Source organism: Parambassis ranga, chromosome 19 (genome assembly GCF_900634625.1).
Source record: "Parambassis ranga chromosome 19, fParRan2.1, whole genome shotgun sequence".
Lineage (NCBI taxonomy): Eukaryota > Metazoa > Chordata > Actinopteri > Ambassidae > Parambassis > Parambassis ranga.
Genome location: NC_041039.1, coordinates 19,942,999 through 20,012,162, shown reverse-complemented (window position 1 = coordinate 20,012,162; position 69,164 = coordinate 19,942,999). Strand labels below are relative to the sequence as shown.

The window sequence follows — 69,164 nt, the reverse complement described above, 5'->3', positions numbered from 1 at the left end:
TTTGTGGTATTCTCTAGTCTTCTTGTCACTGAATATATATATTTTTTTGACTGGTCATTATACTAAATGTAATCTAAACCTCAAAGTGTCTGGATGTTTTAGGATGCCTTGGGTGAGCTTCTCATCTAACACACCAGCATTGTGTTATAAACTGTCCTTGAAAATAAGTTGCTCAAAAAAAATGACACAACACATATATAAAAGTGCACTAAATCCCATGGAACTAGTCTCACCTGTTGTCTTTCCCAGGATACATCTGTGTGTACTCCACTCTGTACTTCTTGGCAAAAAGCATGAAGGCATTCATTGGCCGCTTGCATTTTGTAGGAGTGGCACCACTGGGTGTCCCTGAGTTGTGGTTTCGGCTTGATTTGCTACCGGAGGATTGTGGGGAGCTGGATCGCTCCAGTTTATCACAGTCTGGACTGACGGCACCCCCACTGGACAGGGAGGCTCTCCGTTGACGAGCCATGCTGCTGAGGACATACACTGCAGAGGAGTCTAGTGGGGTGAAGTCATAGCTGAAGGAGGAAGGAAAGTGAGAAGACATTTTGTTAATAGTTTGCAACTTTTTGTTTCTCTTTCTAGTTTGCGTATGTGCCGTTTATTGGTAAATGTATTATCTCTGAAAAATCTGCTGCTGTTTAATTAATCTAAAGTTCTACATAATAATTAATATCCTAATTAAGTGAGTATTTAGTGGCAAATATCATCAACATGGTTCAAAACACAAATGTTGTAGCTCCTCTGTCTGATGATTCATGCTCTCATCTTTTCATTAAGACAAAGCCACATGGCATTAGTTTAAAAAGTGCACGGTACCTTCTGAAAGTGTCAAAAACAACCGAGTCATCACAGTTAATGGCATCTGGATGGTTTGGTGGCAGGCACACATCTGCCAGCTGCATCTCATAACAAGGGATCCCATGGTGCACCACAGTGAGGCTTGGATAAAAGGAGGACCACCCTGGAAAAGATCAATGGGATATTAAATATCAGTATGAGCCTAAAGTGGTTTAATTAAGCATTAAACTAATCTGTTTGCATTTGGCAAACACTATCTGTTAGTGTAACCCTGCAATAGCAAAAACCTTTTTTACAATCTGGTGATTTTTCTTTTCTGTCTTTCCAACAAATCTGTTTGTTTGTGAAAGAACGGGAAAACATAAGGCATTATCATACCTTTATGTTTAACAAAAAATGGGTGATCCAGTCTGCATTCAGCTGTTAAAAGGCCTTCTTCTGATGAGCCTGGGTCAAAGGTCAGTTTAAGGATGGCCTGGCCAAAGGACACGGTCTCCTCATGACTCACCAACTTAAGTCCATCTGAACCATATCTCTGTAAAAGTACAGAAAAATACTGTATTAAGACAAGTCTGTTCACCTGCAAGAAGGGCAAAATTGGGCACCACCATAATAGCAATTGCACCATCTTGTGGCCAGTCTAAGCTATTGTAATATACAAAACTCCCAGAAGAAGGGCTACTTTTAACAATGACAAGTCAAAATGATCTACACACACACACACACACACATATCTTAAAATTAAAACTGACAATGTGTAATTAAATTAAATTTTCAGTGCAAACATCTTTGAAATGTAGCCTACCCATAAATCCACTTATGAGTTACTAGTCAAGGCTGGTATAAGGATGATACTCGATGGCAAAAAAAAACAAGCATTCCCCGTTTTTACAGTGTATTTTAACTCATACAACGTCCTGACAGCAGGTAAAGTATTCCTACTTTAATTTAATGTTAATCAGCCCGTCCTTAATGGATAGCCTTGTGTTAGCAGACAGTAGCTAACTAATGATCCAGTGCACCAGCGTCAGCAGCACGCAACGCGACACCTTTCCTCTTTGACCCACGTAGAGTACCATCTGCCCAGCACTACAGTCCTCTTTCTCTCGGCCCGCAGCTGTTTGTTGTCATGACCCTTAGAAAATAGATACACACACGTAGATGCCGCATCCATGGTTGTCAGACGTGTCAACGCGGCGCCCATCTTGGAACGGCCTCCTGAGCAGGATTCCCGGCCGAAGCGAACTTTTGTTTTTGTTCTCGCCACGAACAAATTTATCAGAGAAACTTGTTTCTCACAAACACAGGAGCATTGTTTGGCAGCAAAACATCTTCAAAACCAGTATGTGTGTGTGTGTGTGTGTGTGTGTGTTAGCACGCAGTGGGAGGAGTTCTGCACACACGTTTCTGGTGAAGTATAAACAGTACCGGCTGAATCGAACTTCTGCTAGCTTGTCACATGTTCCACAAGAACTAGTGCAGATTCTGCCCGACAGGCATCATGGGTAAAATTGGGTGAAAAAAAAAGTGTGTCCCCAGCTTAAAGGAAGGAGCTACGTCACACTGAGCACACCAATAAACTATACTATAATATACTATACTATTATATACACATGTATGTATTTATTTGTACTCATATTTATTATTAGAATGTAAAAAAAAAAAATGTAAAGTAGCATAGCTGTATGTTCCAAAAATAATATGAAAATGAAAATCTACTATATTTAATTTAACAGAGCATCTTCTATAATATACACACACTCGCCATTTGTAACAAATTAACAGTTTGAAAATCTGCTGAAAATAAGTCAAATTTGATAATATTGATCTTGACTCCTGGATCCATTGATTAAAAGTGCAAGTTGGCTTGACTTGCTCGTCCCAAGATGGCGTTGACACATCACTCCAATAGACAGTAGCAGTGAAAACGGCATCTACGTGCATATATATCTAGGCCCAAAACCTTGCATGTTGATTAAAGATCATACGTACATACACAAACGCAATGATACAAGCAAACAGGATACAACAGGACATCTGGGTTATAAAAGATCTTTGGAGCGACACATGAATAATACCCCGTTCACAATGGGGGAAAAAATCTGGCTACAGTGGGATTCGGGCCTATCCAGATGAGTGTGAACACCTCGAATCCGGCAGTATCCAGTTTGATTTCAATCTGGCTAGATCCACCCACGAGAGGTGGATCTAGCCGGATTGACTCAAATGTGGCTCAGGTGTGAACGCAAATGTGGCTAGCGAATCCGGCTAGCGACATGCTACTTCCGGTTCACGGGGCGCGACACGGGACAAAAAACCACACAACACATGCGCACACACGGTCCTACCACGGCCTGAACAGACTCTGTATATTACGAGGCGCCACCTAGTGGTTTGGAGGACAGAAAACATGCTGGATGAAGCCGGATTGAGTGCGGACACAAGTGTGTGCTAGCCAGATTTGAAAATAGGTCTGAACGCATCCAGCTTAAAGGCTGTCTGGGCTCAATCCTACTCTAGCTTGAATGACTTTCTCCAGTGTGAACGGGGCCTGATAAGACTTTAACACTTTCTGAATGGCTCGCGACCTGCACCCTCAATTGACGCATGATCAATCGACGTATTGGGCACCCCTGATGTAGGCAGTGTATTGAGAATAATTTTAAAACATATTAAAGTCACTACTATTTGCTTTACCTTGCGAGAAGATGAGGATGGCATCATGGTTTCATCATCAGAGTCATCCTCCGAATCACCGAGTTCATCTGCTTCTTGCCACTCTACATTTGGACCTCGATGGAAGCGCAGGCGAGTTCCTGAACATCAATATAACAACGTAGCATGATGAATAAGCAGATGTGCGTTCATTAAAAACACTGCTGTTTAAACACAACAGGTGAGAATTTTATAAACGTTTAAAATCCCAGGTGGTGAAAAGCATAAAACAAATCATTATCTCCTGCTCCTTCCCTTCTCTTGATTATTGGTTGTCTTTGGCATATTTAAAAAATTAGAGGGTTGGTCACAAAAATCAATGGAGAATGCGTATGTTGACAACAACAAAGTGAAAATAACACTAAAAGAAATATGGAGTACATGTTTACACTTCACTAGGCACTTGTGTTCCATAATGCTCTGAGGCATTCTCAACACCAGTTTTTGAGCATTTGCAGAATTTAACCTAAATACCTAAATAAATGAGGTTTAAGTGAGTGAGTGTGCACCTTTTAGGAAGCAATGCCAGGCTGTGGTGGGCCAGGAGTGAGACCAGGCCATGTCTTCATCATCAGAGAATGATGAGGACATTGAGAAAACTCCAGACTCCGATTCACTGCTGGCCTGTTTAGATAAAATATATGGTAAAACATGTTATAGTGACACAAGAATAATAGATTCTTAGATGTTTAGAGTGTTGACAGAAGAAGTAAAAGGTTACCCTGACACGCCTGCGCTCCCTGAGGTGGCCTCTGGACGGGTTGGGAGCACTACTGGCTAAAGGGGGCCGGGCGTAGGAATGTAAACTATTGCTGTTGCCAAAGATGTGAACTGGGGATGACCTGAAAATAATGACAATATTATAAATGAGTACTTATATGAGATGAACGTGAATCTAACATGAAGGCACAGAGTGATACAAAATATGATGTATCAAGTGAAAAGCAGCTCAGTGTAACCCTGTAGAAATAAGCTAAACACAGTGAAACTGTGCAAATTCCAGGACATAATCATGTAAACATAATGAGCTGCTGTTCAAGCCAATAACTGCTAAAATACAAAACAGTTTTCTCTGACCAGTTAAAGTTGTGTTGCTAACTTGCCAATCCTGCTTTGAGAAACACCCCGAGGTGTTCAGGTGTACACGTATGTTATTACGCTTGTCACGTTTGTTTTTCACTAGACAGACCTCTTGTGTGGGGCGTCCTTCAGCAGAGGACTCTGAGGACTGGTTGCAATGTTGGCCAACTCAGCAAGCCAGTTGGTGCTGGGGGAGCAGCTGAGCTCCTGGTGAGACACTGCCCCAACCTGAAATAACCCTGGAGACCTCTGGTCCTCTTCCACCTCCTGTAACTCTGGCATGTCATCTGAAGGACAGATTGCAGAAATAGTTTTACAAGATATAGGGCTCAGTAATCTTAACCACTCACTGCAAACTTTAGCTGGTTTACCATAATCCATGTGGCACCCAGGTGAGGAAGGCAGGTCCTCATTACACTTAAGGGGATCGAAGGTCTCGTCCATTCTCACAATGTATTACTGTTTCCTCCTGTTATTGTTAAGAGCTTACTCAGCTTCCATTCTTGTACTCTGACACATCTGCTGGTTATAAGCAAAAACAAAAGACAAATTAGAGCTTTCATAAACAAAGTGAAACTGCTGCAGATCTTAAAAATCCTAAAAGGCACCCTAGGGCATAGAAGAGTTTGGAACCATACACTTTCTTTTGATGTAATGTCTTCTACTGACATTACACTACCGTGACAATAAGTGTTACAAAAACATCTCAAATACATACACAGATCTGTACAAGTGGACTAGTAAAACGATTTTTAATGACATGGTTTCATTATGCATTGTGGATGGATCTATGAATCTGTATTCGTTTTAAAAACAACATTTAAAAACAACGATTATATAAAATATCACTAAATGCGAAATCAATGCATGTCACATATGGCATCCATATTAAAAGGATGTGTGTGCATCCTTTAGGGAATCCTTTGTCTCTGAATCGACACAGTAAACCTCTGTGACTTAGTCATGTGACCAGCTGCGTGGAGGCCTTGTTTATAAACTTAAAAGGGTTCAGCGCATGCGTATCAGAGCTCATTCATTCATAACTGCGCAGCACAAGTGATAAATTGCAAGAATTCGTCTCATAAAGTGGTATATGAAAGCTAATAAATGCAAAGTGTTAAAAAAAACTCGTACAGATATCAGTGAGTCGATTTGTGTATGTTTTTTTTGAAAAATGAGTTTGTCTTTGACGACGTGCAATGTGGGAAAAAATCGTTATAAACACGAATAAAGCTGTGAACGCAAAAAAAATAAAATCATCAGTTACATGGAGGAACTACGCGTCAATTTTGACTATAACTTATTGATCGCAGCACGTCCTCACAATCCGCAGCTTCGACTTCGTACAGGCGAATAGGACAACAACAAATCGATCATAAAAACGCAATAAAAGTCAATCTCGTGCAAAAAAGACGGTTAAAAATGTCAAGCCTCATGTTCCCTCAGCCTTTAAACGCAGCAGCAGTGAGCTCCGTTCAAACCCACAGGCTGTACTGTCCCATAATGTAAACAAAAGAATGTCAACAAGTTGAGGCATGACGCAACCTCTCTGTCCCGTTCAAAATGAATGACACCAAAGCCTCTGAGGGCCTTTTAACTGCATTTTCACACTATTCGAGGCCGCTCTTTGCCAATTTAAAGACGTGTTTCTAACACACCAAACTGCCGCCGGGTGGGTCTTTTAACCTCAAAACAACAAGCGTCACAGCGAGAGAAGAGAGAAAAAAACAACAAGATACAGTCGATCTCAACGTCTCAGTCGACGACAAATGAACGCGTGACAACCTCGATAAAACACGCTGTAAGAACCGCAGAAGCACGCAGCACGCGAAACTGAAGTTAAAAACAAGTGTGAACCGTTTATTTCTTCGAAAAAAGTGGTCAACTTCCCACTTACCAGACCTGTCGCCATCAAGAAGAAACTCTGTGGCATTCAGTCGAGAGGTGGGGAATGAATGTTTCCAGAGAACGCCTCCTATTGGTGCAAATGAACGTCAGTAACAAGATCCCGGATGTTTTATTGGTTGTTACGGGTGAGAAAAATACAGAAGGCGGGGCTTAGATTGTTGATCATCTTATCATTGGATGAAAGTATGTGCCTGTTACTACCCAGTAACAGCTGATTGGCAACAACAGGAACAATACACGGTTATGTTTTTTATCTGCAATGTTGCAACTACAGCAAAAGCACACGGTGTTTTATCGATTTCATTTCTCCTTAACTCTTTGTTTTAACTTGATTTTTGTGAATGAACAAATAAATGACTATTGAATGAATGAATGAATGAATCAATCAATGAAATAACACGTGAATATAAAATGTTCTTTATTGACATGAAAAGTGAAACATACAGTACTTTTAGCCAGTGTTGTGGGGTTGTTGCCTTAAAAAATAACCAGTACTACCAGGGAGGGTGGGATAAAACCAAGCTGCAGACAAAATACAGATGACCTCAGTTGTTCATTTCAAAAAAGAGTAAAGAAGAAGAAGAAGAAGAAGAGAGAGAGAGACAGCGAGATGAGAGGACCTCAGTATAAGTCGTTGGCAGAGGTAGACGGCAATAATGGGTGTCTTTATAGTGTATGTTTCACCTACACGAAAACAGTATGACTTAAATTTTACATTAAAACACAGAAAAATCAACCATCTTAAGACATCGCCTATAATGACTACAGTATAGTGGGGCAACTTAATGAGTTAAAAGTGGGCCTATATAATAACAGTAAATATTTAAAATTGTACAGCAATGGGTTGTATGTTTTTCTTTCTTTTCTTTTTTTTTTTTTTTTTACAAAACTATCAGCTATCTCTCTTAAGTCTGCTTCTTTTTTGTAAAAGCATAGTATAAGGCTAACAGCCACGAACACTTACCAACAATGATATACACAGGTTATGAGCATGTATTCATGGGATTCAAATAACGTACGAAATAAATGTATTGTTAAGGTACTGCCAAGTCTACATTCTGTTGTGATCAAAATGTGAATTAACGTCTTTTAAAAGTTTTTTTTTTGGGGTGGAGTGGAGAGCACCCCCTACAGAGAATGCCATATATATATATATATATATATATATAATTAATTAATCACACAATTCAATCCAGTAAGAAAATTGGCTTTGGCATTTGATTTTAACAAATACTGCAGAAATTTACAAACAATATTAATACTGTGGATGTAGCTATAACACTGTGGAGAAAAGAGTTAACAAAACTGTGCAGTATACAAACAAATAATGCACCTGACACTGACAAGTAAAATGTACACTTACGTTTTTTTAAAGGTGAGAAGTTGTGAGAAATGTAATTTAAACAAGCTTTAAGCAACTCTGCTTTGGCTTACTTCACTCTGAACGTTCTGTGGCAAACCCTACTTAAAAATAAACCTCGTCTCGTACTTTATGGGAGTTATTTATCTGATGTTGTAGTGTGGTGGATATTCACATTTCTGGTAAGAAAAAGCTATTTTTTTTTCATGTGGTTATGGGGAAAACATCCATACAAGCCTTGTTCTTTTCCCCCAGTCCACCCACTCATGGTCCATTGTAGACATCTTATGAAGTCTGCTGCTCAATCTCAGGGCTACCTCCAAACAGGGTCACCAGCTGCTCCTCGTAGTTAGCAATGTTTCTCTTCATGATGTCCATGCACGGGCCTAGCAGTCTCTCAAAGGCTTTAACATCCATGACTGACAGAGAAAAGAAAGACAACAGATTAATGAAGAGAAATCAATAACAAAAGTTGTGTGTGTGTGTGTGTGTGTGTGATGCTCATAATGGTACCCAGGCATTTGACACTCCCCACAGCATAGGCAGATGCAGCTCTGGGCTTGTTCGTGACGAGAGCCAGCTCTCCAAAATACTGGCCCCTAGAGCATGTAGCAATATCCACCTCCTCTTCCTCCTGGTCTTTTTTTGTCTGCTGAAAAGAAAGACACATTATAATATGTTTTCTTTTTTTAAAAAAAAGAGGGTTGTTTCCACTTCAAGATGAAAAAAGGAGAAAGTGCAAAAATATACCCGGGTTCTTTTCATGGTGATTCTAACTTGTCCAGACTCAACAATGTAGAAGCAATCTGCTAAATCACCCTGTGCAACAGATCAAAACGGTCATGATGAACACATACACACGGCGGTCAAAGTGATACGGTCACATAAAGAGATGTGTTACCTGAGCAATAATCTGCTGTGAATCACTGTACACTCTGGTGGATAACACGTCTACTACCTTCATTCTCTCTGACAGCTGTGGATGGAAGGACACTGGGGTTGGTTGTGGTGCATAAGCACAGAGCACAGTTTAAAGTGAATGCTGACCTCTAAAGATGTAAGCAGCGGTAATGTTTCAATGAATGCCTCGTATAGCTTCCTCTTCTTGGCATTGTTCTTCACTATGATCCTCCTGAATGTCAGACGATCCTGAAACACAGCATATGGATTATCTTTTGGATAAAAAGCCCTTTTTTTAATGCCACAAGGCCAACATAATCTAATATGTCCAACAAACGCTGGCACCATCATCAGATTTTTTATCTTTTCCCTACATTTCCAGACTGTTCTGGTGCCTACTCACCAACACAATAACTCATATGTAACACCGCACCACTTACAGCAGGGGTCACTGTGAGCCTGAATTCAAGCAAGCAGAATACCTCTCCTTAAAAAAACGCCACAAAGACACCCAGCAGCATGTGTTACCCTGATGCTGTCAATGACAAAGCTGCAGAATTTTTTTATACACTAGGATCATGTCTAAACACCTTGAATGACAACATGCAGCGGTGCAGTACATGCTGTACTGTAGGAAAAGGTAAGCAGCTGCAGAGGGCGCCCTCTAGCTGGCAAATGTTTTTCTTCTCACCCAAACAAGAGTCTTGCAGGATAAATATCCAATTAAACATTTACTAAGAATCCTGAATGAGACAGAAGCTCCAACTGCAGTGGAGTTAATAAACTGATTAACATTAAGGGCTTGTGTGTTTGTAGAAAAATGTTAGCGTGTGCAAAAGAGGAGACATTTGTAGGATGATGGGGTTTGTCACTTAAACATGAGGAAAACCTGAAGGAAACAATAAGTCTTTATGATCCTTCTTCTTGTACAGAAGATCAATAACGCTGTGTACCAATAATCTCTTAGCTAAGACCGTTGTTATTAAAATAAATTGCAATTTCCATCAGTTTGGTAACTGCCCCTGCTGCATTCTGTGTTATCCAAAGCGAGCTGAGTGTCTCTACAGTCTGCAGTTTGTTCAGAAGCCCTTTGGAAGCGCTGTCCTTCCTCGACCTAAAGGCTGAGGGCTCCCTGTTTGTTTACACATGCACACACACACACTACAAGTGCTCAGGTCAATGGGGGATACAGCAGCAACCTGCCCAGTCTGCACAGAGATGACATAACAGAGCTGTTAAAACAGTTTCAGGACGCGACCCTCGGTGAGTCATTATAATATACAAGCTGCTTCGCAGGAAGAAATCAAGTAACAACTGAACGCTCACAGCAGCTGCTCCGGCCATGGTTTGGAAAACAAATTGTTCAAGCAACTGCTTACTTTAAAAAGACCCGAGAAAAAGCAGGTGTCTTCAACTGAGTTCAGGTCTTTATTTTCATATCTCGCTTGTATATTCGCTTTAATATAAACATTACAAGCTTGTTAAATCACATCCAGGGCTGTGATTTGTGCTCTGTCACCTTTTTACAGCTCACATTTTATGTCGACTCACTTGCGCTGTGTGTGTGTAATGCTGGCAGCAACTCTGCCTCAGACCAGTTGGGTGTTTATTTAAATCATGACAACCGACAGCGCAGCGTGTTACAAAGACCCTCGGTAAGGGGAGCCCGCTGTGCTCTTGCAGGAGGATGTAATGATTTTACTCACTAGGCACCAAAGGGCTCCAGGCGAGGTGGCGATTATTGTGGCTGCCCTGGGGGTGTTGTACATCAACGCCAGTTCTCCAAAGCTGCCTCTGTTGTCATAGCAGCCTACCAGCTTTTCCCCCCCATCAGCCACCACGAAAATGTTAAACGTTCCACTGGATGAAAATATAATTAGAGAGATAATCGATCAGAATGGCAACAAAGTTGTAATCATTGGCAAAACCTGAATGAGAATATTAGATCACCTTTCAATGACATAAAAGTTGTCCCCGTCATCATCTTGATCAATAATGTGTTCTCCTTCTGTGCAGAACTTCTCAAACATGGCATCCAGCACCTGAGACATCTCTTCCTGTGAGGGGGACAAAGCAATAACATGGATCTGCAATGCTAATGTAGCTCTCAGCGTAAGTTCAATCAGGAAGACTCTGTTTCCCATCATTCACCATTTATCCCTATCCGCTTCCTATTCTTTCTCCCTCTATCCCTCACTCCTCTGCTCCCCCTCTCTTCCGCTCTCTTAGTCAGGTGCTTAATAGAAAGCACCTCGCTCACCAATCAGCTGTCGCTTTCCGTCCCTCTCCTGACCAATCACAGCTTAGCACGAAATATCAAAGTCTTCGTCTCTCCTCCAGCTGTCTTCTGATCGAACCCGGCAACCCTCCTCCACCCCAAGCACCACCAGATCCACACCAGTAAGGCCTCCTATCTCCTGCCCTCCAGCTCTCCACCACCACCAGGTCTAGACCCCGGGGGGGGGATCTTTTGATCCAGCGGCCTCTCCTCTTGCGTTTTCCCCCCTTTCCGGATGTGGTCTTCACGATGGGGTCTAGAACTCCAATGCACATTCAAACTTTGTACTTAATAAATCTTTCTCATTCAGTTCGCTGAGTCTCTCATGATTGAAAAGAGGGCAGCGTGTCAACATGTAGTTCTCAAACAGTTATGGGACAGAAATAATCATCTAAAAAAATTAGCATGCTTTTTGTGGATTTGCAGGTTTACAACAGTGCCACAAACTGCTGTGCTAGTAATTCAGCTTAAGTAGAATGTAGCACACAAGGCCGTAGTTTGCAGTGATCAAATAATCCTAGAATGTCAAGGTGAAAAAGGATAATCCCATCTATTATCTGCTGCTTATTGAGGATGCGGATGTATCTGGATTACCACCTATTTTTTTACAATTTGTCATTATTTGTATTCTACAGGTTAATCTCATATCTATTCTGCTTTTCCTCAACGGGAATAATTTGTACAGAATCATGCAGAATGCGCTGAGCATGTGGCAGAAAGCTGCTGTGGCCGCAGGACATGTTTTTTTGTTCTTTGTGTAATTCAATGAGATGGAAGGGAACAAACCAGAGGACTGCTTATATAGAATAATAATTCACTCACTGGATCCAAGTTCTTGAACAGAAGAATGTCCCTGCATGCTTCCTGTAGTCTCTGTCTCTGCTCGTCAGTTTTTGGGTAGGTGACCTGCAAAATTAAAACACATTTTAAGAGCCGCTTATTCTGAAAAATTGAAAGGATGATAATGATAATGACAAGAGATACAGGTTACCCATGGTTCTTTATCCTCCTCATCTTCATCAGGATTGAAGGCTTCGGCACACACTGCATGGCAGGAACCAACAAATAAATAACACTCGAACATACAGTACGTTCACAGATTATTTTTTATGGCGTCAGGGATTCTACGCAGCAGTGAAAGAGTTAACTTCCAAATGCACCCGTGCCCTGTGTGTCTTAAATAATATACACACAGGGTGATTTTTGGGAGGGAGGGTGGGAGGTCACCTTACGTAACCTCTGCACAAACACATGTTCATATTCAGGTGGCCCACAGCAAAGACTTTCAAAGATTCCAGGGTTGATTTAGCTGCATCTCACTGAACAAATCTTTTAATAAAAACCTTTGTTATAAGTGTTTTTTGGGGACGGATGATGCTCGAAAAAATATATAAACGATGTGGTAATACAGGAGCAATGCCCAGTAACCCAGCCATAAGCATAATCTAAGCATAATCTTAATCTTAAATTAAGACCACTCTCTTTAGTTTAAGTCTTACTGCCCTAACAGTGTCCTCTAAAGAAGACGAGAACTTCCCATCTGAAGTCATAAAAGGTGCAAACAGAGTTTTTCCCTTCAGACAGGAAACCGTCAATTTAATACAGCAGAGTTATTCTTGCAGAGCTACAGCCGCTCCCGATCCCCCCCCTCCCGCGTCACTCTGACATTATTAACCAGGTTCAAGGAAAAAAACGTATTTCACAAGCTCCAATAAATCAACACTATTTTAATAAGTGGGAGAAAGTAATAAAAGACAGATGGAAAAAAAAAACTTCCCTATCACTTGTACTGGAGCAAATGTGACGCAGCCTCAGTGTTCATGTGTTTTTTTTCAGCACTGACAATGTCCAGAGTTTTCCCTTTGACCCAGCAGCCTTTTAAAGGCCACTGTTACTAAGAAGCACACTCACCTGAGGCTCTTCTGATGAATCTGTTTATCACCGGGGCTGCAAAGGACAAAGAAAAATAAAGTCACATGATCATTCAGTTTTCAATTTTCTACATCTACAAGTGTTGGGAGGAGGGATCCATATTCAGCTGTGTGGAAACCTGAATGAGGAGAGGCTGCTTTGATGTGGATCTGGTCTTTGAGTCAGATTTACATGAGAAGAAATTCACATGAAAAAAAAACACAGCAAAAGTGCCAAGCTCCTACACAATGGGTCAGTATGAAATATACATTAGACAGGAGGGCTCGTCCATTCATAGCCTGCCAGCCAGGGCTCACAGGGGGAAACATCATTAAGAAGCTGGAGGTGTGATGGGGGCACGAACATGACCCAAAAAAACCACGATCAGTGTTGGAACAGGGGCTCAGCCACGTCCTTATGCAACCATTGCAGACCCCCTCTCTCTCTCTCTCTCTCTCTCTCTCTCTCTCCCTCTCTCTTCCTCTTCCTCTCTCTCCCTCTCTCTCTCTTCCTCCCTCCCCCTCTCTCTCTCTCTCTCTCTCTCTCCCTCTCTCTTCCTCTTCCTCTCTCTCCCTCTCTTCCTCCCCCTCCCCCCCTCTCTCCCCCTCTCCCTCTCTCTCTCATTGGGATGCTGTGTCAGAGCTCCCTGGGTTTGCTGCACCGGCCATCGTGGTAAACATGACCACCACACCTCAGGAAACACATCCTCAGCTGTCAGCACTGCTGCCATCATCACAGCGCAGCTCTCTGCCTGTGTCTGCTTTGTCATATCTGTGCTACATGAGCTGATCAGCGTTAGGCCCACCAGGCCTGCACCTGCAACAAGACCGTATTCAAAATGGCCAAAGGTGGTGCAGGCTCTTTATAAAACACACACACACACACACACACAGTGCAGCCTCTCTATTCTGCAGCTGCCCCTTTTTTTGTTTCACAAAAACACACACACACGCAGATGAAGAGCAGCATACGTCCATGGACCATCATCCAGTCTCCGTGACCATATATGGCAAATGACAGAGCCGTGGTGGATGCAAGGTGGCGCGCACCGCTGCGCTCAGAGTGCTCCTCATCCTCTCCCACAGATCACCATTATGACACAATATGAATTCATCTCATCACACACCACCCTCCTCGTATGTAGTAAATACATTAACCCACCTGTGAACTCCTCGTCATCGTCGTCCTCCTCCTCCTCTCCGTTCTCTGAATCGATCTGCATGGCTTCGTCAATGAAATTGACCGCTTTTCCAGGTCTTGGGGCCGAATTTTGGTCATTGCCAAAGGAGGCCTCTTTGGTCTCGCTGTCCTTCAGCTGGGTGAAGTACTGTAACGCAAACTCGAGCAAATCCCTGGGCTGGTTCCTCAACACTTCCACGGTAAAGCTCTGTAACAGCTCCGTCAGTCCTTCAGGGATTTCTATACTCATTCCTGTTATCAGTCTATGAATGTGGACAAAACCGGTTTGCTGCAAAAACAAAAATGGAAAATAGAAATCGCAAGTGAGGCTGAGGACGGAGGAGGAGGGGAGGGGAGGAGAGAGAGAAGTCCAAAATCAGCAACGACGGGTGTGTAGTCAGGCCACCCAGGCGGCAGCAAGGCAGCCAGAGCGGATCCTCGCGTTTTCTTGAATGAAAATGGCTCTCTGGATTTTTGGTCCAAGCATCTTCTGCTGCTGCTGCTTCTGGCTATAGGAAACCCACGCATGTGACCCAGGAATCCATGGCAACCACCTATCCAGGGATTGCGTATGAGCAGCAGCGCAGAAGCTGCAGTCAGTCGCAAAATACAAATGATGGGAAAGCGAAGCCCCTCGGGTGGGTTCTATCAGTCACAGATCGATTTTCAGTGAGAGCAACAAGATCAAATATCCAAAGCCCAGATGATGTCCTTATAAAAAACAAGGAAATAAAGATGACAATAAAAATCATCCATACAGTGCTGCTAGTCTAAATTCCATAATAAATAAACATATCCTTACATTAGAAGCTCATCATAAGGGGGGACTGTCACTTTAACAGCACACAAAGAGCCCGGAGGGAGAAAAATAATAAATGTGCTGCATATTTTAATATCATGGGACCTTTAAGAACACTGTGCCTATGAAGCATGACAGGCTGTATGCCTTCAAGTTTCATTATGGAATTAAACATTCAGCATAAAAGACAAAAACTAGTCTGAAACCAAAGCGCAGCATCTGCTCACATAAAAAAAAACAGTGATAAATCATCATTTGAGATTTTAGGCTACTGGAATCACTTTAAACACTTTAAATAAAAGTTTTACAACAGAAGTGGAACAAAATGTCCAACAATGCAAATGACATATGGCATCAGGAAACAAATAAATCCATGGGCTTTAGTCTTGAATTTAAGGACAGAGCTCGATGACCTGAGGTTCAGCTACTTCAAACCTGAGCTCTGCCATTATCACATTGTGTTGGAATTTCATGGCAGACAGCAGAGGGCAGGGTAACAGGAGGATTCAGTAGGAATTCAGAAAGGAATCTGGCTAATATCTGATTATGAGTCTTCTGTGGCTCCACCAGGGGACCCCTCCCCCCCTTGCTGTGGCCCATATCTGTCGCCTTTTATTAAGAAGGCACAGCATCCTCTCACTCCTGGGAACATATGTGGAGCACATACAGGGACTGACCTGTTATACTGCTGTTTAGCTGCTCTCAAACTGCTAACCACTCAGGGCCACTGTGAGCCGTGTGTACACTGGATGATTTTGTTTGAATGTATACAGTGTACTGTAGGAGGCAGCTGCAGAAACCAAGCTCTGTGCATCGGCTCTGCTCTCTGAACCGTGGATCCTGAAGATTGTTTCTGCTTAATGTCTCCTCACAGACCAGCGGAGCTTGCATCTGTGGAGATACTACACTTTAAAATGCAAAAAAAAAAACATTAAATTCAAATGTGCACATGTGGTTTAAGCAGAAGCTATCCTCTGATGAGATACTTAAAAGGTGGGAAGCCACTTTTTTAAACTCCTAAAGTTAAAGTTAAATAAGACTGCAGCTTGGTTGTGGTTAAACTGATTCATAACTTCTACATGTGGGTAATAGTGCCATCTTCTGGACATGATATAACATTGCAATGTTCTGTTATGTGTGCTGCAGCCTCATCACAGCGAGCATTAAGAATCATAAAATAAGGCTAGTTTATTTCATCACAGTAGGAGGTAAGGGGGATTACCCTCTTTAGAATATGGCATGGGGCAAACATTTAACTTTTTATTTAAAACAAAAATGAAAACGTGTAAAATAAGATTTTCATGTAGTTTCACCTGTTCTAAAGCTCATTTCGCCACTGTTTTCAAGGGGGTCCAAACATTCTGTTACTAGACATACTTAGAAAACACCTGCTGTGTTATGTGTTACCAGGAAACCCACTCCTTATTCGTCAGTCACAGTACAGTTGAAAATCTAGATCTGAATTTACATCCACTAAAACTGTTAGAATCAGTTTGTTTTTACTTATCAAATGAACAGATATTCTGAAAACGTATTGCAGGGACTCTTAAACGTTGTACATGTACATGTAAATAAAAAGAATCTGGATGTAACAAGAATTGACCCTAATATACCGTAGTACCCTTTCAGAAGCTCGTCTTGTTCACTTTTAGGATTATCCCTCTTGCCTTTTAGGATATTGGTTGGTTGCAACATTTCATTGATGTTAAAATAACTCTCATATAGTGTGCTAAACATCAAACTTACTCCTGTATATGTTGTTTTTACAGGAAACATTTATTTGATCAATAGACAGGATCGCATCTTTCCATAAACAGGTCAGTTAAATATTAACAAATTTACAGCCATGAGGAATGTAATAAAAAAAAAAAAAAAATAACAAAAACAAACAATGCTCGCCTTAAAAAACCCCAACCCATGATAACAATGGTGCAGGAGTTCAGTTTCCAGCCTTGTTATTCGGTGCTCCTCTCAGTGCTTCACAGTTCATCCCTGTCTGTTTTTGTCTGTGATGGAAAAGAAGAAAACTTTATGAGAGAACAGCCTGAACAATAAATACTCCAACATTTAAAATTCTTATTGTGCAGCCTCAACATGTGCCAGAATACCAAGTATTCTCACCGTTTCTTCATCGTCTTCCTCCTCATCTACAATATCCTCTTTATCGTCAGAGTCATCCTCTGCTGGTTCCTCAGGCTCCTCCTCTGGCTCTTCTTCAATCTGTAGAGCAGTCACAGTTTTTAAAGAATACTTCAACACCATCTTTGATCGTAAAGACAGAAACCTTTTAGTCATGAAAGGAAGTAAGAGCTATCAACACCTTGCACACTGAAACTGAATTCATTTGTTATGCATAAAAGCAAAGTGTGCAACAGCTGGCAGAAACTTGCCTGTTCTTCCAGAGGAACATTCATGCTGAGTCGGAGCATGCGCTCTATCCTGTCTCCGTATGCCTTCGTGTCAACCAGCTGGTAGCCGGAACGCAGTGTGGCCGTCTCAAACAAAACTACAGCCAGATCTGATGCAGTCTGGTCCTCAGCATCAGCCTGATGACATTAAGGGAAAAACATGAGGCTCTCAGCTCTGATTGGTCCATTTTATGGTTACAAATGCTAACTCTGGCCTCATGTTAAAATCAATGTATAAATGACACAATACTGAATGATTAAATAGTACATGTATATACCACTGAAGAGAAGAGTAAGACTTACATTGACCCTGTTGAGCATCTGCTTGATAAGAGGATGTTTGGGGTTGATTTCTAGTGTTTTCTTCTGGCTGGCATAATAACTGAAAAGCGAGAGAGAGAGATTAATTAGAAACTGCGATGAGCATAAACATTACTGGAAATCAAATAGGTATTGTAATTACTCACTTTGTGGAAATGTCTTTTCCTGTCTGGTAAGCTTGTGCCTTCATGATCCTCTCCATGTTTCCTGACCAGCCATATTGACTGGCAACCAAAGCACAGGGTGAATTGGTCAGCCTCTGAGAGAGCACGGCCTTCTCAATCTGTTGGGGGAAAAAAAAAAACAGCATCATGATAAATAATGTGACCGATTACAGACATTCACCACTTCTGCGGCTGGTGTTTATTTTTTTATTTTTTTTAAATCAATATTACAACATGCGTCTCTCTTACCTTCTCCTTAAGAGCCTTGTCCTTCAGCCAAGTGGTCAGAGGTTCAAACTCCTTCTCCAAGGCCTCCCTCTTCTCCTTTGCCTTTTCACCCTCGTCAAATTTGACGCCCTCCTTAGCCACGTTTTGGAATCGCTTTCCGTCAAACTCGGGTAGAGCCTGGATGCAGTATTCATCCACAGGCTCTGTCAGATAGATCACCTCATAGCCCTTCTTCAGCAGCCTCTCTACGAAGGGAGAGGACTCAGCCTGTAAACCAAACAGACAAGAGTTTCAGCACATCTTGTATGCATGTTTGAAAATGTACATAACAGCAAAAGTTGGGCATTTACTCACCTCCTTTCTGCTTGTACCAGCCATGAAGTAGATCTTGTCCTGCTTCTCCTTCATGCGTTCCACATACTGCTCCAGGCTTGCCAGGGTGCTCTCACTGTTGGAGGTCTGGAAGCGCAGCAGCTTAGCGAGACGGGTCCTGTTGGAGTGATCCTCGATGACGCCCAGCTTGATGTTGGTTCCAAACTCCTTCCAGAACTTATCATTGTACTGTTCCTCTGCAATCTTCTTGATCATGTCCAACGTCTTGCGCACCAGCTTCTTCCGGATAACCTGACCACGGATAAGACAAGCAATGACTTGTTTTGCCATGAAGCTAAAACATGGCATCATAAAGATGAATGTGGATGCTGAGCTCACCTTCAGCAGTTTGTGCTGCTGCAGAGTCTCTCTGGACACATTGAGAGGAAGGTCATCAGAGTCAACCTGGAAAAATAAATCTCACTTAATCGCTGTGTGGGTGATATTAAAACAGACCACATCAAACATGACTGTTTAAAAATAACTCACCACTCCCTTGACAAAGTTAAGGTACTTGGGCATCATATCATTGAAGTCATCAGTGATAAACACTCTCCTGACAAACAGCTGTGGAAGACACATTTTTATTTAGAAATTGTTCAAGTTCCTGAATTGTTTTTTCCTCTCAACGAAAGCACAGTAGTATATAGAACTACTGCTCAGGATACACACCTTGATAAAATCGTTTTTCTTGGAACCGTACTCATCAAACAGACCACGGGGAGCTGAATTGGGCACAAACAGGATAGACTTGAATGTAACCTCGCCCTCAGCCGTGAAGTGGATGTGTGCCAGAGGGTCGTCGCTGTCCTGTTGAAGAAATAAACGTTTGAGTTGGTATTTCTAAAATTAATGATCGTGTGACAAACGGCTCCACTGATCTTGTGCCTACCTTTGAGAAAGTCTTGTAGAAAGCCTTGTATTCATCCTCCTCAACCTCCTTAGCTGGTCTCTGCCAGATGGGCTTGATGTCATTCATCAGTTCCCAGTCCCACACAGTCTTCTCAACCTACGACACATAAGAACACTTTGGCAAAAGTGGAAAAGAAAACACTTGACAGAACACGTCTTTTCCTGATGTGCCAAAATATTAAACGTCTCATTGCACATGTGATTCTAATAATTTCATAAACGACCTACCTTCTTTGTTTTTGGCTTTTCTTTGTCCTCCTCCTCTTCCTCTACCTCAGCCTCATCTTCAGCAGTCTCCTTCTCTGGATCCTCTGCTGCCTCTGCATCTTCCTCAATGGGCTCTTCAACAGTCTCAGTCTAGCATGTTGAAAAATAAATCCATGATTAGTCATTTCCATAGTTGTCACATTATTTCATTTCATTTTGAAAATGTGGAAGGAAATATAAATATAATCACCTTGCTGGCCCAAACATAGATGGGGAAGTTGATGAACTGAGAGTATTTCCTGACAAGGTTCTTGATGGTCTCCAGCTCCAGATAGTCTGAGGCCTCCTCCTTTAGGACAAGTCTGGGGTGAAGCAGAGGGAATGGGGGATTATATTTAGTTGCTCCATGACTTTGATAGTAAAAAGAGAGCCGTGCATTGCTATACATTTAAGTTCTATAGAGTTTGATGTACAGGTGCATGCAAATAACTCACGTGATGGTGGTTCCTCTGCCCAATGTGCTGCCACGGGGATCCTCAATGACGGAGAACTGATTCGAGTCAGACTCCCAGATGTGCTGGGTGTCATTGTTGTGCTTGGATGTCACAATAACCTTGTCGGCGACCAGGAAAGCAGAGTAGAAGCCCACGCCAAACTGCCCAATCAGCTCAGATGTAGACTGTCCCTCAGACTGCATGTCTGTCATCTTGTTCAGGAACTCACTGGTGCCGGACTTAGCGATGGTGCCCAGGTTCTTAACCAACTCCTCTTTAGTCATTCCGACACCAGTGTCTGTGATGTGGAGCATGTTCTTCTCCTTATCAGACTGGGGATAGAAACAACATGTTTATATTAAAATAATACAAAACTGAGAAACTGTTGGCTACAATAAAAGGGAAATATCTGATGTACATACTTTTATTTTGATGGTCAGCTCTTCATTGGCAGCCATTGCATCCTCATTGGTAAGAGACAACAAGCGGATCTTATCCAGAGCATCTGAGGCATTGGAAATCAACTCCCTAAGGAAGATCTGAAACAGAGAATCAGATAATGATTGTAGGTCATACCCTACAGGCAAATCTACAATTGCAGTGCTACATAAAGACTGTGACTCCGCCTCACCTCCTTGTTCTTGTAGAGAGAGTTGATAATCAGCTTCATCATTCGGTTGACTTCAGCCTGGAAGGCATGTTTTTCAGACTTTTCTCTGAGTTCCTTAATCTGTGCAGCATTCAACCCATCCAGCTGGATAGCCTCCTCTTCTCTGAGGGTAGACAGATGCAAACAGGTGAGAACAGGGGAGCGCACAAGAGCAAATCCCAGGTGTTAAGCAACAAACAAATCTGTGCTCCCCTTTGGGGATCTCAACTAAAGTGTGAGGCCAAAAAGATGACACTTAATGACACGTGTGTAGGAAACTCTACAGTGCTCTGCCCGACAAAAACCCCAGTGTGCCTGTGAACATTTGTATGCACAAGCTTGGTCATGCTTGACCTTGTACTGTTAAGGTTTAGTTTACCTTTCCTGATACAACAATTACAATTCACTAAATCTAAGCAAGGCATTTAGGAGGCACCTACCTCTGCACCGCCTCATCATCTGTCCTGGAGCCATCTCTGCTTTTACCCAAATCCTCCTCTACTGTTCCATCAATGTCAACTTCATCGTCAGCCTTTACAGCGGCTGTAAAGTAAAGAGGTTATTAAAGAAGGCTTAATTCAGAATTACACATGAGAAAAAACAAACACCAAGGAGGACAGAAACTATGAAACAGCAACACCTTTTTGATGAAGACGTTGGCTAACACACAAAAAACTGCAAGATACTGGGTGGAAACTTCTAGAAAGGTACTTAGGAATAAGGAATACTGACATTGCAATAAAAACTGTATAAAAACTAGTGAACGACGGAGCAAATTGTGGTTAGCAATCTATAACTTTATGACGGCTGCAGTAATGAATGAGAAAGAAAGAAAGAAAGCACCAAAGCAAGTTAACCGCTAGCTTACTGGCTAACATTAGCTAAAATGCTGGACGAATAAAACGAGAGACGACAGTAAATCTTCCTGCTACTCACCAAAGGCTAAAAGTGCGAAAAGAAGACCTATCACCCAGGCTCGTTTCATTTTGAAAACCTGCTTGAATGCCGACGTGAGTCTTCAGCTCCTGAGACAAAAGCCGGGGGTGAGAGCAGTGCATGCAGCACTGGTTTAACAAGAGGGAGACTGACAGACTGCCTCTCCCACCAAAAGAGCCCACACTATTAAACCCGTGACAACCGGCCAATGGCTGCGCACCACGCACAACCTTCGACCAATCACAGCAGAGGCTATAGTACATGTTGTCCAATCAGATTCTTCAACATAAGTCAATACCCGAAAATCGTGGCTGGACACCATTGGCCAAGAATGAATAATCAGCACATCACTTCCTAAAATTTACCTTCATCGTTAATACGAAAAAAAAAGTCTCAGTCCACTTGTCGGTTAAAGTTTGATTTCGTGATGCAATAAGACACGTGACACAGTGAAGTCTGATGGCATTAAAGATGACGAAAGATTTGTTTTTATGTTTGTTAGGCCACTATATCGGTTGCTTTGAATGTTTTTGTGTGTATCTCTCTGTGTGTGTGTGTGTGTGTGTGTGTGTGTTATTGTGACTAACTGCAGTGATTTTGTCTTTAAAAGGACTCATTGTGGAAATGTGGAAACAGTCTGAAGCATATTGTAAGCATGTGTGACACTCATCTTCACCCGATAGGTGGCACTGTTCAGCAAGCATGTTTAAATATACACATGATGACTCATTTAGTTTTTTATTAGTCACACTATTTTATCAGTATGATAAATGAGTCTTGTCATACTGGAAAAACACACATTATTACATAGGATGGTCTCACGAATGCACCTCTTTAATGCATGTGTTCTTTGTGTGTGTGTGGAACAAATCAGGTTACAGGTGTCAAATAACATAAGGGTGTGAGATGTTCTGTGTGAGCAGCATACTAGAAAACAGCAATAATCATTCAAATTCGCAAGAAATTACCAAACTAAATCAACTATTGAGGGTGGTGTTAAAGGGTTAAATACTTCATTATTTTCAGAGAACAGAAAAAGATTAGATAGGGGTGATGAAGAGGGTTTTCCCGGGCCTGACCCCTCCTCTTGTTACATCCACAGTACAAGAAGAAATGCTGGTGGTAACAATCAAACACATTAACATTAGTAGATCTTAGCACTGCTATATTTTCTTCCCTGGGGGGATCAATGAAATCTTATCTCTTATCCTGTCCTTTGTTACTCTGAATAACCTCCTAATTTCGATTTCCTCATTGATTGAGATAAGATAAAAATTTTACAGTCTTGGGATTATTTATTTGAAGGAAGGAACGTTTGTGTTTCTATCACTGAAATCATAACATAAAGTTCCTCAAGAGTTTAAACAAGTTCATACTTTCACTTTCACTTATTGTTATCTTCCATTAGTCCCATTATATCATGAGAAATTAAACAATGTCATAAAACTGTAATATTTTTCCCAGGAGAAAGTCAGTGGAAACACGATCAAGGAGTGAGAATGAAAAACTAAGTACTGATGATAAATCATAATTACTCTGGCAGAGCTGGAACAAGAATTACCATACAGTATGTAGAGAATGTAATAAATGTGTATCTATTTATTATGTGTATATTATACATGGCATGATTATAAGGTCGTAATGTAGATTGTATGCCAAAAATTCCACAATTTTTACTCAGTGAGAAAAAGTTGCCAGATAATAATTAAATTATAACTATGACAATATTACTTAAAGCAGGTTATCTTGTGTACAAAAGCCCACACATGACTTATATTATGCATTTTTACTATACATTGTTCCATCCTCCAAGTTTTAAGTATGCTTTTGCACTCTTATTTTCAATTGTTTGTCCTTTTGGTCTTTTGGTGTTAGTCACAGATAGCGCCATGTCTGCCTGATCATATTGCAGTACATAGGCGTAGCTACCATTATATCATAGGGGGACGTGTCCCCCCCAAATTTACTGAGTAGGAAACTCCACCTAACGCTGTTTCGATTGCTCGTGAAAAAGTCCGTTCCACTTGATTCATTAGAGAATAACCTCACCACTGAAATCCACTCCTCGTTTACCTGGTTACCACAGCGCTACAATACCGTTACTATAGTAACGGACCTAACGAAGCCAGTGGCTTTCTTCGAGCGAGTGTAAAACAACGTAAAGAGAACCGTCAGTGCTGCTCCAAGCTGGAGGAGGTAATGTCAGTGCCGTCCCACAAAGTCCAGCTCATGCTAAAGCCTTACTGTTTTGTTACATGGCCCCAGGTGACATTAGGTTGATGTTAAATCAACTTAGAAAAGCTGGGAGGAAGCTACTTTAGTTACAGTAGACGGTATTATGTGTCTGGCGACATGTTGTTTGCCTTTTCTGCTGCCTCTCCACACACAGTGGACATGAGGAGATTCCCAACAAAGACACAGAGAGTTAGAGTTGTTTTCAGCATTAACCCATATTGTAATGAGGCCAGGTTAGCTTCTGTTAGCCTGCTAGCGTCAGCCTTGCCTCACCAGTGCACATAGCCGCCTGCTCGTATTCTTATCAGCAAGAATAAAATAAATGTGATGGACCATCAGGACACAGTGGGGCATTATATGAACAGGGAAACACTGATGTAGCAGATAAGGCAGTGTGTGCATCATTATACAACTTTTTGAAACTCAGATGATGAGAACTGTGTTCAAACAAACTATGCTGATGTTACTTCATTGATAATTGATTGATTAAAGATCACTTATATTGGTTGTTAATTGAAAAGTAAAGCACAATCTATCTCCATCTCTTGATATTTGAGGTTGGTACTGAGAGTGAGAGTCAGAGGCAGGGCCATCATGCAGGGCCAGTGTTCTATTACTGAGGTGAGTGATGACGGGAAAACTCTATCAGGTGGGCATGAGGGAGGGATTTGCCAGCCTTTTGTCTCTGTAAATGAGAGATAATAATCTGTTAGTGTAGTAGCACCAGTGTGGTTGACAAAACTTTTGTCTCACTTGGAATTAGTTTCTGTTTGTCACTGTTTTTAGAATAAATGTGTTTTTGTTGAATCTGTCTCTAAAATAGTCATTAAGTGTTTACTTCTGTAGGTAAAATAGGTGTTTAACAACCTGTTAAAATCCGAAGGAAATTGCAATTATTTCATATTATTATATTATATTTCATAATATACTAATGTACTTTTTTTCACCACCCACCCACAGAAGGTGTCCCCCACCCACATTTTTAATGCTTCCTACGCCCCTGCTGCAGTATAATGGCGGGTCGTTTTCTGGATTGTGCGTATTTAACACATAGATTTTGTAACTGGATGAGGGACAGCAGGGAGTGAACCAACGCCAGACGCACCGGCCTCTGATTGGCTGGTTGGCCGTGAGCTTTACCAAACACGGAAGTGACGTGTAACAGCCACAGAAGGGACAGTTTCGGCTTCTACAGAGGATCCTGTCACCGCATGCAGTCGTCTGGGAGTCCACCGCGACCTCCACACGGCCCACCACGCCACACAACAGAGCCATGGCGCCCTTGTCAGTGTCCCTTCGGTCTCTACTGAAGCACCTGGACTGTCTGCAGCGGGCGAATGTTGTCTGTAGTAATGTTTTTCAGGGTTTACACCACCGATCATTCAGGTCTCGATTATGGAAACGGAACGTCAGTTCGCTATCCCGGGGAGTCAATCGGCTACTGTCCCAGCAGCCAAGAGCCAAAAACTACGCAGCATCTGTATGTAGCATGTCCACGGGCGGACAGGACATGACAGAAAGACTGTGGTCTGTTTACAATGAGACCAAGAGGCAGACTGAAGGTAAATGCTTGACGCTTTATAACAAGATGACTAATAGCACAATGTGCTATTTATATAGCCTTTCAATCAGTGCACACAACCTGGAAACATGGAAACAGTTTCCATGCTGCAGTCATGTATGTGAAGTTATGTTGTAGCAGCCAATCAGAGCCCCCGTCTTAAAGGAGCTTCCCTGAATATTAAATGTGTTAACACACACACATACGGCCTGTATGCAGGTCTGGAGCCATAAGGTGCAACTTCAAGTGTGTTTCATATTGAAAACTTCAGAAAGAGAATGTTTGTGGTGAATTTATACAGCATTTAATTATATATTGTTCATATTATTCTGTCTAAATCCAAATAGTTTGAGGTACTAGTTCCATAAATTCCAATAACAATGGGACTATTGTGTATTTACTTTCCAGCATTGTATTTCACAAACTAGTTACGGACTTATTGAAGACAGCAGGTGACTCCACTGTTGTCTATTCAAGCTGTGACACCACTCAGCTTCATTAAAACTGTAAGATGACCCCATCTCTTTTCAGTTATATCCACCAACTCTGTGAACCCGGACACCATATTTGCCAACAATGAGATGAGCCTGCGAGACATAGAGATCTACGGCTTCGACTATGACTACACCCTGGCGTTTTATTCCAGCCATCTCCACACCCTCATCTTTAACATAGCACGGGACATCCTCATAGCTAAACACAGGGTGAGCACCGACTCCCTATAGATGTGGTTTAACATTAATAGGACAATATATTAGACATATAAAAGGTAGATCATATTTCACAGTAAAAAAAGCATGTAGAAATGTGTATTTTAAGGCTTAAATTGTTGACTGCTGTCAACATTTGTTTGTCTTATAGTAATTCAAATATTTGATTTTCTTCTTCGTTAGTATCCAGAGGGTCTGCGAAAGTACGAGTATATTCCAAATTTTGCTGTAAGGGGGCTTCACTACGATGTCCAGAAGGTGAGAAGAGGTTTTTTTACAGCCTAACTCAAAATATTTGAGTATTTTTTTTTTTTTTAAATGTAAGCTAACTTCATATTTAATTCACCTACAGGCACTGCTGATGAAAATAGATGCTTTTCACTATATCCAATTGGGAACTGTGTACAGGTATTACCTCTCACTTGAGTGATATAAAGTATAAAGTCGTCTCTGTGGTATAGTATGTTCTGACATTTCATCGTTTCTCAATTCAGGGGTCTCCATCCAGTCCCTGATGAGGAAGTAATTGCCATGTATGAAGGCTGTCACGTGCCTCTAGAGAACATGAGTGACTTCTACGGCAAGGTGATGATCACTTAGTGCAGGTACTGCGCACATAATAGAACAATAATAATAAATGTAATGATGGATGGACCGCTGTCCTGCAGAGTTCACATGGCCACACCATGAAGCAGTTCATGGACATATTCTCCCTGCCGGAGATGACGCTGCTGTCGTGCGTCAATGACTTCTTCATGAGGCACAACATTGACTATGAGCCGGTCCACCTCTACAAAGATGTGAAGGTGAGCTGTCCCGTTATCATTCGGTGTTTCGGTTGTGATGAAATGATTCAGCAGCGCTCTTCTTCCCCTTTTGATTGCATCTCCCAAAGGCCGGTGTATGTAAATACAGGATATCAGGCCACATGTGCATGAATATTATTATTATTATTATGTATTTACATGTTTGCAGTGTGCTGTGATACTCCAGCCATGCGGTGCCGTCTTAATTTTAGCTCCGAAAACCAGTGTCTAATTTTAGTCCTGCTCGCCTCCAGACATCTGCGTCTGTTCTCTGGTGGCTCTGCTACTTTGCAGGGAGAAGGGGCGAGAAACCGGCGCTGTGCTCTTCCTTTGAGGCGTGCAATCACGCTGGTGCTGTCTCTTCTATGTGACAGATCGTTGTCTTTAAAAGCTCTCACACATACTCTCTTTTCCACGAATGCTTCTCTTTTCAAGGACACACTCCTTAATCTTTCAGTTATTCTTCCAAGCTTTTAAATCAAAAATTGACCTCTTTATTTCCCCCCTTGACTTTTCTGTGCATCAAATAATCTTTGTGTATGATAAGTTTTGCCTTTTAAAATGCAAAGGTTCTCTGTGAGCACATCCTATTCTCACTGTGTCACCAAAACAACTCAACTCCAGGGCTTGCTTTCTTCATATTTAATTTGTATTCAGAGGTGCACTTTCTTTGTACTTCCAAGTTTATATACACAGTTGCTGTTGGAGCTGAATGTTAACACGGTGACGCTGAAGTCATGACTTTGTGGCTGAAGGCTGTTTGCTTTCCCCCCCTCTTCACAGGAAGCTATTAGAGATGTTCACGTCAAAGGCATCATGTACCGCGCCGTGGAGGCAGATATCGGTAATGTGCTTGGATTTATTATGCATTGTTTGTTCTAATGAAAGAAATGATGCAGTCACATTTGAGTTGCTGCAAAAATTAAGCCATGATGTACAAATAAAAATCAGTTATCAGCCTCATGTGGGCATCTTCTCCTGTCTTTTTACAGAGAAATACATTTGCTACGGTGAGCAGAGCCACGCTGTGCTGAAGAAGCTGTCAGAGCATGGAAAAAAGATGTTCCTCATTACCAACAGCCCCTTTGACTTTGTGTAAGTGTGAGCAAACACAGTGCCAAGTGTTTGTTTGAAGGATTCATTATAAATGTCATATATTGCTGTACTGGTGTTTAATTGCTGGCACCCCCCCCCCCCCCCCCAATGTTTATGGTTGGGCAAACACACATCACTGGTCTAGTATTAGCAATGTAAGTATGTAAGTCATTGACTATGAAGTGTTTTGAAGTCAGGGGTTGTTTGCAGGAAAAGGAGTGGCAGCATGCATTTCCAACATCAAAAGGCTTCCCAGAGCCCAAATCTCTGAAATGATGTCCTTGAATTTATTAGTCACACACACACACACACACACACACACTCTGAGTCATCGCAGCAACAAGAGGAGGGGCTGTACACACGCTGGAAATGTGCACGGTTTTATTAATGCAAATTCCAAACTGCAGGAACTGCACTTAAATATTTTAATGAATAAATATTGAAAAAAATGACTAATAAAAATAATGAGAGTCTGCAGACTTCAGTCTGGCTCATGCAAACATTCTGACATTTTCACCGCGGTTGATTTGAAATCACATTAATGACTGATAGGTTTATGGCCGAGGTACCGGTAGATGGAAATATATATACGCCTCTCATATTGAAGTGAAGTCAAAACATGTTGTTGTGGTGGTGTTTCTCTGTGGGTTAATGAAAATTAAAGACAACATCAGCCTCTGTGGTCGCCATTTTGACCGCTGCTGTGGACTTCTTTTTGGTTAGGAAGGGACTAAATGTGCCAGGTTTGCTAAAATTCACTCCCTTCTACAAACTGTAACCGTGCCCTCGGCTGAAGTGTTATTGTGCCCACATAATGAGCTTTAAGAAGTTGCTGACAACGTAAAGTTGTGAATTTCTGTCATCCGCAGGGACCGAGGAATGAACTACATAGTAGGGAAGGACTGGAGGGACCTGTTTGATGTAGTTATTGTTCAAGCAGATAAACCTAGTTTTTTCAATGACAGGAGAAAGTAAGTACGTTTGTGTATGCAGCTCATAGCATGTTCCCATTATGGCCGGCCCTATTGGATAACATTCGTCTGTATTTTGTCACAGGCCTTTCAGGCGAGTGACGGACAAAGGCGCTTTGCTGTGGGACCGAATTCACAGACTAGAAAAGGGGCAGATCTACAAACAGGTGCAGTTTAACATTTCTATTAAATTACCGTGAATACGCCTCATGAAACAACGTGTGGTTTTGAATGTATGTGTTTGATCTCCAGGGAAACCTTTACGAGTTCCTCAGACTCACTGGCTGGATAGGATCCAAAGTGCTCTACTTTGGAGATCACATCTACAGCGACTTGGCAGTAAGAAGCATTCAGGCATATTTACAACAAAGGAGTCATTATAACCACACCGATCAGTGTAGTATGAAAAATTATGATGTTGGATAAAGAGGGGCACCCTGCTCTGACCATGCTCCATTTACAATGGTAAATGTGTTTCCTCTGCACTTAAAGGGCTGATCCTGCCGATGTTAATATTTATAACAGGCTAAATCTTACCGCTCTGTGAGAAGATGCAGTGAGACACCGAGCAGCTGCTAGAAATAGAATATTGGTACTAAATGTGAAATGTGTTAAAGCTGTGTTACTGAAGCAGTACACTGGGTCTGACTGAGTGATTTTAATGACTCCTGACATGTCATACCTTACACATCTACAGTAATGAGCATTGCTGCAGCTCATTTACCTTTTTTTATACTTGTAACCCAGCAACAGACCAGCAGCTGTACCTGATCTGGTGTTAAAATAAATCAGTTTTCTTCTACTGCATCGCAAAGATATATATATATATATATATATATATATATATATATATATATATATATATCAGCTGTAAAGGGTGATAATAGATGTTTACATCTCTTGGCACAGTGCCATGTCCGTGGCTGGCAGCCAGGAGTCAATTATGTTGTCTTGACTGTTTAGAGAGATGAAACCTGGCGTTTGTGGTTTTCACCAAACTCAGCTTTCAGTCAAGCTCTCTGGCTGTAGAACGGGATCGTTAACCGCGAGTGGGCGCAGACAAGAAGCATCTCTGAGTTACTATGGAGTTATTTTAATTACACAAAGTTTGTGTGTTATACTCACTACCCTGTTTCAGTCACCTGTCTCTTCTGATAGAACAGAACTGTGTTTGGCAATTTTCCTTTGTCTCCTTTGTGTGGCTTTATTGATTTCGTATTGGTGCTGTTAGATGTACTGTGACAACAAAGATCTATTGTGACCTGCTGATTATGATATACCTTATACCCCACATATTGAGTGTGTGCTTTTTTTAATGTGTTGCACACTGTAGTGCATCCAGCTCAAAGTGAATCTTTGTTCACCAGGATCTAACACTGAAACACGGCTGGAGGACAGGCGCCATCATACCCGAACTGAGGAAGGAGATCAAGATCATGAACACGGAGCAGTATGTGCACATGATGACGTGGTTACAGGCACTGACGGGACTTATCGAACAGATGCAGGTCAGGAGAGTTACTGCAGTAGATTGTATGTCTAGTCCTTTTTTGCCTTATCTCTGTGTGTGTTCTTATATGCTTCTTATATGCTTATATGCTGCACTACTGCCAAACAGGTGCACAGGGATCCAGCATCTCAAGCTGTAGTGGATGAGTGGATCAGAGAAAGAGACGCCATGAGGTGATGAAGATAACGCCACCTTGAATAAATTGTTTACCTAGTGTTCCTTAAACGGATCTAACCGCATTATGTGTTTACTCAACAGGCCACAGACGAAAGACATCTTCAATGCTCAGTTTGGGAGTCTCTTCCGGACATACCACAACCCCACCTACTTCTCACGCCGACTCTCACGCTTTGCTGACATCTACATGGCCTCCATCAGCTGCCTGCTCAACTACGACTTCCAGCACACGTTCTTTCCTCGGCGCACTCCTCTGCAGCACGAGTCCCCTTTCTGGCCTGAATACAGTCCTGCCAGTTTGAGTATGTCCTCAGCAACTCCACAGGGCCAAAGCAGAGTCTGAAGAAAACAGACTGTGGCTCACACATCTATACTACTGTGCTGTTTATAATGCCAGAAAAATAGTACATGCAGTAGCCGGATGTCCCCCTACATCCAGTTAGACTTTCCAGCATGTAAAGCAGCATGCACTTCAGGCTACGCTGACCCACAATTCTTTGCAATATGCCACCCTAATAGATTCTTAAAAAACAAAAAAAACATTTCAAAGCAACACCAACACACCCCATAGTGTCAACAATATTAAAATTTAGCAAGCTGCCCACAGTAGAGTATGTTCTGACTGTATGTACACAATGGTTAACAGTACATGAAAAACAAGACAAATTATACAAGCCAGAATGCAGGGACCGAGATCAAAACAAAGACTACCCACTACTGAGAACACAAAGTCTGAGTAGGTACCAGGAAACAAATGTACAACTAACTGTTGTGATTGATGATTAGTTAAACAAGGTATAGGGAGAATGATTAAATAGTTAATGGTGGACTATATAATAGAGCACAAACTGGCAGATCGTCTATTTATTAATCATTATGGAAGTATACATTTTTTTCATGGTAGGTCTTGATAAACTCTAAACCAGCAGTGAACAGCTAGTGAACACAAAACTAGTGAGCAATTAGAATAGAATAGAATATACTTTATTAATCCCTTTGGGAAGGTCCCTCTGGGAAATTTGGGGTTTATCCATCACTAATTATTTCAACAGGGGGTGTGTGATAATACAGTATAAATATTATGTCACAGATCAGCCGTGTCCGTCATTGATACTCTCGACACTACATATTAAATAATTACCCATCTCCGTATGTTCATTTCAATACAGAAGAAAGTAGTTAGTTGTCCCTTATTACCACATCTTTGATCTTTGATAATTACTTCCTGAAGAGTAAATTTACTAATCAGCTAAGTAATCATTAACTATTTGATAATAAGGAGTAACTCACCAACTCATGATAACCAGACAGTTTGTTCCTGGCATCTTCTATCTTCTGTCCTATTGTGAAATAACTGACTTTATTTTGTTTTTAGAGTTATTTAGAAGTTTGTTTTGTGTTTTTAATCATGCATGCAACATTTTAGACAAGAGTACAATTAGCAACAGTTGTGTAAACAATTTAAAATCTGCTTTAACTTAGGTGTGTATGTAAATTCAGTCGTAAGAAGAACCATGGATCTAGAGCTGTTTTAGTCCAAAGTGTGTGTGTGTGTGTGTGTGTGTGTGTGTGTGTGTGTGTGTGTGTGTGTGTGTGTGTATGAGGGAGAGAGAGAGAGAGAGAGAGAGAAAGAGAGAGATTGGAGGAGGGGGGGTATGGAGTTAGTGAGATTACACATCATGTGCTTTACACAGTCTGAACACTAGGGGGCAGTCACACATCAAGCTTTTGTATTTCTGTAGCATGCGCTGTGCAGATTATCTTTGCCTTTTTGTCCTTTGCGTCAGTTGGTGCAGTGGAAATTTACATCTACATCACAGACTCTGTTGCCTTAATCTCTCCTTCACATTACTGTTGTGTGTGTGTGTATATATGTTTGTAATGTCCTGATATAATTTATGGAAATATATCTTTTTCTCAAAATTTGCCAGCCATCATCTTGGTTAATGTCATTATGCGCTGCACTTTGATGTTCTGAGATTTTGTATGCAATTGTTTTAGCAATTTTCACACACAGCCCAGCCTGTGCATGTTTCTGTTTTGCGCATGAGGAATGTTAATATTTCTCATGATGGAAGAGTGTCACTGCTATATTTAGCACGAATGTCGCTATTTGATCTGTGAACGCAGCCGCGGTGTGAGTCTCTTATGTTTGACACCTACAGAAAATGGTGAAATGCTTTTTTTTTTTGATGAATTAAAAAAAAGGGAAAATGTTAGTGGCCGCAACCAAAACCTCATTTGTGTTTTTGTAGTTTTGATGTATTTATATGTTTTATTTGACTATTTATTAAACTGGAAGTGGCCAGTGCTTCTGTCTCTTATTGAATGGTTTTATTAACATGTTTATTGAATGTGTGGCCCACTCCTGTTTTTGTTATAGTGCCATTAGATATAGATATAGCTACATAAACAGCAAAAGGTTTCATAATTTGAAAATGAATTTTAAAGACTAATTGATCCCTTGGTTGTAACCACTCTACCTTCTAATTACAATTATAGCAGCGGGTTTATTGGGTTTAATCCCTCACAAATCTTGTTACCGACCAATTTCCCATATTGCATTTGGCTCTATCTCCATCAGGCAGGTGGAGATTTCAGATCTTGGACAATAAGGGATCAGAAATGATAAAAATCAATGACTCTGGATCCTGAGCCGAGCAGAGATTGAGTCTCTGGTTTGAGCTTCATCACAGCCACCATGGACACCACCAGCACGCCGTGGAGCTCCGACTCTTCTCCACCTGTGACCTTCCATTCTGAGCTAATGACCGTAGCCCCCACCATCTTCCCCCGGGTGGGCTACAGTATACTCGCCTTCCTGATGTTCCTCAACACGGTGCTGTCAGTCTTTAACAACGGCCTCGTCATCACCGTGATGCTGAAGAATCCCTTCCTGCTGCATCCCATGAACATTCTCCTCCTGAGCCTCGCCGTGTCTGACCTCATGATCGGCCTCTGCGGCTCCCTGGTCGTCACCATCACAAACTACCGAGGCTCTTATTTTAATGACCACGCGGTCTGTGTGTTTCAAGGATTTTCAGTCAATTATTTTGGTAAGTGTGGCCCCGAGGAGGGATTTGTCTCTTTGCAGTAGTTTCAGTTCTCTCTTCAGATGGAGGGTGAGGTTTGGAGGTTCGTTCTTGACCTTGTCAACTGAAATATTCCTGAAGATTTAAGCTGCACCATTATGACTGTTTCCTCAGTTGCCCGCTTGTCCTAGAGATAATCATTCCAATCAGATAAACTCCATCTGTGCTGAAAAGTCTCCCTGTGCTGATGTATTTGTTTCTTTCTCCTAGGTCTGGTGTCTCTCTGCACTCTCACTCTTCTTTCCTACGAGCGTTACAACGTGGTGTGCAAAGCCGGGTTGAAGCTGAGCATGAGGAGAAGCATCATTGGGCTGCTGTTTGTCTGGACTTTCTGCTTGTTTTGGGCTATGGCTCCGTTGTTTGGCTGGAGCTCCTACGGACCTGAGGGCGTCCAGACTTCTTGCTCTCTGGCCTGGGAAGAGAGATCATGGAGCAACTACAGCTATCTGATCCTCTACACGCTCTTCTGCTTCATCTTCCCCGTTGCCATCATCATCTACTGTTACTCCAAAGTCTTGACATCCATGAATAAGGTGGGCTCATGTCATTCATTGTTTGTAACTAAAACCAGGTTTTTACCAGGCATTCATTTTGCATTTTATCAGCTGAACCGCAGCGTGGAGCTCCAGGGTGGGCGCTCTAGCCAGAAGGAAAATGACCACGCCATCAGCATGGTTCTGGCCATGATCATATCCTTTTTTGTCTGCTGGGTGCCCTACACTGCATTGTCAGTAGTGGTAGTTGTGGATCCAGAGCTGTACATCCCTCCACTGGTCGCCACCATGCCCATGTACTTCGCCAAGACCAGCCCAGTCTATAACCCCATCATCTACTTCCTTTCCAACAAACAGGTAAGCAGCCGCATGCATGCCTGGTGTGCAAGTGGTCTGTTTTCACTCCTCATTAAGTGTGTTTTTATGTCCACCAGTTCCGTGACTGCGCTCTGGAGGTGCTGTCGTGCGGACGCTACATTCCCCGCGGTCCCACCAGCGTCAGCATCCACATGAGCTCCTTGAACAGGAGGAGCTGGCTGTCTTCCCTGAACAGGAACGTCAACAAGCACAGCAAGGTGCTGCCCATGTGACTCTCACCAGCAAAAAACAAAGAGGCTGCCATGGCTGTCAGTGTTTACTGCTGCCTCATCAATGACACAGACCTGAACTCCTGATAGGCCTGTGTCTTTCACAGAGGTCACCACTGTTGCCCAGTGAGGACAGAATCAGCTCGGAGACTGATTTTCAGAAGGTGGACAAAATAACAGGAAAAACCTTATTATGCAACAGCGCAGTTGATTGGCAAACGCTTATTTTGTTCACTTTTTGTTTTGTATAGATTTCTGAGACTAGTTGACTGAATTGAATTACATTATAGAGCAGGGTGTGTTTATAGCTGTCAATCTGTTTTTGTTCTGAAACAATAAGAATATTTAATGAGGCAGTTTTACTCCTGTGTTTTGTCTTAGATCATGTAAACTGTTGCCTTTTTCACATTGATGTTTTTCAGCCGTGTATGAATGTAGGAAAAGAGCCAAGCAGAAAAAGCAGATCATGAAAGGAGAGAAAACACTGAATATTTTTGTGGGAGCTGTAGTTTGTAATTTTCCATTTATATGCATTTTAAAACAGACTAAACACATCAAACAGAGAGAGAGAGAGAGAGAGAGAGAGAGAGAGACTGCATATATACAGAGAGAGAGAGAGAGAGAGAGAGAGAGAGAGACTGCATATATACAGAGAGAGAGAGAGAGAGAGACTGCATATATACAGAGAGAGAGAGAGAGAGAGACTGCATATATACAGAGAGAGAGAGAGAGAGACTGCATATATACAGAGAGGAAGTGACCCCTGGACTTGTGTTCATAAATAAACCACACCTTTCTTTTAGCGTAAGAAGATGTTTCTTCATTTAAGAGTGTTAGATATTTCATATTTCAGAGTGTTGTGTGATAAAATATTCATTCATATAGTCGACTGCCGCCCCTTTTTCCTGCTCTTCCTTTATACAGCACAGCATCGCTTCTTATGTGATGTTGTTATGCAGAAAATATTGAATTAAAGTCAGCAGTAGCCAGCTCTGTCATCTAATCAATACTGACAGCTAGGCCAAATAATTGTATTTGTTGTGGATTATGGAGGAACTGCTGCCTTTTCCCCAACTCTCATCTGCAGCACAAAACATTGCTGCAGTGTGCAGTTTCACTCTTAAGCACCTGTGTGAATATTTCAAGTCGGAAAGGCAACATAATTCGCTCAAATCGCTCCCCTCAAAATCATATTAGATATTTGGGTGCACTTGGTAAAGCAGCCTGCTGCACAAGTAACCTTGTGCATGTTTTAACAATGGAGTCAGTGAAGCAGTAAAATACTTTCATTTTTCCTGGTTAGCCTGCTGCGTGGTCTGGCAATTTTTCATTTGTATTATTTTGTGTTTTTCATCCTTGCAGACAATTCAGAGGAGCATTAGGCAGTCCAGAGAAGGATAACATAATAACGTCACAACGTCTCTGGGCCAGATTCAAACACTGAACATCATGTCTCACATGGCACATGCTCAAACCCACAATGAGTCATAAAGCTTCATATGCATCAAACATGCAGTTGAGGAGGATTCAGAGTGATAAGTTGCCACAACAAATGACGTATAAATCAACGCATCTTATCATGATATTTTAGTAACAAATACTGATATGTGTCATGTTTAACTCTCCAGGTATGATCAGCTGCTGCTTTCCATCTGTGAACAACAGATCAGTGTCTTAATGGTCAGATTAACAGGACAGGTGTAAGGACTATAAGCATCCAGAGACACATCATCCCCTCTTTGACATATTGTAGTTTGGCTTCATCAGATTTTCTCTTCTCTATTTTTATTCTATACAATCTGTCTGACTCGTTGAATGTAAATATTGTAAAATCTGCCTCTAAATAAAGTGTTTTTTCGACATTTGTTTTATTTCAAGTTGCTTCTTTTTAATCTCGTCTCAGCTTGTGGTGGTTGTGGTGTGTGTGTGTGTGTGTTTATGTGAGACTAAGTGGTTGCGAACTTCCCCTTCACATAAGTTGATCAATCTAATATGTAGAGGGGTCAGGATGCAAAATGCATTGTGTTGATCTAATCCCAGATTTGGCATAGTCCATAAGCTTACACATTTGAAGCAAAGAGCATTTCACACTTTATCTGTAAACAGGATTACACAATGTCATGCCATAATCCTGCAGCACTGCTTGCCTTTATTTCCTGAGCCAATTCAAGAACTCCCAAGTCATCCATCTGGCACGCTTAATGCAAAGCCTTTAACCTTTGTGAGGTCCTGTATTAAATGTAATGGACAGCTGTTCAGCATCCAACACAGTGACACAAAAGCACAATTATTCTCCATCATATTTGCTCCACTTATTGTTTTTTTTTTTAAATAATCATCAGGACTCAGACAATACTTACGTAAGTGCTATTTAATTAACAACTGGTCTTTTTTTTCCAGTTGTCTCTGCTGTGAATACACTGCAGAGTTTTTAATGAATGTGAACAGTGAGGACTCCCAGGTGACCCACTGCTGCTGTAGAGTGATAATGAAAAGGGCGGATACTTTGGCGTAACTTGTCTGTGCTGCAGATTTTTACCCATTAATATTATTTCGGTGCAGATACACAGCGACCGGAGGAAGCAGGCTTGATGTTGGCGATTTTGTCAAGAGAGAAAGAAATGAGGATACTGCTTTGAACACTTTGAACCTGGAGATGACAGGGGAGCCTGCACCTGCATGGGACTCTGGGAACAGCACCGTTTGGGAGAAATACATTGACATTGCCTTTGTGGTGGCAAACGGCTTGATTCTGTTAATCACTTCTGTTGTGGGGATTGTAGCAAACATTTTTGTCATACTGGCAGTGTATCGCCAAAAATCACTGCAGACATCCAATAATGCACTGGTGGTCAATCTTGCTGTCGTAGACTTTTTGCGATGTGTGATTGACTGCCCCATTCTGTTAACTATCGTCATGACCGTGTATCAAAGAGGAGATGCGGACAGTTTTATCTGTGACACACAAATGGCCTTCTTCTCCTTCAGCTGCTGTATCCAGTTGTTAACGCTGGCGTGCATAAGTGCAGAGAGATACCAGGCCATTGCACAACCTTTCAAAGCTAGTCAACGAAAAAGGCGGATCATGGTCTTGATTCCTCTCACGTGGACCTTGGCTGTTCTGGTGGCTGCTGTTTGTCTGATTTTTTTGATAGACTCACCCGTGCATGTGAGATGCCGAGGTGGACAGAGACAAACATCATCCTCTTATGACAACTTTGGACTGTACATGCTGTTCCCACTGTGGGCAGCTTGCTTCAGTGTCATCATTGGATTCTACACTGGTATATTTGCACTTGTGAGATCACACAATCGCAAAATCTTTGATAAAGGCAATTTTCCTCTTCCTAAAAAGGACACAACAGAGAAGCAAACGACAGAACCGGCCATGGGTGTAGAAAATGGAAAACCTGAGCAAAACCTGACCCTGAGCACACGTGTTGCTCAGACACCTGCTGAACCAAATGAATCCAACAGAAATCCTTCAGCCTCTCTGCTGACCTCTGCACAGGCTCCACAAAATGTCTCCATCAGCTTAGAAAATCAAAAAGACTTCAAAAATACACAGGTGATAAGTGACTTAGAAATAAATCAACCTCATCCCTGTGCAGACCAGACTGAGGTGAAGCCTTTTAAAAACCCAGAGCATTCAAACGCAGAACCTGCTGCTGATGCCGAGAGCTCAGACACAAATGTGACAAAGGTGTCAAGCCATTTAAACACAGAGCAGCAGCAGTCCAAAGAAAATACGACCAGTGAGAAAGCAACAGAAGAAAGAGCCTGTGTTTTATTACCTACACAGTCTGAAAACCCTGAATCTACTGCTGCCTTACTGACTGATCCACAGCAAAGCAAGGACAGCAGTGCAGGAGAGGCGCAGGCTGTTGCTGTTGAGGTCGACTCAGTGCCTTCCTTAGCTCCAGCCTCCAGGACTGCACCTGAAACAGAAGCTATACAGCAGACGGCGCCGGTGGAAGGTGCTGTCTGCATGATGCCTTCAAAAGCAAGTAGAGAGAGAGCGAGCAAAAAGAAAGAAAGTAAAATGGCCAAGCGTGCTGGCTACATCATTATAACCTTCCTCTTGTTCTGGCTGCCACTGATCACCACTATCATGCTGAATTTTGTTCAGCAGAAGCGCAAAAATACACAGGTGAGTCCTCATACCCCAAAAAATAATGAGATAAAGGCATTTTAATCAAACTTTTAAAGCTTCTGAAATGTTGATGACCTGGTCTGCATTTTTAAGAGCCACATGTGAGATTGTATTCTATCACTCAGAGTATAGGACCGCTCTTATATCGTCTGTTATTTCTTTCAGATAACGATCATTCACAACGTGGAGATCCTGTCTGTGTCTGTCGCCTGCATCACGTCGCTGAGTGATCCAATAATATATGCTGCAGTGAACCCTCAGTTCCGGACAGAGTTTTATCGCCTCAAAAATAGGGTTAAGTCCATATTTGCTAAGAAAATATAATACTTCCACCTTTATCAGCTTTAGAGTGGCACTATCACAAATGACTGCACTTCTTATCTCTGTGTAAGTGAAATGAATATGTTCAAATGTCAACTAAATTAAACCCCAGATGTGTGTGTGTGTTTTTTTTTATTTGGTTATAAGAGCCCCATTATTTTCCCCATGCCGCTGTTTTATCTTAGATTTTATGCTGGCTGACTTCTCAGCAGTTACTGAACACTGCAGAGCAGAAGCAACACATGCTGGGAGATCAGCTCTGCGGGAGGGGGACGCCGCAGAGCTCTCTGTCAAACAATCACCGAGGTGTCTCCAGAGACCCCACAGCATGGACCTACTGCTGGGCCAGTCAGGCCCTCACATGTCCTCCAGCAACCTAATTATTATTCCATCCACTTATAAGTGATGCTCTTTGAGTAAGCGGAGAAAATATGATAAAATCCACCTAATTATGTTGTTGTTTTACAAGAAAAAAAAAGACATGGGTCATTTAATAGATGTTTCAGTAGAGCTATAGTATTTATTCTATCCACTGCACCAAATGCACAATGTGTGTTTATTTGTCCCTTTTCCTCGCCTCTTTATATATGTAGTCCATGACAAGATTTCATTAGAAGCAACGTGTTGCAGAATTTACATCAGGCTCGTTTTTTGTTTCCCTCCTTTCAATCTCATTTTTACTGACAAACCAACAAGAAGAGACATACTTTAATAAAACAGAATTCTGCAAATGACGGCATGCAAATCCTTAATTCAACCAGTTAACAGACAAAAACAGTATGCCAACAACTGCAAACTAAATCTAGAAATAAGAGGAGCCAACTTCAAATGCGGTTGATAAAGTCCTAACTGAGATATTTACAATATGAAAAATGTACAAAATGGCCCTTTAACAAGGTGAACTCTTACCAAATCTCGCCTTTAGAATTATACTTAATGAGGAAGTGAATGGAAACTGATGCTCACCACTCGTTCACGTGGTTATCCAGGTCTGTGTGTCTACATTAGGGTTAGTATTAGTTAAGGGTTTCCGAGAACAGTAACTTATGCTTCTATACTTTGTGGCCTAACTAATATATACCCTGTATAGTTCTCAATATCAATATCAGTGGCTCTCACACAGATCCATACCAGAATGTCAAATATGTAAGCTAACACAGATTTTTTGTCATTTTCGACTTTTCACTTTTCACATTTCACAAACATGTCAGGATGCGTCGTAATATTTTACTCATCAAGCGAGGACATCAACCAGTTAATGAGTCCGTTGAATATTCACAACAGTTTTTCAACATTCCGATGGATGCGTGATTTCTGAATTTACAACAGTGAGGGGAACATGAGAAACCATTGAATCGAGAGGGGGTTTCAAAACAAGCTATGTAACTGGGTGGTGAGTGAACGTCTCTGATGTGTAAGTCGACTGGTCTAATATTCACAAAGATGGCCTTCGGGTAATGAATGTGTGCTTTGTCATCAGAGGCCATCCAGGATGACCTTTAAACATCTGCCCCTCCTCCCTCGACTCAGAGACAACAAGTACAACTACATTACATATTCAAAAATAAAGTTTTTTTTCCTCAGAATGTTTAGGCAACAACGATGACCCCCACATTTTCCAACTCCTCCTCACTCCGCTGTGCTTGATGAAGCAAGATATGCTGGTTCACTCTTTTTTTTTCTACTCCCAAGGCAGCTGTCCACATCTTTTTAATACCATGCAGAGTTTGACATCAGATGAGATCACTACTTCAAAAAAAACCTTCCCGACCTCTGCTAATCTTATAATCCCTCTAGATTATGGCAGGTTGATGCTCGGTGGTCCCTCTCCTCAGCATCTGGTGCTTCTTGAGACCAGTTAGCTGATCAGATAGGCATGACATCTACAAGGCAGATACTCGGACAATGTTGCTCTGAGAGTATGCTGTGGTGGTGGAGCCGTCCCCGTCTGATGAGGTCACCACCGGGGCAGATAAGCTGACCATGGAAGGGGTGATGTAAGGTTCATCACATTTCAAGGGCACAGTCTCATCGAGTTTGGCGTTCAGGCTGGAGCGGCTGTGGAGGAGAGAGGCCGAGAGGTCAGACCTTGTAAATGTATTACACAAGAAGCACCATTTAGAAATGTATTCAATTTTTTGTTGTTGTTGTGTGAATTTATAAGAGAGCTTGGAGGTACATTCAGCAGTTGAAGAAGGAAAGAATGTGTATACGTTTGTATATGTGCATTAAAAGTATTGTGTTGATCTTGGCCTGCGTGTGTGTAGCAGACCTGTTCTTGAAGTGAAATTAAATCAGGAACACTCAGAAAAACACTTCAGTATGTATGACTGGTTCCACTACACCATCGTTTTTTTAAAGGATGTTGCTGTCGTGCATTTTAAGTGCAGTAGAAGAAAGAAAAAGAAAAAATGTAATGTTCCTGATATTTTAGATGATTTTCGTGAGGAAATAGTTTAAGTCACAACAATGAGAATTATCCAGTGTGACAAATACACAGGTCATTATGGTAATGTAGACTGATAAAACACATTACAACTGTCTACTGAGGCTGTGGTGTGTCTGTAGTAGGAAAATATTGAAGCACGTGTGTCAATGTAGTGCATATACTATATCAAATGACACGTTTACCATTGTGAGCGTGTTATTTCCTGACCCGAGCACAGTGGTTCTGATGCCTAATCGTTATAAAAACTACTACAACTCACAGTCGATCTCTTCTATTGTTCATGTGTGAGGTCACATTGTATTGTCATTTTCACCTTAAATCCTGCATTAAACTCATATTATATAAAATGCTACAATAGATACCAAGCTGAACTGTTAAAATCCACTCACTAACAAAAATGAAACGAATTTAATTCATATAAAAATCAGTGAGAGTGAGTGAGAAATGAACTGTATCACCACTACAGCAGCTCAGTGTTTACGGCTGCTTTGGTTGTGTTGATATTATTGTTGTATTGTAGCTGTACGTCTCATGTGTATCTTTCACAATATTGACTGTGGGAGATACACATGACGTCCTCAGACAGATCAAATCAAACCTACCTGCAGATCAATCATTTAATTCCCTAGCATAGAATCAATATCTTATCTCATAATGCAGGTGCGGATGTTTGTATATATACGTATAGCAGAAACTAATAACAGAAAGGTAGACTACCTGTTGGCCACTGGTCTCTCTCTTATCTGTATAGTGCTGAGCTCCTGGTTGTTTGTGCTAGGCAGGCTGAAGCTGCTCTTCTTCCTGTGGCGGCGAGAGCAGCACGAGCTCAGGCCATGCGGAGACGAGGACATTGAGGAGGTCCGGGAGCCTGACTTGTTCATCACGGAAATCTCCATGCAGTTGGCCTGAAACGTCTGCTCGTCCACAAACTCGTGATTCTGAGAAGAGCGGGGAAAAAAAAATGGAGGAAAGATTTAGATGCGGGGTTATGCTTATGAATCACTCTATTATGTCAATGATTGGCTGCGCTAAATAATGAGTAAAGATGTTTCACACTCAAGTCTAAACAGACTGAACAGAATCCACAGAAAATTGTTTAATAATTGGAAAATGAATCATCGAGGGAATGGAAATACATTGGCCCAGATGTCCATATTAAGTGCCATCTGTGAAAACATTCTCGACTGTTATCCCTGTGACAGATGAGCATGACTTGAAGGTCAGGCTCCGGGTGAGTTTCAGGCCCCTCCAGCAGGTGGCAGAGTGACACTGTGCAGGATCTGATGTCATGCCTCCAATCATATTCTTATACCTTCCTTCCATCACTCCTGCTCTGCTCCACTCCCCGTCTGCCATGTATAATGTACACCATGATAGGCCTATGTAAACATTTGATTGAAGCCTTTATGGAGCTTTTCCCAGACGAAGGTAAAGCCTTTTATACTTGAGAGGGGGGAGGATCATACATATACGTATGAAGAGAAACACAGATTTACTGCTTGTCTTTTTCCCTGTACAGGGTTTAAAACTGCAAGTGTAAAATTCATGCCACAGCCAAGCATTAAAGAGGCTCTTAGATCTCTAAATTATAGATAGTGTAAAATCAAGCGTGCCCATTTGTTTGAAGGAAATAATGTAACTGGCTGGTAGAGTCATGTTATCTTTAGCATGTTGCTGACAGGGGGACTCAACATTTCCCAACTCCATTTACAGCTATTTTTAACTGGATTCTACAGTTTGAGCACGCATGAAAGAACTCACTTTGTTTGTATTTGTAACTCTGTGTGGCATTACTGATGATGCAGCACAGACTGCAGCAATGATGCAATTTTGCATTAATGGAACTTTTTTCTTTAATAGAGAGAGAAATACTTTATACTGAGAGACAGGAAAAACAGAAGTGATTTTTTTTTAAACTAAGAAAAAGAAGAAATGTTACCGTGGTCTTCTCCAAGCAGTGGAGCAGATGATGATGTTGACTCTCAAAAGGAGGGGTGGCAGCCTTCCCCACCAGGGCCTGTCCTGCCTCCTTGGAGGCCTTGGAAGACAAAGTTAAAAAGAAAAAAAGAAAAAAGCAGCAGTGTAGATGAGCAGGTTCAGACTCGGTGTCAGGCAACAGCTAATAGCTCAGTGATGTAGTCGAGAGTACGCAAAGCACTGAGAGTTGAAATGCTGATCTGTAGCACGGCAGCCAATCTACTGAACCTAGTGAGATGATGACGTTTAGGGATGCATAGAGACATGTTTCTCTTGATAGAATTGGTTTTGCTATTCTTTCACTGATTTGGTGAGAAAGGATCAGAAAAGTCAAATTCTTGCTGAGCGCATTTCAGCAGTGGCACACCTAGACACAGATCGAACCAAACACATCACAGATTCAGGACCATAACAACACTACACACTCGACACACACTTGATGAAGCGCTCTGCACGGCTCTGGGATGGAAGGTGTGTTGTATTAGTCGACACTACAACCTGGATGCTCTAGAAGTGAACACACAAAACACACAGCAAATCAAAAAAAAAAACAGAGTTTAGAGGAGATGCAGGCTGAGCAGACAGCCTCCATAGGCGACCTACTGTCCAGTAAGTCTTTGGTTCCCCTCCTTCCCCTCCAAACCCTGTTGGACAGACATGCAGAGCTTGGTCATGAGTCAGTGTGACTGTAATGGCTGTGTTCCACCAGAAGGCATGTGTGCCTGCCTGGCCCTCCTGCTGTATGGACAGAGAGAGAGAGAGAGAGAGAGTGTGTGTGTGTGTGTTGACGAAGCATGTCAATGCTGCAGCTGAGAGGTGTGATGTAAAAGAGAGGACGATCACACTGAAGCACTGGAATGACAGCAGCCCCTGTGTTACAGCATGAGAAGCCCCTCCACCCTCCACCCTCCTCCCATGTGTGTGGTGGCGTGGCATGGCCCCCCCCCACCCCCCCTCGAGCAGAGCGGCATGCAAGCGTCAGCGAGGCCCCGGTCAGTCAGCCCCCAAGCTCCTGCTTGGCCCCGTTACCTCCTCCAGTGAGTCGATCAGGAGCCCGTTTTGTTTGTAGCGCATATAGGCATTAGTGCCTCGAATCTTCGCAGCACGGATTCTAGCAAGGCGAGTTTTCTGTTTGAACAAACAGACCTCTGTTTTAGCCTCTGACGGTTTGTCTGTCACACTAATTGGCTCTGTCTCCCTCTGGCAGCCGTACTATTTAGTAGGGAAAGGTTATGCTCAAATCTACGATTAGGAAATTCTGCCTTTAGCAAACACACTAGGAAGAAATGCACATATTGCTATTGAAAAAGCTGCTGACACAATACTCTGAAGATCATTTGTTCAGTCATTGTCATTCCCTCTCTTATTTCCTTCTCCTATTGAAATATACTCAAGCAAGTTTAGCCCACCCCAATACACACATACACAGAAGCACAATAACAGATTAATATTCTGGAAGACAGTGTTTGCCCTGTCATTCTGTTATGTGCGGATAAGACATGAACAGAGAAAAAAGGGCAGATAGAAGCAAAATATACAGAGAGACAGAAAAAAAAGAGAGAGATGGGGGAGAGTCAGTACCCTCTGGGCTCGTCGTTTCTCTGCCCGCTGGCTTTGGTGGTAGATACGGCTGAAGTTTGACACTATGACAGGGACAGGCAAGGCGATGACCAGCACCCCACTCAGCGAGCATATGGACCCAAACACCTTCCCCACGATTGTTTTTGGCACCATGTCGCCATACCTGAAACACGGAAAAACAGATAACAGTGAGCCTACTGGGCGGAAAAACAAGCAGGAAAAAAAAAAAAAAAAAAAAACACACGTTGCTTTTAATGAAGCCGCCTCAGAGGGTTTTTTTTTGGTTTAGCATGTTAAGTTGTTGCATATTTAATGTTATTTTTAATATTCTTGAAATAGTTACAATGACCTTGGAATATTTCACAACTTCAAATAACAAGTCACACATTTGAAGTGGGTGAGGAATAAATAGGTCTTCTCTGAAGCCTCTCCTTCCTGGCCTACTTTCTACACGCCATCGCAATGTTCCTCTTTTTAAAAACCCTGTTTCATATATAATTACACACCTGCTGGCACCGGTTAATGCTTTCACGTCGCGACCAAATGCGCTACACATCCTCTGTGACCTCTGTTAGCCAAACAGCTTGTGAAAGATACAGGGAGTGGTATCACATTGAGAGAAGGCAAAAGGGGAGTGGAACAGTGTGATGCCGAACCCTGGAGAGATCGTTTAAGTCTGCGGGGACTCTGCAACAGTCACTCGTGAGTGTTTTTTTTTACTCTACTTGCTCTTATTCCTTTCCACTTTCAATGTGGAATGCAGATACTTGGAGAAACCATCAATTCATAATCAACATAAAAGGGAAAAAAACACACACAGCAGTGAGTCTGTCCTCTGGTAGTAGACCTGTCAAACCTGTCTGAGCTCAACATGAAAACTGAAATCTTTACATCAGCAGATACCAAACACTACAGAGTCTGTTGCCGTACAGACAGGGCTTATTATCACTCAACATCATTACACAATTAAGACAAACTTACTGATTTCTCCAAGGTAATCAACAGAAACCTGCGAATCATTCGAACATAACCCTGCATGTTCACATACAGCCCATCTGCTGACGCGCCATGCTGCAGGCACCACTACGCTTTTAATGTTTCCGAGCACGGATGTTTCCCCTCGTCTCGTAAACATCTCTCTGCGTTGCTGCGGAGGACCAGCAGTTCACAGGATAGAAAGGTGGGTGAGATGAATGATGGAGACCTTAATGCGCAAATGACCTGAGAAGACCATTACCTCCCCGAGAGCAAGATGAATGCAGGTAGGAAGGGGGACATCAGCATTGCTCAGTGGCTGTGACAGCAGTGCGTCTCTCAAGTGAGGCAGGGTAATGTGAATGTATCGCTACACGGGAGGTTGACTATTTCATAAATGAAGTTGTCTAATGCCCACAGCCGTCTGCTTGAGTCATTAGCTTCAGGTTTCCATCACGTTGGGCCCCAACAGCCTCTGCTTTCAGAGCTTGGGGCGGAAGGATGTAAAAGTGGACATTTTAATATCACGCTTGATGGGACTTCATGTACAACAGTTTGCTTTCAAGTTGACTAATCTCACACAGATGTCATTAGTTCTACAGTTCATTACAGGCCAAGTCATCTTCTTATGTAATCACAGACAATATCTGGCAAGCAGGTGTCAATTATAGATTCTGGATGTACCGTTAAAAGCCTATTAAGAGATCCCTATAAAAAGAGAGCATCCCTTCTCATGAATGTAACCGCTCACATGGGTTCTTTTCCAGTGGGACGACCAGGAGGAGGCAAGATGTCGCCACATCAGCCACAGGATACAATATATCGCAGTCCTTCTGGTGTGTGTCGCCTTTTGAAAGCAAAGCACAGTGGTGAGCAGGTGAAAAAAAAAAGAAAGGGGCAAGCACACTCTGGAGAGAGGCACTAACCGTGATGGATGGTTCATAAGGGTGAAGCTGAGATACACAAAGCTCTGCCTCCTGGATGACGGCAGCGGTAGGAATTAACAGCAGCGACAGATTAAAGTAATGTTCCTGCTTTGTTCTTGTTGTCTCCGACTCCCAGGTACCCACGTTTGCTACCCCAAGCTGACATGGGTGAGACACAAAGATGGATGGCCAGATTCTTATCCTCACTGCAGAGGAGGAAGAGGAATGTCGGAATGACTGAGTATCAATTCCCCACTTCCACCCACCTGAAACCATTCTGCGCTCGCACTTGTAACCAGGCTTAAAAAACAACGCATTCTGTAGAATTGTCCCACAGCGAGATGACAGCATTGCAGATGAATCCCAGCACAGAGAGAGTGAGAGAGGGTTTGTGCCTCAGACGGTGCAGGAGAAATGTCAAACTAGAAGGAGTGTTCGAATTCCAGGACTGGGGAATGAATGTTCCCGCCTGGCTTGGATAATAGACCAATCAAACATTCATGAGTCCCTGTTTCAACGTGTGGCGTGGAGTTTGTGTGGTTGACCTTAAAAGCAGTGCAGTATTCCATCACGGAGGGGGCGCTCTGAGACAGATTTCTGTACATGACCTCACTGCCTCACAGCGAGCGCCGACACCCAAAACATGGACGCTCCTTGACACACAGGAACACACAGGAAGAACATGCACTCATTGTGTGTGTGTGTGTGTGTGTGTGTGAGCAAAGGCCTTTAATTTGACATCTAGTTAAACCAATCCCCCTTCCTAAAAAAGCAATCTTGTTCCTTGATTGTCTTCCAGAACCCTGTGTCTGAAATCTGACTGCCATCTGGTTAGTGGGAAGTGAAAAAAAAAAAGATATCTGGATGACTTTACAGACACGTCATTTGTTTATTTCTCAGAGACGGGGCAGGTTTTTTTTTTCCTAATATCAAACAAAATGAAATCTTTTCAGTCAAAATGAGCTTAAACTGTAAAACCTGACCCTTTTTTCGGATTCAGTGTCTGCAGCTGCACACAAAGAAAGTGGCCGATAGGAGAACGCCCCAAACACACAATGCAAAAAACTGAGCACAGACACAAGTTCCTGATAGGGACCCACAGAGGTCTAAAAGTCCCGCTGTCTCACCGGCTCACATTCCAGTGGAGATTGTTGCCAACAGCTTAGCAATGCTGACGATTAAGGTTCCAAGATGGATTGTGACAGATCTTTCAGCTGGGAGGGCTTTATAAACAGCATTAAAATCCAGTCATCCACTGCAGCCTCTGTCATGGCACTTCTAACTATACTATACTGTGGATCTATCTCCTGCAGGAGTGCATAAATAAAAAGAAAAGGGAACGAGGTCTCACAGTTTTCAGTCCCATTGATTAGAAATCAAGGTCAAGGTGTCTAAATGATGTTTAAAAAAAAAAACCCCAAAAAACCCTGTGATGAAGACACTGCAGCTGCTGGACTGTGAGGTGACATCCTATTAAATCCTTCTTGGTGAAGACATTAAACCTCTCTTTCATCAAACCACACTTTGATCTGTTCCACTTTGATATTTCAATGAGAAGCACCGGAATGAAACTAATTTGATTAATACATTAACCATTTTGATTCATCAGCTGATTAGAATGAAGATGAATTAAACACACTATCCTATCTCATGCGCCATCTTTGCATCTTGTTTCATGGCAATAATTACCGAGGAGGTCTGCAATCTGATAAACCGAAATCCAAATTAATTCTAATCTCACCTTCTTGCATGATTTAACTTCATATCCCACTCAGCATTTGTCTCTTACTATCTGACTGTACTCGTACACATTCAGACACGAAAAGATAAAAATGGTCAAATCCAAACATGCTCTCTGCATCGAGTGTCCTCGGAACGTCTCTGATAATTCTCTGAATGTATGATTTTCTGTCTGACCTTCACCGAACGGCGCATCACACACCGGCTCACTATCGGTGCTTCCTGGGGTAATTCACTCGCTCAGTTTCACAGTTCAATGGCTTCTACAGCACAGACAAGCCCTCCAAACCTGTGAGACCAAAACCTGTCGCTTATTCTGAAACTACGATACTGTCACGGACTGCACCAATCAAAAGTTGATAATGACAGAGAGAGGCATTAAAAACTGTGCAGGGACGGCGGCAAGGTCGGGAAGTATTGGACACCCTTAAAGTGATGACATCTCCTGCGGGCGTGATGTGAAATGTAAAGCCACTCTGCAGAGGAGCAAAGGGTGTCAGAGTGGACATAACATTCAAATCTTTCTGTGAGGACTTAACATAGACCCTTGTTCTCTGACCGAGCGAGAAGGGAAAGTCATGACAAGGAGCAAATGGAGCAATGCTGCACAACAATACGGCTCTCTGTACCTTCTTCCACAAGGCTGAAAGAGCACAATATTCATTCTTGCTGACAGTTAAATAATAGATGTACCAAAAAAAAATGTAATTTTCTTCCTGAACTCCATCATGACATGAACTGTGAATTCAGAATTTGAAGAAAATGGATTACACTGCCTGCATGTCACACAAGGCACACCAACATGAGTGACACACCAAGATATAAATTTTCTGGGGTTGTATTTGTGAAGACTGCAAGATTTATGGGGTACTACAGAAGAGGTCGTGAAGGTGCTTATGTCATATTAAGAGCCCCCATAAAGAATTTAGTTAAAAAAAAAAAAAAAGAAGAAAGAAAAGGCTGCCTGATCCTTTGGCAGTAAATCTGACCAGCGGGTAAGAAAAGAGAAGAGATGTATGTACAGAATAAAAAGGTTTGGTTCTAGCATATATTTATATTATTAATGCACCTAATGCTTTGCGTTCTGGTCAGCACGTTGAAATATTAAGCACGCTGTGTTTATCCTTCTCCACCTCGAACAGACTGTAAAACAACAAATACAATCTTTGTGAAGCAGGATCGACCAGCAGCATCACTAGGGGTTGCACCCCTGCAAGGATTTTTTCCAATGCAGAGGCGCAGCTACAGTGTGGTGCAATGCTGGAAGATACAGCGCACGGCTTCAGACAACCTAAAAACACAATAAATGAACATGATCTCCAGCATGATCCCTAAACGCAAAATATCATCCCTGATGCTTCGCACTGCATCTCTGGCTACAGGTCGGGAGCATAACATCCAAAAATGCTTGCATCTCTTGGGTTTGGACACCAAAGACTGATGGGATTAAGAGTGTGTGGGCTGATAGGACTCGGCTATGATGCTATCCCCTCAGATATACATCATTATAGTGAGGGGAATCCCATAGGCGCTGGGATTAGCCCGCTAGATTTTCACTGCAGGTGATAAGGGAGAGAAGGGGGAGGCTGGCAGAACTACACAACATAATGGGGAGATGGGAAAGGAGAGATAGGAGGGGAGCCAGAGGAGCGCACTGCCTGTTGTTGCGCGTGTGGTAGGAAAAACAGATGAGCACTCGAGTATGAGTAACTGTGAACAATAGCTACAGGGGAGGACAACTTTGAGATAGGTGAGCATCAGACTTCATTGTTCTGACTGGATGCTGAACTGCGGCACAATGAAGCGCAGAGCGGATAGATCATTTTTATGACTTTCACAATCCAGCTGAGATTTGTTCTCAGCAGATTTGTGGTGGGCCACAAAGGTGGAGCTAAAGGTTGGCATGTGGAGTTCATAAAAAGCACCACAGTGCGCGCAGCTACATGCCGCCTGGTGTTAATGCATTGTAAATGAAGACTTTTGGTGCAGCAGTGTCAATGCAGCTTTGATTTTTTTCAGCCGAACGTTCAACCCCAGGACTCTCAGGAGCTACGCAGACCCAATAAAGACCGGAGAAATTCTCTTTTCACCACACAGACACTGATAAACCATATAGAATAATCCCCCCACGTATAGCTCTGGCAAAGGCACCTCAGCTCTCTCTCTCGCTCACATATCAAACATGTATTCCCTCAGCCCTCCAAATCCCAGCTTAACCCTAACCCTGCAAAATCAGGCGGCTAGTTATCACCGCAGCTTTGACATTAGCATGCACGCCCTCCCTCATTTGGGAGATCTTCTTAAGAGTCAGGGATGATAAAAAAAAAAAAAGCTTTCCTCTCTACCGCTCTTCCGTTCCTGACTTTGACTCAGCCGTCCTCTGCCTGGACCTGCCTGCCTCTAACTACGAGTTGGAGATGAAACGCTTCATTCTCTTTCTTTTTCTCCTCCTCTGCTATTATCATGCAGTGCTGGCAGAGCCCTGCTTGACATTTTTCTTTTCTTCTGCTCCTCTCCAGTCTCTCAGTCTACACCTGCTGACACTTGAGAAACAACTGCTGTCCTATGCAAAAAAGCAGCCCTATTCCACTGCTCTTATGTGCCAAGTCACCTTTACATCCGCTCTTCATCGTCATGATTACAACCAATTTCTTGTGGCCTTCCTTTTAATTATCAGACGAATGGCTGTGCTGTATTAATAGAAGTTTTACGAGAGTTCAGCATCTGCATGGACGCATAAAAATAGCACATTACCCTGGCATCATGCAAACGTGAGAATTATAATTTGTCTATGTCATCTTCCGCCAGGCCCGATGAGACCAAGGTAAACCCACTCGTTTTCTAAAGGGTCTTATTTGTCATTCGGTGTTTTGATATGTGCCCATCCTCCCTACATTCCTTCAGAAAGCCAAAGGGGCTAAAAATATACCCCCACAACGTAAGTATAATACTTTGATAATGCAATTACACTGCTTGGTGGCTGAACGGGGAGGGCAAAGGAACATGAAAGAGGGGTTTGGAGGCATGAAGGGGCACCAGAGCTATGGATTATAAGAGAATGTGATAATAAAATGAAATCATCAGACACTCAAGCGATTATGCTAATGACCTCATTCTGTATTCATCGTAGGTTAATCGGCATGCAGGCGAGAGAGCCGTGGCATTTTCTTGAACACAGAAAGCTTTGATCGAACAGGCTACAAGTTGGGAATGTGACGGCCTGAGGCAGGGCCAAAGGTGAAAATGCTGAATTTTAACATGGCCAATTAAGAAAAAAACAGCTGCAGTCTACAGGAGTAATAGGGGCGCTAATTACATTATTCCACTCTCTGAACAACCACAAGGACAAAAGCCAAAACGTAACACACAAACACGGGATCCTGGTGTTGATGATGTTCAACAAGTATTGACCAGACATGATTTGAAAGTGACCCCTGTGACCTTTGTTGTCCGGTGAGGTGGTTTGAGAGGAGGAAAGAAACGTGAAAGGTCTCATGGATTAGTGGTTCTGTGTTGGAAAGGGGAACTGGTCCAGGAGCCTCATCACACTGACAGCAGATTAGTGCTCCGCGGTGCCAGAGCAGACGGTGCAAGATTAACTTTGATGTGCGATTCCACACAGAGCAGCCGCTGGATATCAGCTTCCTCAACCAAATGGCCCCTTAAACTCGGAGTTTGCAGCGTGTGCATTCATGAGCTACAGTATCTAAAAATCTGCTGCTTTAACGGCAGACTGCAGGTCACCAGAGTTTGGCCACATTCATTTCTACTCCTGGTAATATTGTAATAAAAACATTTACAGGCGTTTAGATGCAACTTTTAGTTATTACACATTTAGGCTGTGTTTTATTTTTGTTTTGAATTTAGTGACCTTTTCGTAAAAGGGGCCCTCAAGGCTCCCTGATGATGTGGAGAACTGCTTTGGCTTGTAAAATCAGCTGTGTACCATCTTGAGGTGAACCCCCGATAACCCCTGATTATGTCACAGTGGTGCCATCGGGGTTATCTAAGCTCAGGCTCAGAGACTTCACATTTCTAAGATAAAGCCTGAGAGCACGGCATTTGAAGAGGCAGCAATTTCCCATCCTGGGAAGGGAGGATGTTTTCACATTGATTTTCATTTGTAAATCAGGCAATTTGTAAATCTGCCATTTTTTTTTTTTTTTTACACAATCCGTCTGTTATTCATCTCCCAAATGCAATATTAAATGAAGCACTCCATTAATTTATCAGCTGTTTAAACTAGTAAATGTCAAAAAATAATTGAAAATGCCCATCACCGTTATAGCACAGCTGAAGGTGATGTCTTGACCAACTATTCAAGAGCCAAAGGTTATTTAATTCCCAATCAATGAAGACGAAGAAAAGCAGCTCAATTCATGTATCTACTAGCTCATTTGTCAGATGCTCTCATCTCCATGACAACAGAAATAAAAGATTTTGAAATGTAGTAAATGCAGATGGGTTCGGTAAAAACCTGTAATCTGCAACCTACAGAATGTTTTAAGGGAACAACTCGCCACAACCAGGCACATGTTTCAGGCTACGTTTAACAGTTTGTAGATAAGGATGGACCAACATTTGATTTTGAAGAGGGAGGTACTGGAGCCTTAGTGTGGTGCTTCAGGCTTCACCCATTTCAGGTAGTGAGTCATACTAAAACTGGGGCAAGCATCATGATCTTTTCCTCAACCTCGGAAACCAAATGAACTGATTACATTAGATGAAAGAATTGGAACAAAACAAAAAAGTAATAAGCAAATGACAACAAAACTGTGTAAGACCTCATGCAGCAGCATGCTGCACTGTCCTGATGCTACACTGACACAAAAGGGGGGGGATCAAACCATGCAACCATTTGTCATGTGAGAAAGAGGGACACCAAGTCCTGACCTAGGCGTCTCCGAGCAGGTCACACGTATGTACACAACTCCAGATAATGTTACAAATACATCTCGTAAGATGAGGTTCTCTTCTATATATAGGAGCTCCTGTCCTTGGGTCACTGACACAGACATCTTGTCTGAACATATTCTGCTGGTGGCAGCATAAGTAAACTACAACAGTGACCTTTGAGGTCTTAAAAGATGCAATAAAGTAAAATTCCATTCACTGTTTAAAAAACATCAGACAAATGGCAGAAATCTGAAGATAATACATGATAACAAAGGGTAAAGGATCAGTTCTTTAGATAACTTCTCAGTTCTGGTCGAGCTGGAACTAAATTTGTTTATATCAGCTTTTTTCCCCCACCAAACAGCTGCAGCCTCTCATATTCAGGTTTGCTACAAAACACACACACACACACTTGGGCTAGTTAATGTTTTGTATGGGATCCAGTAGCAGATAAAGAGCTAAACAAAAATCGCCTTGGAATATCTGTCATACTTTAAATTCCTCTGAGGCTGTCTTTGAAACAAACATCAGGGTACAAATTCCAGTCGACGAAGAGACAGCTGCAGGTTCAAAGGGACACTTCAGAATCTTACAGTGAAACTAAAGGGGTATAGTGGAGGTTGGGATGAGAGAGAAAGAGTGGCGAAGCGTAAAAATGCACAGAGCGCTCTCTCAGAGTGTGTGGACAGCAGCCAGGCCGACGACAGCAGTGAGCCCAGATAACAGCAAGCACCAGGAACCAGTGAGAACCTGAAGGGAAGTATTGAGGAAGAGCTGCATCTCCTCTAACAGCTGCTGACTGGCCCCTGGGGCAGAGCAAAGCTATACTAGCTGCATCCACCATCCACCATCACCCCACCTACACCACAACACTTCATGCGCATGGGGACATCATTACTTTTCCCATTTCACTCCACGAGGCTTCTCCTGTCAAATCAAAAATTGACACAAAAATAATAACGTTGAGCCGCAGCCGGAGCAACAACAACAACAACAACAACACAACCCAAAGGTCATTTTGCTGGTAAAAATTGGCCTTGCATCCACGCAATCTATCAGTCATCAACACGTTTATTGCCATATCAGCTTCACAGTAGGGGTGGCTGAAGCCCGAATTAAACTGACCCTGGGCCAGTGTGTGCTTAATGACACAACTCCCATTATTTATAACTTCAACATCTTTGTCACCGCAGAGGACAGGGCTCCTGATGAATAATGATGTCAAAACACTGAGGACAGGGCGGAGTAAAGGCGCAGTTTTGACCCCCATATTCGAAACAACCGTTAACAATCGTGACTGAATGAAGGTTACTCATTTTAATCACACTACAGCACGCCCTTCCCTCTACTATCCCAGGGGGGTTGCTATATTTAAGCACTTTTTCCATTTCTTCTCATGTTTTTTTTTGGTCTTGGCTGATGGCAAGACAATTGCTTTGTGGGACGCCTGCCCTTGAAGAATCAGACAACAGAAGGAGATATTTATTCATACATACTGTAGATGCAGTGAGTGAGTGAACTGTATCATATTCTGCGTCTTCTTTGAATGTCTTGTGGTATGAAATCAAATCAGGAATCCCTACTTCCTTTTTTTGTCTAAGATCTAAGGGGGGCGGTGGGTAATATTTGTTTTGTACCTGCACTGTAAGATTAGACGGTCTGTCTGTCCAGCAGGAGACAGAGTTGGAACATTCGTCTCCCATATTTTTCCTCAATCATTCTCCCACGTTCTAATTGGACTTCTCCATCTGTTGAGATCTACAAATTGTCTTATGGGGACGCTAAAGCTAAAACATCCTATCAAACACACAAATGCATCAGGGACACTCTTCTTGGAGCCGTGCCATACAAGGCACTGAAAGAGTAGTCTCTCTCTGTGTGTGTGTGTGTGTGTGTGTGTGTGTGCACCTGTGTGATGTATAATCAGAAGTCCAGCAGCATACAGCCTGGAGATAAATAGATATACAACATATGCTGAACTCTGATTTGAAGCTGGCAGCCTTGCCTGCTTGGAAAATTAATCCATCTACCACACAGCAGATCTGTTGGTAGACACAGTTTAACAAGACGTATTTCACAAGACGACGTTGATGAGAACCTGAAACACTGTGTCAGTAGTATTGACTGTGTGTCACATCTGCATCTAATAAATCTTCTTCTGCAATCCCCAAAGATGTTGAGCAAACGGAATCAAAATCCGAAAAAAAAGTTTTTTTCCCCAATTCCCACTCGGAGCTGTTAATGATATGGGAAATTGTGTTCCTGGTGCTTGTCAGTCTTTACATCCCATTGACTGGGAGTCGAATACTCAGGAGCGAGCGGTGGGACGTGTGACAGTGTATTTGTGGTGATGATTACAGCCCATTAACTTTGATGGATGCCATTTCATAGAAAAGACGACGGGAGCTTGAATAACATCAACGCAGCTTGTTTTCCGTCACCGACGTGTACACAAAAATGTAGAGAAGTAAACTGTAGTAAAGTCCATGCAAAATTGATTTTTGGATGCGAACGAGAGGCCGCTTCACCTCTGGAGGTAATTGAATGTCACGTAGAAGATGTTGTAGCAGGATCGGTCTCCATGGCGATTCCCCCGTGGCCTCCAGAGGACAGAGAGGTCCAGGTCATCGCTACATAACGTACCAGCAGATACACATTAGGAATGCAAATGCTATGTGTGTGTGTGTGTGTGTGTTGTTTGTTTCCATGCATGTAAGAGTCTGAATGTGACAGCGACTAGGACTGAGCTAGACCTAAAATTGATTGCGGTGTCCGGCTTAATTAATGTTAACTGTCTGGGCAGCTTTCTTCTCATCACTGCCTTTAAGACCTTACAGTCACAATGAGACACATTTCATTTGTGTCTGCTGCCAGCGTGTAGACATAAGGCCACATATGCCAAAAAAATCTGACTCTTAAGCTCCTCGGAAAGGATTATGGACAATTGGGAAAAAAATACAAATAATAATCAACTGTTTACTTTTTTCCTCTAATACCTTGAAAAAGCAGCAGAAATCCACACATGGAAATGCAATCCTTAAGCAGTGGAGATACTCTTGTGTAGGACACCTGCAGCGAGACACACAGGCAGAAAATCCTCTAGATGAGAGCTGAACCCACCACTACAGCAACACCTAAACAAAAACAACAATCTACAGTAGCCCATACAAATAAAGCCGGTGCCATTACAAGTCAATGAAATCCAACCAGCAGCATCAGAAGAAGATAGGATTAGGATTTTGTTTTTAACTTTAATAGCTTAGCCAATCTGACCTAACTTCCCCCCTGGCATGCTTACACACCACCTGCTTGTGGGCTTTAATGAAAACATTCCTAAACATTTGCACAAAAAGTACTTAGATTCTTGACTCAAGTCAAAAGCTCAGCCTGAGTCTTTTCAGAGATTTCTATAATTACATTCATTATATTACTTGAGTCCAATTATTGATGTATTAATGCTCGAGCTGTATTTGAGTATTTCTGCTCATGTCTGGTTATTTTTAACATGCCAGGAGTGTTTGAATCACAGCGCACCATATTTTTTTTTTCTTAATTGTATGTTTTATATGAAAGCTAATTAGTAGATTTGTCGGTCCAATCATTTCTGTCTGAGGGGCAGAATATATTTTTTTACTCCAGACAAGCCCGTTCTATATGACACATAAAAATGCCTCCCATGAAGCTGAACACACAGTTACAGCAAACTGTCCTGACCTGCCGCCGCCGCCCCCGCCGCCACCCTCCCCCCTCCCCCGCGGCGCCCATGGCATGTGTCACAGGTGACACATTAGCAGGGCAGCGCCAGCATCCTGCACGGCAACTTTGAATAAAGCTCAGAAGAATTATTAAAGCTTCAGTAACACATGAATGAATCCACAGGAAAACACAGGGAGAGCGGCTTCCTCCAACAAACGCGCCGCCCCACTGATATTTAGACAGATTTATGAAAACATTACGTGGAGGATATCTGACTAAATGGTGCATTACGGTCTATTGTTTCTGACCCTTCCCAGAACCTGTAGTTCTCGTTCTGAGAAAATATTTATTACATCTCTCAGATTATAAAAACTATGGATGCAGGCTTTTTTGCACATTACAATGGGATAATGATCGGCACTCTGGCCACACTGATGCCATCACGAGCATGCTAAAATGACTATCCTAGCATATATATGTAGGTGTGGACACTCTTAATACATAAGTCCAAATAGTTTTAAAGTAAATAGGAGCATCGGACCTGTTAAATCTGCTGACGGCACTTGATGAAAAGTCAGAAGACCACTGAAGTTATTACTCCAGGGGGTCCATGTCTGTATAAATTTCACAGCAGGACCATCCACAGTGCAGTCATGATTATTTCAGCCTGGATTGAAGCGCAGCCCTGACTGACAGACCAGCTTTAAACGAGCTCTGCTTCGAGCTGTTTATGCAGAAACCTGGAAGAATATACTACAGTTTATCACACCGGCGCAGTAAATTATGCTGATATACAGACATGAGAAAGACACTGATATGTGCTGCCTTCCACCTGTCATGTAACCGCTCTCAATTTACAGTAGGTGGGCACAATAAAACCATCCTCGCCGTATTCCCTTTGTAAAGATTTAAAGCTTAATTCTTGAGCTTGTAACAGTAAAGTGTTGATTGGACATTGAGGTAATTTATCAGGACCATAATCTTATTGTAGCACAGTGTGAAATGTTTGCTAAGAAACACCCACAAGCTCCATTAAGGATTGTATCAAATACATGTAGTTTATAATGCATTTATAACAGCACAGGCAGTCAGATCTTTTATCTTCACTGTATCTCATCAAAAATGAATCACACCTAAATATTGATGCTCTTTAAAAAATGTTGCACTCTCTTTAGATCAGCTTTAAATGTCTGAATGTCTCTAGCTGACATAAAATGATGGTGCTATAGGATCACCACTTAACAGGTCATCAATCCATGTGAGACTGCAGATGTTAAAAAAGTAGAGAACATTCAGGCTGCGGAGAGACGATACACCTGTACATGGGAAATTAGTTTGAGGTGAAAGAGAAAAATATAGCCCGGGAGCACATGCCCTGTTTAGTTTCTGTTTGACCAAATGGCCTACATTAGGTGATATATTTAGCTATTTATAGAAGCTGGGGCAAGGCAGGAAACAGCTGCCATGCGTCAGGGTGACAGGCTGACATCCTTCTTCTCAGCAGGACCTCCCTGCCAGGCAGACAGGAGGAAGCTCTTTATACCTAAACCGAAATGGGACATAGCCTCTTATCATTCACACAGCACACAGAAACTAATAATCTATGGGGCCCGTGGCAAAGACTCAACAATGAAACTAGGTTAACGGTGGCTGGTATGGGCAGCACGATTCAAAGCCACACTTTGTGTGTGTGTGTGTGTGTGCTTTTTTTCTTTTCCATGGGATTTCATTGTTGTGGGATCAGTATTGAGCTTTAATTATGGCATCCTGGCACAGGATTCCTCAGCTTTGACAAAAAAAAATGAGACAGTGAATCAAAGGTTTAAGCTAACAAACCAGCAAAATCAATATTCATGACTTCAATCACCTCGTGAGCAGGTGCTATGAATGGCTGCGAACAATCACAGTTCTGCTGTTGTCTCTCTTTTTTTCTGCTACAACATGAAAGTCTATTGATTCCAGCACTCTCACAGGATACAAGGCAGTAACTGGTGTTAACATAACGCCGTTTTACACGGAAATCTGAGGCCATACAATGAATGGATGTTGCATTTAAGAGCAGGCACTTAAAAAAAAAACTGTCAAGGCGTACAGATTTCTCTCATTTCAGCCCAGTTAATGTTTTTTGCTGAGAGGGTTTAAAATCAGCATAAAGCCACAGTGACGTCCCATCACTCTTCAAATGGGGTGTCAGAGAGCCACCAGTTACATCACTCTGTGAATTCCTTTGTTTCTGTTTCTTTCACGCAGCAGACTGATGATTGCTGTTAGCTATAATCTCGGAATCTCTGCTGATCACAGATGTTGGCTTGTTGGCTGAGGGGTGTTTTTGATAAAGAGACAAATGTCAGGGGGAGGGATACTCACACTCTGGCATTATGAAAGCTGGCACCATTTCAAGATATTGTGTTTGCTATGCCGTCCCATACGCCATGGGAGAAATAATCTGGGCTCCTAAACTCCTCCTTGCAGTGGGGTGGCTGGAACTATCACCACCTTTCTTTCAACTTTTTAGCTCCACATCTGCGCAAAGGCAAAGCTGGATTTTGAGGTCAGGATGGGGGCAAAAGCTGGCGTGGGTCTGGGGAAGGCAGCATAATGAAGGCAGTGGCATCTAAAAATAAAAGAACAACTGTTTCTCCTTCATCCAGCACTCATTACATGCCAGTGTGGGGAGTGAGTGTAATGTTCACGTAGGCATAATGGACATTAAAAACATTATAGCTCACCCATGAAAACAAGCACAGTTTGCATGCTGATCAGCTCGTGAGTTACACAAATGTTACAAGTGCAAGGCCGAGCAGACTTTACTTGCAATGCTAATGTGGCTGTGAGGTTCATATCAATTATTTCCTTTGTTGTTTTAACACTATATTGAGTTGATAATGAGTTTGCTGGCGTCACAGTGAAACCAGAACCATGAAATTTTAAATACATGAATGGTGATACTTAGTAGTGGCTGTTCTTGAACTTGAAAAAAAACTGCTTGGGCTTTATTGAAAGTGAGCTCTACTATAATTAGAGATAATTATAGCATGAGTGGAAAAGAATATTCAACACTAGAATATTCAAGATTTTCAGAATAAAAGCAAACAATAGGAAAAAATTAAATCAAAGAGTAGTAAAATCAGAGCAAGGTGAGAGCAGTAACATTGTACAAACTAGAGCACCAGCAATAAAGAGTAGAATCTGGCACCGAGGTAATATGAACTCATCCAGCCAGCATGGCCGTCCTTGCTGCACAGGGCTGCATTGCTGCAAGCATGAAAGCATGACGGCATGAGGTGAGTCGGTCTAAGGCATCTGTCACTTGTGAAAACTCCACCAGATCTGGTCTAGTCTAATTTATCGCCATGGAGGGAACAAAACCAGCTGGATACATTTTTAGCAGAGGACGGTTACCTTGGGCTTCTGCTGCCATGAGCACAGCTCTCATGGCAGCATCATCAGGCAACAAGGGCCGTCCACAGCAAGCAGGGGAAGCTTATCTAGCAAACAAACATACAGATTGATTGCTGGATGGTTTCTATACAGTCGACATGGATACTTTGATACTTCGAACTCTGGTTCACATGGTGCAAACAGATAATCCATGTCCATGTCTGGTCTGCCAGGAGCTGGCGAGCATGCTAATTTTTTAGTAGATGCCCCATACACGATGCCATGGCTGATATTTCCTAACGGTCTGTTAATAATTTAAGTGTTTTTTATTAGTTTTTAATAGGTACATTAAAGAATGCATTTTGAAAAAAAATGTTTATTTGCTTTTGAATAATTAGATTAGACAAATGAGTATCTTATTAAGGTTATGTTTTAAAGCAACATCTCTCTCTCTGTCTATTATTTTGGTCCACTTCCTGCAATGATTATTCATTGAATCGAAAAGACATACTAGATACCATAACATAGCTCATTAGTCGTTTCTTGGATTAAACAGGCTGAAACAGGACACAGCTGGCATACAAAGGCATTTGTATTTACATTAAAACACTGTTGCCATTAAGCATACATGTAAATAAAGGGATTACATGGCAGAGCGAAACTTCTAATATTAATCATGATGAAAATATATTCAGGAATAAATTCAGCTCATAAATCATGACACATTGTCCTCCGCTCCATATTACATTACCTCCCTTAATATCACCACCTTTATAATGAAAGGTCTCAGACCGATGTGGGTGATTTCTGGCCCTGGTGTTACATCAAATCCCAAATTTGTGGTAGTGTCGTTGTATTGGTGTCACAAATATATTTTAGTAGAACACAACTTTTTATTGATCCCGACATGATAACTGAATTGATCTAACGCTCAGCAGTACGCCAAGTGTAAACCACAGGACTCAACCTAAAGAGAATCCATTTAGAACACTGTTGTACATTTCAACAAAGTGATGAGGAGGCATTATGTGCTGTCTGTATACCAATCTCCACGTCCAGACAAGCCATTTTCATCTGTATGTAAATGCTGAGTATGTAAATAAGCCATGCAGCAGGAGGAAGATAGCTGCTGGGGTTTATCATTTGCACACTATTTGATCCACTGATCTTGTGGCATACACTTTACATCCCCGCTATCTTTTACAACATATCAACTTTCATGATAGGACGCAGTCACAGAATGTGCAATATTTCCTCATTTCATTCATTCACTCACTCGAGCTAGGTCAGGGTTTCTGGGCTGTTAAGATTGGATGGAAGTGGAGCCAGGCAGAGCAAATGCTTTCTAACAACAATGAAATGGAGGTGATGTGTTTTCTCACATATCTCCTTATTTTTCTAATGCAGTGATGCTGCATTCATTCGGAGTAACTTTAATCTTGTTCTGGGAAATTCCATTAATCTTCAACGTTGCTTACAATACAAAGAAGAAGATAAAAATGCTGAGCAGAGGGAAAAAACACTGATGCCATATTTTACATCCTCACACTACGTTACCCAGACCCAAGTGCAAGACATGCCAGTCTATTTTCCCTGCTTAATGCAGCACATTCAAGGTGAATTAATGAAAACCCCCCCCCCAACTTGAAATGAGCATTATTGGTGCTGCTTCGAAGACGGGTTGTCAAAGAAATCGAATCAAATGGGAGGACAGCCATTTTGTCCTTTCCATATAGATTATTTATCAATGTGACCATCCGCAGTGACGCATGCTTGCTTTTAGAGTCTGTTCACATACACAGTAACCTCACGTCAACCTACCAGCTGGCCATAATCTGTTTTTCAGTTCAGGGTTGACTGACCACAAATTCATTTTCTTTCTGACACTCCTATGTTTTTCAGTAAAAAAAAAAAAGAAAAAAAAAGCTAATAACATTAAAATCAAATTTAAGGCACAGATTAAAAAAAAAAAATCTTGGAAGTTTATAAATCTGATGTAATATCCCTGCAATATATGAATGCACATAAAAATGCTAATCAGTCATTCAACCCTCACCTCCATAACAGCCTTTTAAATCTCTAACTGCCAGTATGAAACCATTCCAGCAAACAAAGAGGATAAAGAAAATGCAGGAGCGTGCGTATTTTCAATTTAGCAGAGAAAAAAAAGAAGAGGATTCAGTGTTTTTTTTACAGATTCTGCCTTTCACAATGATCTTAATCTCCTCTGAAGAAGGCTGCCTGTTACAGCCCCACTCTCACTATACTCCAGTCGCAGTCATTTGCATGGGCAGAAAGGAAGCTGGTACACTTCAGTGCCAGGTTCCTCTCATTAAGTCACCTGTCACTTCAGTACCATTATACCTGCCTCTATTAGCATCCTCCCCAATAAAGCACCTGGAGGGAGGGGGGGGGGGGGGGGCACAACGAGCCTACAACCTAATGGCAACCTACACATCTCACATTAGCCACTTCTGTTCTACACGGTGATACATCACATCGCACATAATGGAGTGCTGATTTTCATAATGCATACAACATACACAATGCCAAGTAGTGTAATGTATTCTACTGAACACAGAAATTACACCCATTGCACTACATAATCAAACACACCAAATGTTCTCGCTGCTCAGAAGAGAGAGGGGTGGGGGGGGGGGAGTAAAAATGTGCTGCTTTGCCTGCCAGGAGCACAGTAACTTATCCAACCACAGGAGCACTATATCAAGGATGCATTTTGTTATCTCTTGGGTACAGATTTGTAAAAGGCCCTCCAGATTGTTCCTGTACATTTCAATTACATTTGACATGCAGTGTGAAGGGTCTGGACTTCAAAAAGCTTTGCTAGGCACCACACAGAACCATGAAGTTAATGCTCTGGCTTTGTAGGCTTTGATTGCCATGAGGCTGAGGTGTCAAAACTGGCAACCATGATAATGGTTATACTTCTGGTGGTTTATAGGCCCTACAGTGACCCTCATGTCTGTTAACCTTGCATTCTCTGTCTTATAAATCCTACCCTGAGAGGTTTATAGGACTCACTTGTCAAGCCTTTCCAGTTGTATTTGGTGGGTGGAGCTGCAGCACAGACAAACGACTTGGTGATAAATTCTGCATCTGTTGAGTTGAGTTGAGTTGACTACAATGTGAAGGCGTGTTTGAGGCGTCACAGGACGATTCAGACAGTAAATGTCACAACAAATCAGTAATTAGAAAGACTGTTCCTCTCAGCATTATCAGAAAAGGATGCTGAACGCTGTTGTGTCTGTCAAAGGTAATGTCTCTCTGTGTCCACAGGAAAACGTGCTCGTCTCTACGCCAGACTAAACCCTGTCCTCCTCACTCCTCTTCCCTTGTGGGTTGCGCTTGACTTCCACCGTTTTCACAGCTGCTCTCAGCAGTGCACTCCATTACACCTTAAATCACTTAAAAGATCTGAAGCACCAAAAACTCCCTCTGCAGCTAATTCACCCTGACCATGTGGATCATGTAGAAAAAAAATAAGAGCAAGAAACACTGCGACATCTGATTTCAGCCTAACAATGTACCATGCTATCTTCACATTGGGATCTATTGCTTCCTTAAATGGACGAACACACCAAATTATACTCACAGACTTCAAAGATATAGCAAAGCACAATACCACAGATAGAAATCTCATATTTTGAACCCAATTCCTGAAGTTCCAACAGAAGCCCATTCCTCTTTGTTGGGTATCCATAAGCAGCCACAGAGATTAGGTACAATAAATAAGGAGGGATAAGTGGGTCTTGTCCTGTGTTTGGTGGCACAGAGCAGTAGACACACAGAGGCATGACACGCAGCTGCACAGCGCTATTGATTCTCCGCTGGTCTCCAAGCACCCTTCCCTTTCATTCAGGCTGCCTGCCAAGTGCCTCTGAACAGGAGCCCCTGCTCTCCCAACGTCTGCACGTCTGCTTAAGCACAATCAATGGGCCATCAGCAGGGGAGAGAACGCATGCCACTGTCTTTACTTCCACAGGGTGTGAGTCGGGGAAATTGAAAATATATGTAGTGGAAAGGCATCATGATACCACGCAGGCATAAAGCATCAATGACTATCAGGATGAAATCAAATGCTTTCAAAGGCTTCAAATGATGGTTCCAGCCAGTAGCACTCCCGCGAGTCCTTAAAGAGCTTATTTGCCACCAAATGAAAAGACTACCCAATTCATATCTGTCTAAATAACTCTTGGTTAGACATGGATCAATTTTTCTGCATGCTGGGCTCTGAAACAAACCATCACAACACCTCATTTCCCCTGATCAGATAAGCATTTGAAGGTTACTGTAGGAGAGTACGACAGATATTTTCCTCACTCCAGTGTAACGGCAGACATTGACAACCACGATTCAGCTCCACAGGCTTGTGTGAAATATGTTTTTTTTTTTTAAAGAGCACGCCTCAAGACAACGATGAATCGTGAGAAAAAAGGGACGACTTTGTCTTTCAGTGATGGGCATTCAGCCTCTCCACCGGTGGTCCACTAATGCAGCATTCTGCACCACAGTGAGGCTTCAGTTCAGGTTACAAATCTGTCAGCCAGGCTGTCATGGTTCACAATGGAGTGACAGAGACGTCCCCATTGCCAAGGACGTTTCAGCATTGTTCTCACAGGGCAAAACATCTTTTTCCAAATCCATCTTGAGCAACACAAAGGAAACTCTGCACCGAATGCAGCAATATCTTTGTTACTCCCCAAAGATAAATAATGTACCCGCTTATACAACTCATCTTTCATCTGTGCTTTGAATGTAAATGGAAAACACGGCCGATGCAGCAGTGCGCCTGGCAGCTTCAATCAGCAGGTCATGCGTATTACTAATTATGTTCTCATTGGTCATTTAGAGGGTGAGTGGTAGTTCAACTTGTATCGAGTGAGCTCGGGGAGGGGGGGGGGGGGGGTGTATGCCATTAAGAAGACAAGAGATCCACCGACATAGTGTAACTTGCAGCATGAGAGCAGATCCAGAGAAGTTGGTGAGACAGTCAATATGTTAAATAATAAGAATTCACAATGATAACAATAACATATGTTTCCTGCAGGGCTGAAGTGTACCCAGGTGCTGAGCGGCTGCATCACTGCAGATGTGAGGAAAGACAAAAACAAGAAGGATTGTTGGAGCTCATCTGCACTGTGAAGATCTCTGCATCAGTTAAACCACAATAATACAGACAGGATCACATTTAAACCCCTCTCTCGCTCTCTCTCACACACACACACACAGAGGCGAGCGCACAAGCGCACACACAGCCAGGGGCAGTTTGTTTTGCAATGTTTGATGTGTGATGTTGTGACTTTGAAATTAAAGTGCGGCATTATTTCAACAAGAGCTCATTTCTGTGTCATCAGTGAAGAGAAAGGCGTGAGGACTTACACAGGCGGAGCGGCTGTGCTCGTACAGTAAAGAAGCAGCTGTGAGTGGAGGAGCAGGCAGTGTCTTTACACTCAAAGCTTGTGTAAAGTCTGCATTCTGTTTGTTTGCTTTAAAAAGCCAAATGGTTTCACATACAAAAGTTTTTTTTTCCACACCTTTGGAAGCACATTGTTCCAAAGGGCTGCGCTGGAGTGAATAATGGTAATAATAATAATAATAATACTAGTAATAAAAAGAACCCACTCTGAGCAGCCGAGTGCCTGAGTGCGCTCATCAATACGAATTAATTTGATGTAATCGTCTTAACCGAGTTTAATTATTTTATGCTACATCAGCACATAATACAGCTGACATTGTTCATGAGCATGAAATTAGCATTCAAATATTTACTGTAACTCGGTGAAAGGAAGAGAGAGCAGAGCAGAGGAGAGCTGAGAATGAATGGGAGGCAGAGAGAAGGCGGTGCAGGCACAGAAAAGGTGTGTGTGTGTGTGTGTGTGTGTGTGTGTGTGCTACTATCTGCACACTAGTTCCTCTCTAATCACAGCTCTTCATTTGTCTGCGCATTTTTGGTCATAACACACCGAAATGTTCATTGTAACCTCTCCAAACATCCACTAAAAAAAAAAAAAAAAAAAAAAAAAAGACCCTGAAAACCCGACAGGGACGAGGCCTTATTCAACATAATAAGGGGGGTGCTTGTGAGGCTCATTGATAGGCAGTGAATTGCGCACAAGAAGCTTCGAAAGCACATTGATCATTGGCTGAGCAGAGCGCGAGGCCGTTAATATGTCCAATGAATGCACACCTGTAGCCTCGCGACAATTACTTCAAACAACGACCAAACAATTTGTGCAAATTAGGATCTACAAGCTAATTATAACAGCTTTCCAAGAATGAGAAACTGGCTCAACAGAAGTAATGCGTAATTAATTCGTGGTGTTATCATTATTGCAATTAAACATTTGTGGTTTTATTTGGTAACAGCTTCGGAATAAATTAATTTCACTGAGGCAATAACACAGCTGAGGCTGGGATTTATGGGGTGTTACAAAGCCTTAAGGTTTTTATGGACTTATGCAGCCACCTACCCCAGTGTTGTCATGGTGACAATGGTGTACCAAAACGCTGCAGGGATACTGGTGAACTTGCTGGCTGGGGAGCCTTTCTCTGCATAAAACATCACCGTTGCAAAGATAATGATGGCCATGGTGAGGGAGAACAGAAGGAAGCCCAGCTCAGAGGCGCAGCTCTTTAAGGTGTAGCCCAGGATGCGCAGCCCGGCGGAGTGCCGGGAGAACTTGAAAATCCGAAAGACCCGGAAGACTCTAAGCGTGACAAACGCGCCGCTCACCTGGTCGTTGTCGGTCATAACCAGGCCGATGTAGTAAGGCATGATGGCGACCACGTCAATGACGCTCATCACACTTTTAACGAACTTGTACCGGCTCGGCGCTGCGATTAAACGGAGGAGATACTCAACAGTGAATATCATGACGCACGCAGTGTCTAAACAAAAGAAAGCCAGTGCGTAACGATCTCCACAGGAAACCTCCTTTGACCTGTTGGGCAAAGTCCCACACGGAACCGTCTCCACCACGTTGGCCATCACTGATATGGCAATGAAGAATCCTGTCACATAGTAGAAGACCAGGGCTAAGGTGCTGGTGTGGGGGTTTTCAAAAGCCCGCCACAGGTACTCCCGGTACGTCAGGTTCACTGGCGTGACGTCATTGTTCATGTCCATCTCCTCGTCATCTTGAAGCCTCTCCGCATTTTCGCGCCTCCGGTCTTTGTACTCCTCGTAACAGCAGTCCCCAATGATCTCAGGGATTATGCCAAAGAAAGCGAGCTCCTCGTCGTATGCAGATATGCATTCTTGGCGTGGATAGTGTAGTTTCCCCGTGCGGTAGAAATTGAGAATGTGCCTGAAGATGTCAGGGTCACGGTCGAAAAAGTATTCATTTGTCTCCTCGTGGAAAAAGAAGTCCCTCTCCGTGCTTCCCAGCAAAGTGTCCGGGTACCTCTCCAAAGTGGTTCGCCACGTCTGAAACTTGGTCCCACTCACGTTGAGGATGATGAGTCCGTCCTGGCCTTTCTTCTTCTCTTGAGGAGGAATGGGCATCGGGGTGCTCGCCACGGGCATCCATCCTATGGCCGCTGCTCGGGCGAAGGGAAGCCATGCCGCTACACCTGCTGCCATGCTGACCTATAGTGTTGAATGCGACCCTGCTCCGGTTATCACAGTGCTATGGCTCAGAGATGAATTGCATCTGCAGGAAGAAGAGCAGATAGAGACACTGATGGTTACAGGCTTCTGAAGCTCCCCGGCTTAACAGAATGTGATAAGAAAACGCACAATCCCATTTACTTATACTGACACTGCGCATAGCACTGAGTGATCACTCGCACGCTTTATCCTCAGTGTAACTGTTCAGTTATGGAAGCCCACTTTGCGGCAGAATATGATTTGGATTTTGAAAGCGTTATCCATCAGTGAGAAGGTTTTTTTTCTCCCCCCAATAAATATCCAAGTAAAAAAGCCACCCACCTTAGAGAAGGTTGCTCTTTAAACTGCATCCACGGTGAGTTCAATTAAAAAAAAAACCCTATCCTCGGAAGAGAGCACTTGTGATTCCGCCACCCATCTATTTGTCACTGCAGCCAGCCGATAGAGGAGAAAACAGTACAATAACGCTGCATCAACAAGTTCAACAATTCAAGCAGCAGCTTCTCGGCACAGAGTGGTCATTTGTCCACGCGCGATCCTCTGTTTTTTCCCCCTCTCTCTTCTTTACCATCCGCA

At 42.4% G+C, this 69,164-nt stretch overlaps 7 protein-coding genes and 1 long non-coding RNA gene across 10 annotated transcripts in view; 4 read left to right on the top strand and 4 right to left on the bottom strand.

The window, feature by feature from the left end:
• Positions 1 to 6,583, bottom strand: part of hbp1 (HMG-box transcription factor 1) — an 8,629-nt gene extending 2,046 nt beyond the window's left edge. Inside the window, exons 1-9 of one of the 2 annotated variants that reach the window (XM_028431893.1) lie at positions 6,497 to 6,583; positions 4,971 to 5,118; positions 4,709 to 4,886; positions 4,241 to 4,361; positions 4,029 to 4,143; positions 3,502 to 3,620; positions 1,183 to 1,339; positions 823 to 967; positions 234 to 521 (exon numbers count right to left, since the gene is read on the bottom strand). In XM_028431893.1, the coding sequence (XP_028287694.1) occupies positions 234 to 521; positions 823 to 967; positions 1,183 to 1,339; positions 3,502 to 3,620; positions 4,029 to 4,143; positions 4,241 to 4,361; positions 4,709 to 4,886; positions 4,971 to 5,043 (1,196 nt within the window). In that variant the 5' untranslated portion in view covers positions 5,044 to 5,118; positions 6,497 to 6,583. Of the gene's footprint in view, positions 1 to 233; positions 522 to 822; positions 968 to 1,182; positions 1,340 to 3,501; positions 3,621 to 4,028; positions 4,144 to 4,240; positions 4,362 to 4,708; positions 4,887 to 4,970; positions 5,122 to 6,496 lie in introns of both variants that reach the window. The other variant, XM_028431892.1, reaches the window with a different exon arrangement.
• Positions 6,584 to 7,776: 1,193 nt separating this feature from the next.
• prkar2b (protein kinase cAMP-dependent type II regulatory subunit beta) lies at positions 7,777 to 14,624 on the bottom strand. Of its 2 annotated transcripts, none has more exons than XM_028429956.1 (11): positions 14,118 to 14,624; positions 12,957 to 12,992; positions 12,037 to 12,089; positions 11,868 to 11,951; positions 10,718 to 10,824; positions 10,474 to 10,627; positions 8,915 to 9,016; positions 8,769 to 8,843; positions 8,618 to 8,686; positions 8,381 to 8,519; positions 7,777 to 8,286 (listed from the first exon to the last, which is right to left on the bottom strand). In XM_028429956.1, the coding sequence occupies exons 1-11, from the start codon at positions 14,383 to 14,385 to the stop codon at positions 8,153 to 8,155; spliced, it is 1,221 nt and encodes a 406-aa protein (XP_028285757.1). In that variant the 5' UTR covers positions 14,386 to 14,624; the 3' UTR covers positions 7,777 to 8,152. The 2 variants fall into 2 exon arrangements, with proteins under 2 accessions (XP_028285757.1, XP_028285758.1); XM_028429957.1 differs by having other exon boundaries at positions 8,381 to 8,516.
• Positions 9,902 to 11,165, top strand: LOC114451394 (uncharacterized). The gene is made up of 3 exons (XR_003672199.1): positions 9,902 to 10,030; positions 10,784 to 10,879; positions 11,108 to 11,165. It is a non-coding gene; the product is annotated as an uncharacterized LOC114451394 (long non-coding RNA).
• A 2,065-nt stretch (positions 14,625 to 16,689) lies between the features above and the next one.
• hsp90b1 (heat shock protein 90, beta (grp94), member 1) lies at positions 16,690 to 21,797 on the bottom strand. The gene is made up of 18 exons (XM_028429955.1): positions 21,626 to 21,797; positions 21,130 to 21,232; positions 20,672 to 20,813; positions 20,463 to 20,579; positions 20,041 to 20,372; positions 19,797 to 19,908; positions 19,568 to 19,696; positions 19,320 to 19,436; positions 19,100 to 19,237; positions 18,917 to 18,994; positions 18,767 to 18,832; positions 18,410 to 18,679; positions 18,077 to 18,322; positions 17,810 to 17,946; positions 17,646 to 17,724; positions 17,325 to 17,480; positions 17,056 to 17,154; positions 16,690 to 16,940 (listed from the first exon to the last, which is right to left on the bottom strand). Exons 1-18 carry the CDS (start codon positions 21,672 to 21,674, stop codon positions 16,914 to 16,916), a joined length of 2,397 nt encoding a protein of 798 aa, XP_028285756.1. The 5' UTR covers positions 21,675 to 21,797; the 3' UTR covers positions 16,690 to 16,913.
• A 3,336-nt stretch (positions 21,798 to 25,133) lies between these two features.
• Positions 25,134 to 31,627, top strand: nt5dc3 (5'-nucleotidase domain containing 3). Its single transcript, XM_028431924.1, has 14 exons — positions 25,134 to 25,422; positions 25,953 to 26,125; positions 26,315 to 26,389; positions 26,484 to 26,539; positions 26,626 to 26,716; positions 26,800 to 26,937; positions 27,721 to 27,781; positions 27,930 to 28,032; positions 28,902 to 29,003; positions 29,089 to 29,170; positions 29,256 to 29,342; positions 30,371 to 30,511; positions 30,622 to 30,686; positions 30,772 to 31,627. The coding sequence occupies exons 1-14, from the start codon at positions 25,134 to 25,136 to the stop codon at positions 31,031 to 31,033; spliced, it is 1,725 nt and encodes a 574-aa protein (XP_028287725.1). The 3' UTR covers positions 31,034 to 31,627.
• A 1,764-nt stretch (positions 31,628 to 33,391) lies between these two features.
• Positions 33,392 to 34,866, top strand: LOC114451711 (vertebrate ancient opsin-like). The gene is made up of 4 exons (XM_028430507.1): positions 33,392 to 33,746; positions 33,993 to 34,315; positions 34,388 to 34,633; positions 34,711 to 34,866. Exons 1-4 carry the CDS (start codon positions 33,392 to 33,394, stop codon positions 34,864 to 34,866), a joined length of 1,080 nt encoding a protein of 359 aa, XP_028286308.1.
• Positions 34,867 to 37,519: 2,653 nt separating this feature from the next.
• On the top strand, positions 37,520 to 39,340 carry LOC114451710 (dopamine D2-like receptor). Its single transcript, XM_028430506.1, has 2 exons — positions 37,520 to 39,013; positions 39,182 to 39,340. The coding sequence occupies exons 1-2, from the start codon at positions 37,520 to 37,522 to the stop codon at positions 39,338 to 39,340; spliced, it is 1,653 nt and encodes a 550-aa protein (XP_028286307.1).
• A 1,880-nt stretch (positions 39,341 to 41,220) lies between these two features.
• LOC114452255 (potassium voltage-gated channel subfamily D member 2-like) lies at positions 41,221 to 68,935 on the bottom strand. Its single transcript, XM_028431465.1, has 7 exons — positions 68,910 to 68,935; positions 67,450 to 68,631; positions 45,345 to 45,507; positions 44,793 to 44,891; positions 43,726 to 43,824; positions 42,504 to 42,724; positions 41,221 to 41,395 (listed from the first exon to the last, which is right to left on the bottom strand). Exons 2-7 carry the CDS (start codon positions 68,559 to 68,561, stop codon positions 41,221 to 41,223), a joined length of 1,869 nt encoding a protein of 622 aa, XP_028287266.1. The 5' UTR covers positions 68,562 to 68,631; positions 68,910 to 68,935.
• Between the last annotated feature and the right edge of the window lie 229 nt (positions 68,936 to 69,164).

Bases quoted from the DNA above. Each gene is read 5' to 3' on its own strand.
- prkar2b (XM_028429956.1), bottom strand. From the start codon at position 14,385: ATGAGTATAGAAATCCCTGAAGGACTGACGGAGCTGTTACAGAGCTTT. The intron at 8,844-8,914 runs GTCAGCATTCAC...TTCCATCCACAG, and splicing joins CGCTGCTTACATCTTTAGAG to CTGTCAGAGAGAATGAAGGT. The intron at 8,287-8,380 runs GTACCATTATGA...TTTCTCTGTCAG, and splicing joins GGGGAGTGTCAAATGCCTGG to TCATGGATGTTAAAGCCTTT.
- hsp90b1 (XM_028429955.1), bottom strand. From the start codon at position 21,674: ATGAAACGAGCCTGGGTGATAGGTCTTCTTTTCGCACTTTTAGCCTTT. The intron at 20,580-20,671 runs GTGAGGCGGAGT...TCTCTGTTTCAG, and splicing joins CTCTCTACAAGAACAAGGAG to ATCTTCCTTAGGGAGTTGAT. The intron at 17,481-17,645 runs GTAAGTCTTACT...TAATGTCATCAG, and splicing joins AGATGCTCAACAGGGTCAAT to GCTGATGCTGAGGACCAGAC.
- nt5dc3 (XM_028431924.1), top strand. From the start codon at position 25,134: ATGGCGCCCTTGTCAGTGTCCCTTCGGTCTCTACTGAAGCACCTGGAC. The intron at 26,126-26,314 runs GTGAGCACCGAC...CTTCTTCGTTAG, and splicing joins TCCTCATAGCTAAACACAGG to TATCCAGAGGGTCTGCGAAA. The intron at 29,343-30,370 runs GTAAGAAGCATT...TTTGTTCACCAG, and splicing joins ACATCTACAGCGACTTGGCA to GATCTAACACTGAAACACGG.
- LOC114451711 (XM_028430507.1), top strand. From the start codon at position 33,392: ATGGACACCACCAGCACGCCGTGGAGCTCCGACTCTTCTCCACCTGTG. The intron at 33,747-33,992 runs GTAAGTGTGGCC...TCTTTCTCCTAG, and splicing joins ATTTTCAGTCAATTATTTTG to GTCTGGTGTCTCTCTGCACT. The intron at 34,634-34,710 runs GTAAGCAGCCGC...TATGTCCACCAG, and splicing joins ACTTCCTTTCCAACAAACAG to TTCCGTGACTGCGCTCTGGA.
- LOC114451710 (XM_028430506.1), top strand. From the start codon at position 37,520: ATGACAGGGGAGCCTGCACCTGCATGGGACTCTGGGAACAGCACCGTT. The intron at 39,014-39,181 runs GTGAGTCCTCAT...TATTTCTTTCAG, and splicing joins AGAAGCGCAAAAATACACAG to ATAACGATCATTCACAACGT.
- LOC114452255 (XM_028431465.1), bottom strand. From the start codon at position 68,561: ATGGCAGCAGGTGTAGCGGCATGGCTTCCCTTCGCCCGAGCAGCGGCC. The intron at 42,725-43,725 runs GTAACATTTCTT...CGCTCTTCTCAG, and splicing joins ACTGCTTGGAGAAGACCACG to AATCACGAGTTTGTGGACGA. The intron at 41,396-42,503 runs GTAGTCTACCTT...TCTCCTCCACAG, and splicing joins GAGAGACCAGTGGCCAACAG to CCGCTCCAGCCTGAACGCCA.